A 60948-nucleotide genomic window follows, 5' to 3' on the forward strand; every position below is an offset into this window, starting at 1 on the left:
CCGCGCTCCGGCGCTGCGGAGTTGGAGCCCGGCGGGTCTCACTCCACACTCACACCCCGCGCCTGCCGAGCTGGCGCTGCGGAGCGGGCGGGAGGCGGAATCGCGGGTCACGTGCAACCGCGAGCCGGTGGGCCGGGGCAGGGAAGCGTCCCGCCCCCTCCCTGGGCGGAGCCAGGCTCAGCCCGCCCCGCACCCCTAAATCCCGCCCTCCCCGGTGGGTGTGACCTCTGACCTAGGCTCCCTCATTTAGGGCTCTGGCAACTGTATGGAATTAACCCTGCCTTCCGAGCTGCAGCGGTGGAGCAAGCCAATTTGGCGGTGCCACCAGGCAGTCTGGAAGCCACCCAGAACGTTTGCCCTGTTTGGAGGGTAGGGAGAGAGCACCTAAACCAGCCTGACTGTCCTTCCAGCAGCCTGGAGATAGGGCTGGAAAAAATATCCTAGAATACGACCTAGCAAGTACCCTTCCTTTTATAGTATTGTGACATTACCCAGCGTGGTCTACTTCCCTGGCATTAAATGTGTTTGTTCTGGAGCAATTCAGGACTGCATTCTCCCATTTCTATAGCTAGTTTCCACTCTCATCGCCAGTCCCTCCTCAATGTATGCTTATTTTAAAGGAATGGTACATTTGATTCTTTGAGGACGGAGATAAAATATCTCCTGGGGTGAATCCCAAACCTCCTTCCATGGATCCCTGACCTGTAAAAGAAAATTCACAATATGCATTCCACTCATGTAACGTGTAATTCCCAGTAACAGAAAGAAAACCCAAGACCCTGATTTGTGATTCGGCAGGCAGTCTCCACCTCCCTGCCCCAACATGATAACCAAAAGGTGGGATATCTTCTCTCCTGAGAATCCCCACTGTTGCCCTCCATGAGGCATTGTTTTAACAGCTTCATTTACTTGAAACAAAGCAAAGATGACATGATTTGCAACTTATTTTTTTAACTGTTGAGTGAATGAACAGTTGTTGGTTCATTTGGGGTTTTTCCCCCCTTTAATTTAAATGTTTTAAAATTACTTTATACAGTTCCGCATCAGGGGCTAAAGATTTTTATTTTGTTTTGTTTTGTTTTGTTTTGTTTTGTTTTGTTTTTGAGACAGAGTCTTGCTCTGTCTCCCAGGCTGGAGTGCAGTGGCGCTATCTCGGCTCACTGCAGCCTCTGCCTCCCAGGTTCAAGCGATTCTCCTGCCTCAGCCTCCCTACTAGCTGGGACTGCTAAAGATGTTTTGTCCCTCTGATTTGCTTTCATTCTTCAGGCTGAGGGCAAAAAGTCAAGCATCATAGGATTCTATTCCTACAATTCCACTGCTCTTTTATTTTCCTTATTTGAGCAAAAGCTTTCTTAGCCTGGGGCCTATTTTTCATGCAGCTGAAACTGTTTTCCTTTTAGACAAACGGATTTTGTGATTCCTGTCTCAATAAAAACTTATATTAGAATTTGTCAAAACCTCTTTCATTTTGATTATCAGTCACGATTATCTCTACAATATAGCACTTTCCTTGCCAGCAACAAGGAAAATAAACTAATGAACCCAGAGGGCTTAACTATTTAAATTTTATCGTCTGGCTTTAAAGCAAGGCTCTACCGTCATTCCCAGGGATCAGTTAAACAGAGAGAGTCTTTAAATCGGCAACAATGAACTCTTTAATATTCAGACCTCGGACAGTATTGCAGGTGAGAGCGCGCCTTTTCCGTGGCATACCACGGTACAGTAAAACTGCGCCCCCTGGTGGTGAACCAATTCCCATGGCTTCTGAAGAGAAGGGCTCCGCAGATGAGAAACATCTGGTACTTTGACAGTTCCCTCTTGCTGAGATAAAATAAACTACTTTTTGTTTCAGTTGGTGTAGTGAACATCTTGGTTCCTGAGCATCCCTTGCTTGAAATTCAGCTTTGGGGTCAAAGAACAAGAAACTACTTAAAAAGTTCTGTTCCGTATTAGGACAGTTAGATATCTGCGGTCAGGTTACATTTGAAAAGAAATGTGGCGTGAAAAAAAAGGCATTGGAGGCCGGGCGCGGTGGCTCACGCCTGTAATCCCAGCACTTTGGGAGGCCGAGGCGGGTGGATCACGAGGTCAGGAGTTCAAGACCAGCCTGGCCAACGTGGTGAAACCCCGACTCTACTAAAAATACAAAAATTAGCCAAGCATGGTGGCAGGCCCCTGTAATCCCAGCTACTCGGGAGGCTGAGGCAGAGTATTGGCTGAACCAGGGAGGCAGAGGTTGCAGTGAGCCGAGATCGTGCCACTACACTCCAGCTTTGAGGACATTTGCTTTACAACCTCCAGGAACATGTTCCAAAGCAGTCTAACAATAAAGAAAGGCCAAAAGTCCCTTCTCAATCATCTTTCCCACCATAATAGACCCCTTTCGCCAGAGATAACCACCTCTACCACTTTGAAATGTATCTTTCCAGAACTTTCTCTATGCATTTATATGCATGTGTATGTACATAGTAAAATACATATACAGGTACTGTTGTTTTATTTGTTTGTTTTTGAATTGTTTTGGTTGCAAGAGATAGAAAATCGAGATCAAACTAGTTTAAGCCAAAATAATGGGAAACAGGGAGTATTTATTGGCTATTGTGAGAATCTGAAAAGTCTCTAATAAGTTGGCGTCAAATGTAGGTGGATAAAGGACTAAAAACGCTAGGATGTCACATAGAGGTCCATTTCTCCACTCTGCTTCTTACTCCTTAGGCTCCATTCTTAAATTTTATGTGGTGCTCAAAGGGCTACAGCAAACTCCAAGCCTTATACCTGAGATAGTTTGGATATTTGTCCCCACCAAAATCGCATGTTGAGATGTAATCCCCCGTGTTGAAGGTGAAGCCTGACCAGATGTGTTTACATCCTGGGGGTGAATCCCAAATGAATGGCTTGGGTCATCTCCTTGATGATAAATGAACTCCTGAGTTCACAGATCTGGTCCTTTGCTTTCACCGTGTGATGTGCCTGCTCCCCCTTTGCTTTCCACCACGATTGTAAGCTTCCTGAGACTTTTCCAGAAGCAGATGCCAGTGCTGTGCTTTCTGTACAGCCCGCAGAACCGTGAGCCAATTAAACCTCTTTTCTTATAAAATATCCAGTCTCAGATATTTCTTTATAGCAACAAATAGCCTAATATACAAAAATTTTCTCCCATTCTGTAGGTTGCCTGTTCACTCTGATGGTAGTTTCTTTTGCTGTGCAGAAGCTCTTTAGTTTAATTAGATCCCATTTGTCAATTTTGGCTTTTGTTGCTGTTGCTTTTGGTGTTTGACAGACTGGATTAAGAAAATGTGGCACATATACACCATGGAATACTATGCAGCCATAAAAAAAGGATGAGTTTGTGTCCTTTGTAAGGACATGGATGCAGCTGGAAATCATCATTCTCAGCAAACTATCGCAAGAACAGAAAACCAAACACTGCATGTTCTCACTCATAGGTGGGAACTGAACAATGAGATCACTTGGACTCGGGAAGGGGAACATCGCACACCGGGGCCTATCATGGGGAAGGTGGGGGGGAGGGATTGCATTGGGAGTTATACCTGATGTAAATGACGAGTTGATGGGTGCTGACGAGTTGATGGGTGCAGCACACCAACATGGTACAAGTATACATTTGTAACAAACCTGCATGTTATGCACATGTATCCTAGAACTTAAAGTATAATAATAAAAATAAAAATAAAATAAAATAAAAAAATAATAGCCTAATATAATACCCTTTTCCACTTATGTCTGAAAGGACAGAGAAAGAGCCTCTTTTTCCAAAGCCCTAGCGAACTTCATATTGTATCTAATTGGATTTGCCAGTCGTGGTCCCATTCCTGATCCAGTTACTGCAGACTGGGAGATTACAGTTTGATGATCAGGCTAGGGCCAATCAACACCCACATCATGAGCTGTGAGTGAAGGTGAATTACATGGGCTGAGACTATAGGAGGTTTTCCCATCAGAAATCTGATGTACTATTTTGCCAGAAGTCAGGTGAATACATGCTGGCAGTAAAACCAACATATTTGAGTTGCCATAAGTAATTAGTAAGTTAACATGGCATAAAATACAAGTAAACCATTTCAAGAAGGAAGAACTGGCTAAGATAATTATATTATATAGAGATCAAAGAGAATGAAAACTCATGGAAAATCTTTGATTTTTATAATAGAAAGTCAATGAAAGACTCACACTTGTATTACCAGCACTTTGGGAGGCCGAGGTGTGTAGATCATCTGAGGTGAGGAGTTCAAGACCAGCCTGGTTGACATTGTGCAACCCCGTCTCTACTAAAAATATAAAAATTAGCTGGGCGTGTTGGCACACCCCTGTAATCCCAGCTACTCGGGAGACTGACATAGGAGAATCGTTTGAACCCAGGAGGCAGAGGTTGCAGTAAGCCAAGATTGCATCACTGCACTACAGCCTGGGCAACAGAGAGACCCTCTCTCAAAAAAAAAAAAGAGAGAGAGAGAGAGAGAGAGAGAGAGAGAGAGAAAGTCAATGAATGGTGACTGCTAAGAATCAGAATGTTATTTTGATGGCATTTTCTTCACGAAACCTAGTAATGCCAGAATCCCATCCTTTTGAATATTCCGTCTCTCTGTATGTATAATAAGCAATAGCAGCATCAGAATAAAGATATTATAATATTAATAAGTACAAAGGTAAAGTATGGGTCCTATGGCTTAGTTATGAGGTATAAGAAATACTTGGGTGTTTAGTACTTCCTGCAAGAAGCTTTCTTTGACTTGCTCTAAGGAGGAGGAGGAAAAAGATGAAAGGAAGGAGATAAGAATGGAGGGAAATAAGAAAAGATGGTCAGCATACCCCAATGGCCAGTGCCCTGTCTGGATCTGCCACTACAGAGAGACAAGGAGCAGGAAGCGCAATAAAGCATGAGGGATGGATGACCTTTTAACATACACTGACTCTGCCCACTAGTAACTGTGACCCAATCAGCAATAGAGCCTGTGACACATCATTATATCATCTCTTCCTCCTTTGGGTAGGGAGAGTTGCAATGTCTCTTTCCCCTCAGAGACTTTTAAGAGAGCAATTTTAATTAAGATAAAATTAGGAGAAATATCAAACATAGGCTGCATTTTCTATAAGTCTCTTGCTAAATGTAATAAAAGAAAGAGTAGCTTCAAGAGTTATCAGGATCAAGGGAAAGGATGTGAGCAGGGATTAGGTATGATATGAATTTATTTAGACGCTGAGGTAAAAAGAAATAGTCAATTCAAGAGCTGGAATGATTGATAGGACAAAGTCCCAAAGAAGGCGGAAAGGATATGAGCAAGAACATACAGGGTGAGGAAAGGCTAGCCTAGTCATAGGGAGGAAGAGAGACACTTCTTCCTCCGAGAAAAAGAGGCAGGGATACAAAAAAGAATGTCATCATAAGAAAGATCATATTAATAACAAGAATAGGGAAAGAGTTCTGTTAAACTGATAATCGTGTGTATTTGGAGGTGAGGGGTGGAGTGAGCCTAGATGTAGTCACAAAGACTCCACTTCAGGTCTTCACTACGCTATTTCCTTGACTGTGTAACCTAGGGCAGCTTATTCTTTATAAGCTTCAGTTTTCTCTTCTGTAACTGGGAATAATAATACTGTATTCGTAATTGGATGATTTCAGTTCTAACAGATAATCCATATTCAAACTGTCCTGAACGCTACAGAAATATAAGGCATGAATCTGAACGGCCAGTGTTGGGCAACATCAGGAATGGCATGATCCGCTTTTTCCAAAAATGTTATGAAGGAGCAGGTTCTATCACTTTCTCTACTCTCCTATTCTTAGCATATTGGGTTTGCCCTCCACTGGCTTCCCCCAAAGTGACAAGAAGGCTTCAACATTTTCAGGTGTCATAAGTTTCCAATGTATACACATAAGGATAGTACCTAGTTCCTATCCTCAAATGTAATATATTTCAGCTAGTAAAATATCCACATGACCAAATATAAAAGTAACTAATAATACATAGCACAATGTACTAAATAATTGCTACAGGGGAAAAAAACCAGAGTAATTGAATTTTGGTTGTGGAATGTCAAAGTATTCTTTATTGACCCAGATGAATAGCTACAAATGATCAAAGTTAAAAACAAACAAACAAACAAAAAACCCAAACAATTTGGCTTGTGAATTCAAGGAATGCCCTCATTAAGCAGGATCCAGCGGTTTCAAATGAGAACAATGGGAAGTATTTGTTTCAAAGTAGACTCACTAATGAAACTAACAATTCACTTTCTTTCACTGAGAGTGATTAATTTGGTTTGAGATTGGTTCTTCAGGCAGTTCCAATATTTGAGCTAGTTAGTGGAAAATAATTTTATTTTTATTTATTTATTTATTACATTTTGAGACAGGGTCTTGCTTTGTAGTCCAGGCTTGAGTGCAGTGGTGCCATCACGGCTTACTGCACCCTCGACCTCCCAGGCTCAAGCGATCCTTCCACCTCAACCTGCCTCCTGCTTCAGCATCCCAAAGTGCTCGGATTACAGGCTTGAGCCACCAGGCCCAAGTAGAAAATACCTTTTAAATTGAACTTGTAACATGATGAGCTTCTTGCTGTTTTAAACAATTTTATATATTTTGTTTTGCATTTTGAATCCAATTTGGAAACTCAATTTTAACACTCACTCTGTCGGAAATTGTAAGTACAGTAAGCATGGTACCACTGTGACCCTACTTAGCCAAATTGAACGAATTTATCAAGTTAAAACTAAGCAAAGTATGCAGCTGAAACAATCAACATATATTTTATAATTGGCTAATGAGGGGAGTTATATAAATTAATAAATTCCTGTTTCCTTACACCCTCAACTCAAAAAAACCAAAAACTTTAAATTTGATAATACAAATTGTGTAACTCATTGTCCATATAATGTTGCATGGTATGAACAAACACTGTTTGGAAAGATACTTTTGTCTTCGCAGCCAGTAGTACTTACACATGCAAAATAAAATGATCATTTAAATTAACTTGTGCAAAAAACATTTCAGCAAGAGTGGCCAACCTCAATATATCCAAAAGCATGCTATTGTAATTTCCCTCCAGATTCTCTCTCACAATTTTTAAAATGTTGATGTGGGTTGGCTCTGTGTTCCCACCCAAATCTCATCTCATAATGTAATCCCCACATGTTGAGGGGGGATTACACCTGTAATCCCCACGTGTCAAAGGAGGGAGGTGATTGGATCATAGGGGCAGTTTCCCCCTTGCTGATCTCATGAAAGTGAGTTCTCATGAGATCCTATGGCTTTATAAGTGCTTAGAAATTCCTCCTTCATGCTTCTCTTTCCTGCTTCCCTTTCTGCCGCGACAGTAAATTTCCTGAGGCCTCCCCAGCCATGCAGAATGGTCAGTCAATTAAACCTCCTTTGTTTATAAATTATACAGCCTCCGGTAGTATCTTTATAGCAATGTGAAAACGGACCCATACAAATGTATACCATGGAAAATTTTTATACCTAGATTACACTGAACCACCTTTGGGTAATGCTGAAGTTGATTTTCATGCTAAGAGTCAGTAAATGTGAGACAGAGATCCTTTATGGTGGAAGTAAGAGCATTCACTACTTTCTTCCTGTGATTTTCTTAAACTGGGAATCCTTTTAGAAAACTGATCTTCGTAGGTGCAATTAGAGAGGTTTGATCTACAACTTGGCCTGCAATTAAAGAAGAGTGAGTGTCCTTAGTACATAAGAGCAAGGCCTGTGTTTGCTTTGTTTAACACTAAAGCCTTTGAGACCAGCTAGTACAGTACTGCCGCATGTAGGGGCTCAAATGTTTACTCCAAGAACATAGGAACGAATTAATGAATGGTGTCAGTTTGTATGGACTCTGATTGACATGGGTATGTAAGTCGTGACTTTCCACATTTAAGGATAATATAATGACAACTTGAGGTAACACGAAGTGCCTGTAGAGCATGACATCTAAACTCCAACTCTAGTCCAACCAGTGGTCAGATTTTAACTGAGCAACCAATCAGACATAGAATGTTTTTTTCTTAAGAAACACATTGCATAAATTATAGATTTTAATAGAAATATACTATGTTTTGAGCATTTGCTTTATGAAAAGCAGTTTGTTTTGCACAGTCCTTAATTGTTCTCATTCTCAAGCAGGAAAATACACATGCCCATATGTAAAAATAGATGATCATACAAATTATTGTATGCCAAAGAATTGATAAAGACAAATTTCTAGTCAAGTTCACGGGAGACAAGAAATGGATGGGCTGAAATTTAAAAACTATTTAAATACAATGATTTTTTTTCTCCATTTCAAGACAATAATATGAAAAACAAAACTGTAACAAAAATAGTTATTCCTAATTGGTACCAAAATTATTTATGAAATGTTAGCCGATCAAATTAAAGAGTTAATAATTTACTTTGCTTCAGTTTTAAAATCTACTTATTTTCTACCTTTATCGGGCCTATTAGTGATCACTGTCTGTTTTGTCATCAACTTGGGGAATCTAGATTACAAGTAGCAATGCACAACTTCTGTGTGTATTGGCTCTGTATTAATGAACATCTTACTTAGCTACTAACCAGACGTGATCACTCTGCCTATCACTCTGTGGTTTTGCACATTCTTCTAAAGAAAAATTTTCAAAGAATAGAAATATTACACAAATCCATAAATCTCAAAACATAGACTAAGAATCAATACTTTGAAAATCTTCGAAAAAAATCTTGAAAATTTTGAAGATGAAAGCTAAATCTATATACTTATCAATCAATGATCTCTCATCTCGGAAAATTACTCTGAGCTCTGTAGAGAACTAGAAAGAGATGAACCATTTTAGTAGCTCTCCCTAGTACTAAAAAGAAAAATAAAGCTTCCTAGTGGGAAAAAAAGCATTCCTCAGAATGCGATACAAAAAAGAAATGTGTTTCTGAGCTGAAGAGCTAAGATAATTTCATTATTTTCTTTGAGTTATTTATTTGTTATAAGAGATGTTTGGATGAGTATAGAAAAATTTAGTAAATATGTTATTGCCACTGGCTAATGATGACAGATATTCATCAGGGAGTCATTTGGTAAGAGAATAAGAATGTAATAGTGCACTGACAAGAAAAGCGAAGTCAATTTCTTCTGTATGATCTTTGTTTTGTAAAATTGCCATGAAATTTCCATGCAGGAACCCCACAGTAATCACAGCTATTTCTCACAGACCTACAGGCTAAGTGTAGACTGAGCTTTCAATTGTCATCCTGATGGATGAGAGACTCACAGTGTGAAAGATGGGGGGAAAGCAGTCAACTAATAAACATCCATAATTTTAAAGCATTTGCTGATATGAAAACATAAAGCTTTAGGTTTCTGTTATAGTTTAGGTGTATAGCAAAATTGCTTTGTATCTTTATTTTTAAAACTATGTTTTCAGCTTGGATAAAATTTATGCATATATTTTATCTCTCAAAAGATAGTAGACTTTTATTATACTTTTTGATCACTTCCTACATTTGGACCCTTTTTCTCTGTTTAGGATAGTGCCTGAATTATGAACATTGCCTTGCCAAAATAGGAAGCCAGAAGCTCACTTTCCCAGCATTCTCCAGAGTTAGGGGCAGGCAGGCGACCCAAGCTCGGCCAAGCAACAAATCTGCACAAGATTACCAGAGCCATTTCTTAATGATAAAGGGGGTCACTCCAACAAGAGGACATAAATCTAGAAGTTAAACATCTAAAAACAGAGCTTCAGCCTGGGCCACATGGAAGACCTCATCTCTACAAAAATTACAAAAAAATTAGCTAAATGTGGTGGGATGCACTTGAAGTCCCAGATACTTGAGAGGCTGAGGTGTGAGGATCACTTGAGCCTGGGGAGGTCAAGGCTGCAGTGAGCCATGATTGTGCCACTGCACTCTAACCTGGGCGACAGAGTGAGATCCTGACTCAAAAATAATAAAGTAAAATAAAATAAATATAAATAAACAGAGCTTCCAAATGCATGATAGTGATGAAATAAAAATAGAAAAAAATCACACTTGAGTCAGAGATTTTAATACTTTGTCAATAATTGATAGAACTAGTACACAAAAAATAGTATGTAATAAGGATATAAAATATTTGAATAACACTATCAACCAACTTAACCTAATTGACACTCCATCCAACAACAGCAGATAACACATTTCTTTCAAGTATACACAGAACCCAAGTTAGAGCATATCTTGGATTTTACAACTAATCTTAACAAATTTAAGATTTAAGACATTCAAAGTATATTCTCTGACTATAGTAGAATTCAGTTCAAACCAATAACTCCCAAATATTTAGAAACTGAATAGCACACTTCTGCATTAACCATGGGCTAAGGAAGGAGCTAAAAGAGTGATTAGAAAGTATTTTTCAACTGAATGAAAAGGAAAACATAATAGATCAACATTTGTACGATACTACTAAAGCAGAGCTAAGGGGAAGCTACAAACTAAATGCCTGTAACAGAAGCAAGAAAGCACCTCAAATCAGTGATCTCAACTTCAATCTTAAAAAACAAAAAAAGGAAGAGAAAATAAAATGTTAAGAAGAGAAGTCAAAGAGGGATCACTGAAATGGAAGACAGAGACAATAGTTTTAGTTTCAATCAATGAAACTAAAAGCTGGTTGTTGAAAAAGATGAGTAAAATTGATAATCCTCTCACAAGACTGATCAGGAAAAAATGATAGAGGCTACAAAATATCAGTATCAGGAATGAGAGATGTTACATCATTGTAGATTCCACAAGTATTAAAAGGATCATAAGGTAATATAAATATTTCATACTGGAAAAATGTATGAAATAGACATACTCCTTGAAATAGACAAATTACCAAAGCTCACTCAAAAAGAAATAGATTATTCGAATAGCTTTATATCTATTAAGAAACTATTTGTAGTTTAAAACTTTCCCATGAGGCAAATTCCAAGCCCAGTCAACTTCACTGGCAAAGTCTACCAAACATTTAAGGAAAAAATAATGTAATTCTATACCAATTCTTTCAGAAAATTGAAGAGTATGGAATACTTCCCAACACATTCTGAGATCAGCATTACCCTGATTCCAAAACCAGACAATTACAAGAGAGATACAAAACATTTTCTTTATGTACATAGATACAAAGATTCTAAACAAAAATTTAGCAAATCAAATCCAACAATATATTCAATATATTAAAAGAAGGATAATACACCATTTGCTGTTCCTTTTCTTCTTTCCTAAGGTTGAAGGTGAAGTCATTCAACACAGCAAAAGACAATTAAGTGGGAAAAGGACAATCTTTTCAATAAGTGATGCTGGAACATTTGGATATCCACAGGCAGAAAAATAAACTTCAATCCATAGCTTAAGTCATGTATAAAAATTAACTCAAAATGGATAATAGAATGGAAGGTGAGAACCTAAAGCTGAAAATCTTCTGGAAGAAAACCTAGGAGAAAATCTTTGCTGCCTTGCATTAGGCAACGACTTCTTAAATATAGTATTAAATGAACAGGTGTGGTGGCTCACGCCTGTAATCCTATCACTTTGGGAGGCCGAGGCAGGTGGATCCCTTGAGGCAGGGAGTTCGAGACCAGCTTGGCCAATAGGGCAAAACTCAGTCTCTACTTAAAAAAAAAACAAATTAGAGAGGCAGAGTAACGCACATCTGTAATCCCAGCTATTAGGGAAGCTGAAGCATGAGAATTGCTTGAACCTGGGAGGCGGAGTTTGCAGTGAGTCCTGTTGCACCACTGCTCTCCAGCCTGAGTGACAGAGTAAGACTCTGTCTCAAAATTACTTCATTAAATTAAATACCAAAAACACAATCCCTAAAAGAAAAACACTGATCATTTAGATTTCACCAAAATTGGAAATCTCTCTACTTCAAAAGATGCTTTATGTTTTAACTGTACTTGTTCACATGCAATTGTCAGAAATAACACAGAACAATCCCATGTATCCTTTACCCAGTATCCCCCAATGGCAACAGCTTGCAAAACTACAGCACAATATACAATATCATAACCAAGATATTCACACTGATACAGAACATTTCCATAACCACAAGGATCTCTTGTGCTGTCCTTTTATATCTACCCTGACTTTCCTCCTGCCCTCACCTTCTCCTTAACCTCGGATATAAATAATCTGTTCTCCATTTCTATAATTTTGTCACTTCAAGAATGTTATTTAAATGGAATCATACAGTATATATACAAACTCTTGGAAGCGACTTTTTTCACTCATCATAATTCTTTGGAGATTAATCTAGGTTGTTGCATGTATCAGTATTTCATTATATGTGTATATATATAGACTTAGGTCAATATTCTTTTTTTTTTTTTTTTGCCTATGTATCTCCATTGGCTTCAGCACCAGCTTTGTGGGAAAGGCTATGTTCTCTTCTATTGGACTACTTTTGCATTTTTGTCAAAAATTAGCGAGGCCCGTTTTGGGTATTTCATTTTATATATATATTTCATTATGTATATATTTCATTATATCTATATCATATGTAATATATATTTCATTATATATATTTCATTATCTATATATACATATATATATAGACAGAGAGCTGTGTAGTGTTTCATGGTATGGGTATACCACAGTTGGTTTAACCATTCACCCATTTGAAGACTTGGGTTATTTCTAGCATTTGGCTATTATTTATAAAACAGCTATAAATATTTGTGTACAGGTTTTTGTGTGAATATAAGTTTTTCATTTATTTGACATAAATACCCAAGGATGTAATTGCTGGATTATTTGTTTGGTAAGTGGCTTGTTTACTTTTTTCAAAAAGTACCAAAATGCCTTCCAGAGTGGTTGTACCATTTTACATTCCTTCATTCTCTGGATCCAGATCCTCCAGATCCTCATCAATGTTTGGTGTTGTCTCTTTGTTTCTTTTAGCCATTTATATAGGTGGGCAGTGTTATCTCACTATGGTATCAATGCATTTTTTAAAGGCTAATCATGGTCACCCTGTTTCCATGTCCCTATTTGCCATCTGTGTATCCTCTTCAGTGAAATATCTCTTCATGCCCTTTGCCCATTTTCTTATTGGATTGTTTATTTTTTCACTCTTGATATTCAAGAATTCTTTATGTATTTTAGATACTAATCTTTAGTTGGATATGTGGTGAGCAAATATTTTCTCCCAATCTATAGCTTTCTTTTCATCTCTTAACAGAGAGTTAATAGCTCTTAATTTTGACAAAGTCTAATACATCATTTTGTTTCTTGTATGATTATGTATTTGGTTTCAAGTCTAAGAACTCTGCCTAACTCTAGGTTCCAGAGATTTTCTCCTATGTTTTTTTCTAAAAGTGCTATAGTTTTATGTATTACATTTAATCTCTTGACCCATTGTGAATTAATTTTTGTATAAGGCATGTGACTTAGGTCAATATTCTTTTTTTTTTTTCTTCTTTTTTTTTTTTGCCTATGTATCTCCACTGGCTTCAGCACCAGCTTTGTGGAAAAGGCTATGTTCTCTTCTATTGGACTGCTTTTACGTTTTTGTCAAAAATTAGCTAGGCCTGTTTATGGGTTTATTTTGGAGTTCTCTATTTTGCTCCATTGATTTATATGTCTAATCTTCTCCCAATACCACACAGTCTTCATTACCGCAAGTACCTAGTAAGTCTTGAAACTGAGTAAACTGATTCTTCCCCCATTCATTCTTCTGTTTTGAAATTGTTTCAGATATTCTAGTTCCTTTGCATTTCCATATACATTTTAGAACAATCTTATATATATATATGCAAAAATTCTTACTGAGATTAATGATAGAAATGTGTTAAACCTGTATGTCAATTTGGGGAGAATTGATACCTTTACTATATTGAGTATGTTGAGTCTTCAAATCCTTGAACACGGTTTGTCTTTCCATTTATTTAGATATTCTTTGATTTCTTTCATCAGTATTTTGGAGTTTGGGGTATACAAGTCCAATACGTGTTATATTAGATTAACATCTAAGTAGTTCATTTTTTTTAGTGATCATAAGTGGCATGTATTTTTAATTTTGGCATCCACATTTTCATGGAAACTATAGGGAAAAATAATGAATCTTTGCATCTTAATCTTGTGTAATGAGACCTTATTAGTTCTAGATGTTCTTTTGTCAAAAGGCACTTCTTTTTTTTTTTTTTGAGACGGAGTCTCGGGCCTGTCGCCCAGGCTGGAGTGAGCAGTGGCCGGATCTCAGCTCACTGCAAGCCCACTCCCGGTTTAATATGCCATTCTCCTGCCTCAGCCTCCCAGAAGGCTGGGACTAATGGCTCAGCCCATCTCACCGGCTAGTTTTTTGTATTTTTTAGTGGAGACGGGGTTTCACCATGTTAGCCCATGTTGGGATGGTCTCGATCTCCTGACCTCGTGATCCGCCCGTCTCGGCCTCCCAAAGTGCTGGGATTACAGGCTTGAGCCACTGCGCCCGGCCAAAAGGCACGTCTTAAAGAATGAAAAGACAAGTCACAGATGGGTGAAATATTTGCAAATCATGTATGGGATAGAGGACTCATATCCAAAATATATAAAAAGCTCTTGACACTCGATAATAGCAAGAAACTCAATTAAAAGATGGAAAATATATTTGAAAAAATACCTTGCCAAAGACAATTTAAGGATAGCAAATACATACATTAAATGATGCCTGAAATCTACTAGTTATTAAGAAAATGTAAATTAAAACTATAATGAGGTATTACTATACACCTAATTAAATGCCTAAAAGTCAAACTTATTGACCATATCAAGTGTTTTGAGGATGTGGTGGGACTGGAACATTCATTTGCTAGTGGGATTGTAAAATGTCATGACTATTAAAAAAATACTTTGGCATTTTCTTTAAAAAGTTAAAAATATACACATTATATGATCCAATCATTTAACCTTAAGTATTTGCTAGAGAGATGAAAGCATAAGTCCATTCAAAGTCTTGTTAATGTTCACAGAAGTTTACTTGTCATAGACAAAAATCAAAACCAACCAGAATGTGCATCAACAGATAAAAAGACAAATAAGCAGTTATAGTGTGTATCTACACACAAAAAACTAATCAGCAGTACAAAGTAATGACCTATTGATACGTGTTACCACATAGATGAATCTCAAAATAATTATGCTGAACTAAATAAACCAGACAAACCAGTACATATTGTTATTCCATTTATTTAATTATTTTGAGGCAAGTTCTCACTCTGTCACCCAGGCTAGAGTGCAGCAGTGCAATCATGGCTCACTGAAACCTCGACCTCCTTGGTTCCAGCAATCCTTCCACACCAGCCTCCCAAGTATCTGAGATTATAGGCATACATCACCACTCCCAGCTATTTAATTAATTATAATACAGATGAGGTCCCCCTATGTTGCCCAGGCTGCTCTCGAACTCCTGGACTCAAGTGATCCTCCCACCTGAGCCTCACAAAGTACTGGGATTACAGGCATGAGCCACTGTGCTGGGTCTGTTATTCCATTCACATAAAGTTATATTAAATGTGAATCTATAGTTAAAGAAAGCAGATATTGGTTGTCAGGGAATGGTATTGGTGGGAGTGAGGGAGAACAATAGGAAGAGATTTCAAAGAAGTTTTGAGGAAATATTTGACCTAGATAGTTAATTTCATTATCTTGATTGTAATGATGGTTTCACAGGTATGTACATATGTCAAAAGTGACCAAACTGTACACTTTAAAATTTCTTGTATGTCAATTATACTATAATAAAGCTGTTTTTTTTTGTTGTTGTTGTTGCTGTTGTTTATTTTGTTTTTGTTTTCGAGACGGAGTCTCTCTCTGTTGCCCAGGCTGGAGTACAGTGGCACGATCTCGACTCACTGCAAACTCTGCCTCCTGGGTTCAAGCGATTCTCCTGCCTCAGCCTCCTGAGTTGCTGGGATTACAGGCAGCCACCACCACACCTGGCTATTTTTTTGTATTTTTAGTAGAGACGGGCTTTTGCCATGTTGGCTAGGCTGGTCTTCAACTCCTGATCTCACATGATCTGCCTCGGCCTTCCAAAGTGCTGAAATTACAGGCATGAGCCACCATACCCGACCCAATAAAGCTGTTTTTAAAAGCTTAAATGCTTACATAAGTATTTTTTTAAAAAGGACTTTTTTTCCTATTTTATATGCTGACTTTCATTTTGTTTTGTTTGTTTGTTGTTAAGCATGCAATATCTTTTGTCCATGAGAATGGGAAGGCTGGGTGAAAAATATAAAGATTTGTGTATCTGATAACATAATGAAGCTGCCATGTCAGCAGTTTTCTGCCCAGTTCTATATTCCTCATACATAGGAAAATTAAAAGCACTTATTTTTTTTAAACAATTGATCGTTGGACTTTTTGTTACATGCAGTGTAACTCAAATTCTGACTGATTCAGAAGTTGTAACTGAATTCTCGAACTAAGCCATCGAAATATTTAAAATTGAATTATCATCATAGTATCAATAAGAGTTGTGTGTCCTAGGAAATAGGAAGTATATGTTTTAAATATAAGACTCCTTCCAGATCAAAGGTAGCCAGAAAATGCTGTATACATCTTAAGTGCTTACAAAGGACAAAACCAACCATGCAATATAAGCAGCTAGGCTAGGAGTGTGAGATATCTATGGAGTTGGTGGAAGAATCAGATACTTGTAAGCTGAACCCAATGATGTGATTTATGTAGGCTATAAGTCACATTGATATGTGATAGAAAACAAGTAATGCTAAACCTGTTCCATGAGGCCCTAATAAGAATCCAAAAGAGCCAAAAGCTCTAGTTGTGAAAGCTCAAGTGTTGGGAAAACGATGCTGAAATTGTCTTAAGATGACATAATTATTTCCTTACTAAGTAAGCATCCTCTATTAGAATATTTAGAATTAAGTACACAACTGTTAACGAAAATCAGAATTATCATATTAATATTTCTATGTTATGGAATCTGAGCATATTTGGAATGTCCTTGAAATAAAAAAGAAAATTGGCTTTTTAGAGAAACATATGAAACATTTAATTCTAATTTAAAATGATTTATTTTGTTATTGATTTAGACTTCATTAAGGGTAACTATTAAAATATTTAAGAGAACTTAAGAGTCAAATTATTTAAAAGCTTATCATCTCTTAAGAACTAATTTTATATTTGAGAGGATTTTAAGATATACAACTGAAATATTTAAGAAGGAAACTGAATATTTTGTAAGTATAGTTTAAAAATGTTTTAACATATTGAATGGAACCTATCAAACATTATTCAGAGACTGCTAAAATTTGGCTCTGCACAGTGGCTCATGCCTATAATCCCAGCACTTTGAGAAGCCCAGACAGGAGGATCACTAGAGGCCTGGAGTTTGAGATCATCCTGGTCAACATAGTGAGACCCCATTTCTACACAAAAATAAAATAAATTAGCTGGGTGTCATGGCACATGCCTCTGGTTCCAGCTACTCCGGAGACTGAGGCAGGAGGATCCCTTGAGCCCATGAGGTCAAGGCTGCAGTGAGCCATAATTGCATCACTGCACTCCAGTCTGGGAAACAGAGCAAGATCCTGTCTCAAAAATTAAAATTGGCCAGGCACAGTGGCTCAAGCCTGTAATACTAGCACTTTGGGAGGCTGAGGTGGGCAAATTGCCTGAGCTCAGGAGTTCGAGACCAGCCTGGGCAACATGGTAAAAACCCATCTCTACTAAAATAAAAAATAAAAATAAATAAAAAAATTTAGCCGGGCATGGCGGGGTGTGCCTGTAGTCCCAGCTATTCAGGAGGCCGAGGCAGGAGAATTGCTTGAACCCGGGAGGCGGAGGTTGCAGTGAGCCGAGATCATGCCACTGCGCTCCAGCCTGGCAACAGAGCTAGACTCTGTCTCAAAAAAAAAATTAAAATTAAGATTAAATAAACTGCCAAAATGCAAAGTAGAATGTATTTGTCTGTTGAACATAAAATTTAATAAACTGAATTTCGAATTTTAATATCATAGGAAATGATCCTTTTGTCATGAAAAACTGTTCCTAAAGATATAAATATCTCACATTTAATAAGAACTTCCTGTTTTCATTATGAACTTTACGCCACATTTCTATTGTCTCTTAAATTAGTTTGTTTTTAGCCTACAAATTATCTTGTCACTGAGTTTTCAAGAACATAATTCTCAAGGTTGAAGAAAACTGTATATGTATATGTGTGTTTCTTTCATTAGACTCTGAGTTTCATGTGAGCAGACACATTACATTATATTCTTCATTATCTTCTATGGACTTGGTTTAGTGCTTGGAATAAAGTATGTTCTCCATAGCTACTCACTAGGAAGTAGCAGTTGAACAAATTTGCTTGCTTTTCTTAAATAGAAATGTTCTCCAGTCCTTGTACACAATTAATCCCAGCATGAGAACCGTTGGTTCTTGTACACAATTCTCAGAGACTTTTGGCTATTTAGCCTCTGGGTCCACTACTGACTGTTGTCCTTGATTCCTGGCAGATGTACCAGGAACTTTTGGTAATAGTGGTTCCAGAATTTCACAAAGAGACTGGGGAAACATACTGTGTTTGCAAAGGCAGCCTTAGAAGAAACGTTTGTCTACTTACTCCATTATAGTTTATATCATATAATTTTCATGGTTTTGCTTATTAATAATTTGCTTATTAATCTATTAAGTCATTCATTTAACCTTTCTTTTTTATGTATTTATTTAAATAGAGATATGGTCTTGTTCTGTTGCCCAGTCTAGTGTGCAGTGGCACAGTCGTAGCTCACTGCATCCTGTAACTCCTTGGCTCAAGTAACCCTCCTGCCTCAATATCCCAAGTAGTTGCGACTGCAGGCACATGCCACCACATCCAGCTAATTTTTTTAAATTTTTTAATTTTATGAGACAAAGGTCTTGCTATGGTGACCAGGGTAGTCTCAAACTCCTAGCCTCAAGCCATCCTCCTGTCTGGGTCTCCCAAAGTGCTAGGATTACATGTGTGAACCACCATGCCCAACTTAACCATGCTTTATTTTGTACCTACTACATGCCAAGGATGATAGTAGGTCTTGGGATAACAGCAGTGAATAGGAGAGACACAGTACCTTCCCTCGCAGAGCTTTTTTTTTTTGGTTTGGAATTAATTTCTAGTCTTAAGAAATAAAATAGGCTGGGTGCGGTGGCTCAAGCCTATAATACCAGCACTTTGGGAGGCCCAGATGGGAGGATCACTTGAGTACAGGAATTTGAGACCAGCCTGGGGAACATAGCGAGACCCTGTATCAACAACAACAACAAAAATGTGAAAATTAGCTGTGACCAGAACACGAGGCATCTTGCTAGGGGTAGGAAGGTGATGAGGAGTGAGATGCTTTTGGAGAAATAGTAGGGGTGAGATCTCTAGAGTCTTATGAACTTTTAATAAATTTTTTTGTTGAACCTCTTTGATGTTTTCCTCTCTTCTCTTAATCTTTCGAACTCTAGAATATGATACTAAATCATTAATTTAGTCTTCAATATTTTGCATGGTATTCTGCTCCTGTTAGCACTTTTAATTGCTACAGTATAATAATAATAATTCATTTTTTAATTTCAAAAACAACTCATGTAATTTCTATTTTTACTGTTAATTCTACTATCACCAGCTTCTCTGGGGGCTTTTAAGGCCTGCTTCTAAAATAATTTATCTAATGAACATTCTACCATAGGTAATTTCACCTACGTATTCTTACATTTGTTCCTTTGTTCCGCAAGCTCCCTAAGGCAAGTTTTTTACTCATTCCTACAAATAGACCATTGTTTTCACCGCTTACCTCTCATGCCAACTGTAGGCCACCATACCTTTATAGTTATGTGTTTTTCAAGAGTACTTTATAATTTTTAAAAATTCAACTCTATATTTCTGCTTCTGAATTTCCTCATGTAGTCTTTTCCTGTTACTCAAAGAAACATACCTTTGAGGGGACTTTGGAGATTCTTTGACTTTCCACCTTCATTTTACCAACAAGCTCTTTTAATTTATGATCCCTTATGCAATGTTTAACAGTCTAATATGTAATGCTTCCATTTCTTAGTATCTTTTCATTTAAAGTGGCCTAACTTTTCACAATACCTTGTAGTGGTCAGTTTGATGTTATACATATTCATGCAGTCTTTCTTAGCCAAAGTTGAAAATAAATTATTCATTTTTTTAAAATCCTACAAACCAAGGGTTAATTATCGATAAACTCCCAGGTAAATACTTTTGTTATTTGCAAGTCTTTTATACCAAATGTATATTCAAGTTCATAAGGTAATAAAAATGTTGCTAATAATATTGACTGTTCAGCTGGAAGTAAGCAAAGTGGTGAATAAAGCAAAAGATGAGTACTCACATAGATTGATTAGTTTAGATCCTCTTTTTATATTCTGCCATCCCTCACAAAGCTTCCTAGGAGATAAGCAAAAGGAAAGCAGTGAGACTTCCCCAGTTATCAACTGGGAGTCCCTGGCAAATCTGCTTTCACCCAAGGCTCGGAGGAAATCTATATGTCTTCCTCTCTTCTTTCCCTTCATTTGCCAAGGCTGTTCTCTCTTGGTTAAGTCCTTGAATGACTCAACATTGTTTTCTAGTTTAAACATGTTTAAACATTTATTTTGCTGCTAGTCATCTAATCTGTTGCTAACAGGAGAAAAGTCTAAGCAGAATTTCAGAGAAATGACGTTTTTCAGGTATTGGAAAGGAAAGTGCTGATCTATGAATGTTGCCATGGAGTTAGTGTCTGCTTACAATTGCATTCCTTCAATGGCAGGTAAAGAGCAGTCCAATTACCAGAAAAAAGCAACAACTCAGTTTGGCAAGATAATTTATTAGATATTTTGAAATTTTATTAGATATTTTGAAATTTATTATTTTTAAACTTATTAGATATTTTGAAATATCTCCATAAATCATTTTCTTACTCTCCAACAGACTTTTAAATACATCTGCCCCAAACAATATTACTAGCTATTTACAAAAGCAAAATCTTGGTGTTAAAATACTACAGGGATTCTATAATAAAAATATTGAACGTCTTTTTTTAAGCATCTTGGGAAAGAAGAAATTCCATTTAAGACAAAACTCTTTATAAAAAGAAAATACTCCTATATCTTTAAGAGTCCTATGAATAACGCTATATATTTGATAAGAAAAGGTCATTGCTGATCCTTTCCGTGGTTGCTCATCCTAAGGACTAGAATATAAGGCCAGACGTTTTTATTTCCTGTTATCTTACTCACTGCTGCTTTCCCATGTGGGATTTCTATTAACTTGAAAGGTAGCACCAAAGCCAGAATAGATGTGTGTATAAGAACATAAGGAATGTCACAACACCTGTGGAAAAATTGATAAAACATATATATACATACATTACAGTCCTATCTTTTGCCTTCAACCTATGGCTTTTGTATGCATGAAAGAGAAAAGAGCATGTTGACTAATGAATTGTAAATTAATTGTCACTGTTAAAAATACATATATATTTAAGATAATAGGGTAAAATTAAACAAGTAAAATCACAGCAGTGTCTATAAAATGAAAAGAACACACCTGCCTCCTTCTGCACCCCACCCCAACTCTACCAAGATCATCCCCTGAAGCAACCAATGTCAATGATTTCTGTCTTTAGTTACGTTGGTGGTTGCCAAAGAAGATAGATTTACCCTACAGCTAAGGATACTTTAGCTTCCTGGCCCTCCAAATGCATAGGTCCCTTCCAAAACTGGGAGAAGCTCAGCAGTGGATCCAAATTTTGTGGGTACCCAATTTATTCATCTGGGAGCACACCCCTTTAAGAAAAATAACACAGAATTACAACTACACATTGTTAGGGCTCCTCCCAATGCTTTGCAAAGGGCCCCTGCAAGTCAGGATTCCTGAAACACATTTCATTAGTTTCACAGTCAGTGACTGCCATTTCTAGATTTATCAACAGCATTCAACAACATCTGTTGATTGTCTACTCAGAAGCCAAGAGACATTTAGCATGCCCATCCTACCTCTCAATTCTCCTTTCCCATCTGCCTTCTAGTTTTTCTTAGGTGTATTGAGTTATTATATTTATAGTTAAGGCTTACAGTCACTAAAATTATATTTGTATACATTGTAGATTCATTCTAAAAACTTTGAAAGGAAAATAATCTCCGTACCCCTAAATCACTAGGCCAAAGGAAAAAGTCAAGCTGGGAACCACATCGGGCAAACCTGCCTCCCATTTTTTTTCTAAAGAAGATAGCTACAAAGGTAAAAAAGCTACATATCTCCCTTATAATGTTCCAAAAAGGAAATTCCTTGTGGGCCTCAAGATTTTTACCCTAAAACAGTTCTGTTGAATTTCACCCTGGCAATGTAAATTGATAGCTTATCTTCACAGGTGCGAGACAAAGGACAGAACTCAAACTCTGCTCAACTGAGACAAATGCGTATCATTCTTCCTTGGCCCTATTGTTTACATAAAATTACAGATTCACAGAACCAGACTAAGGCATAAGTGACTATTCTCCTACCCCCACTCTCACATGTAAATTTGGTATTCAGTGAAAAGCTTATCGAAGACCCAAAAGAATGCAACCTTTTGTCTCTTATCTACCTATGACATGGAAGCCCACCCCCGCTTTGAGTTTTCTGGTCTTTCTGGACTGAACCAATGTACATCTTACACATGTTGATTTATGTCTCGTGTCTCCATAAAATGTGTAAAACCAAGTTGTACCCTGACTATTTTGGGCACATGTCATCAGGACCTCCTGGGGCTGGGTCATGGGCGTATCCTTAACCTTGGCAAAATGAACTTTCTAAATTGATTGAAACTTGTCTCAGATACCTTTGGGTTCACAAAGCCAAGTATGTTTACACATATACAATAGTGTTTTGTATATGTGTTTGACATGTATACTATTGTATATGTGTAAACATACATACTTTGAATATACATACTATATATAAATATTTTCCATGAATCAAGTAATGTAGTTGGATGAGTAAAAATGTAAATGCAACCTTGTATCTTTGAATTTTGCTACTCTAAGGAGAATTGTCCGAGCATCTTGGATTTATGATACTCTTAATTTTGTTTTAGACTTTCTTCCCCACTTCTTTTGGATCAGACATAGCAGGCCTTGTTTCTTGTATCCTCTGTTTTTCTTTTTTAATTTCTTTATACATTTCCTGAATTAATTTTTCAAACAATTTTTATTTAGTTTTGTAAGAGGTTAAGTTCATGAATGTCCTTCAAAATGGAATGACTTCATAGACAATTGCTACTTTCAGAAAATGTTCTTTATACAAAACATTCAAAGGTATGTTTAATTTAGTTATCCCTATGTATTTTACCATAATAACACGTCTTTAGGAAAAGTTTCAGGTAAAATTATGAGAATTAAAGAAAGCATGGTAGGCATTGTGAGGTGATGTTTAATTTATCCCAAGGTAAATGAGGCCATTCTGAGATGGAGTCAGCCCTTGTATTTGTTAGAAGCCATGCATTAATGTGGATAAAAGCAAAAAGGAAATGGTAGACATTACATAATTTAACCAGTAGAGTTACTATTTTCTAAAAATCTAAGCATTTTTTTTCAAAGGGCTACCCTTTCTTTCTGTTTTCTCAGTATTCAAGTTGAAAAAAACCATGCCTTATAAATCACAAATTCTCTTAATTCATGTTTCAGAATGACTTCAGCAGTACAGGCTCTCCTTCAACAATTTAATATACTATAAATAATCACCCTTTTGCATTGAATGTTTTGTGGAATGAATTGTTTATGCTCTGCAAGATGAGGAAAATATGCCACCCAACTAAAATGTTTAAAACTCTTAAAAAATATTATATTCATGGCATCTAATAAGAGATTATTATTTTCTTTATGCCGAGTTTCTTAATATTTTTTATAACCATTAGTGGCAGAGAAAGAAGAGAATACTATTCTATGTAACTTTTTTATATTTGCACAAAGAAAATGTGATCATGATGTATTATGTTTACATAAACTGACGTGACCAACATGAATGGTTTTTATGTACTTATAGTCTGAACAGCTGTCCCGTGAGAAGCAATGTCTTCGCAACAGTATGAGTAGATTGAAGCAGGGAATATGGAGAAGGCTTTGGATTTCTGCTTTGGTTCTCCCTGATCGTTATGTTCATCTCCTTTCCCCTCCTTACCCATATTATCCCCCTTGCCATCTTTTCTATCTTAATATGTTTTGAAAGTCTGTCCATCAATTTAACACTTAGCCCTGTGCTAGGTCATGTCAGGCAACCCCAAAGAATAATAATAGAAATGCCCAAGCAGTTTCTACTCAAGCTCAGATGGCAACATTCCTGGGTAGAATTAGAGAACATTGATGCTGGATTGTACCGTGTGGGTTGTCAATATAATAGAGATTTGGAGAAAGAAGTGACCTTGGTGGGTTGTAATTATGTATTGTTTGAGATTCTTTAATTGCTAGCAACAGAAACTGATGGTCTAATGTATGGAGGAAAAAAAGAGAAGTTTATTGGAAGGAGATCATGGCTGCCTGAATTGCTTGATTGTGTTATAAGAATGCTGGCACTGGAATAATTATGCTCTACCTGTTTTTCCATCCTTGTATCACTTTACTCACATATCAAAATCCCAGGAGAGCATGTTATTGTTCTGATTTAACTCAAATAACAATTCTTTGGCCATAGTAGATGAAGGTACCTTGATTTACAACCTACAAAAATTAGATATGTGTTTTATTTCTGCCTATGATAGAACAGGCAATGATGGAATAGTATATAAGCCGGCAATTTGAAAGCACCTGCCTGTGAATTTCTTGTCTATTCTTAATTACACCTTTGTTCTTAGTTTGGAATCACAACATGACAATCCAAAGAATCCAAACCTAGAGAGACTTCCTACAAATATTTATAATTATAAATCGAACAATACCTTTTTACTATTCCAGATGATGGTTCTGAAGGCAACAGGTCTGAGTTGAAATTCTGGCTTAGGTGTTTAGTAACTATTTAACCTTGGGTAAACTACTTCCCACACCTCCACAGTTATTTACCTCATAAGATTATTTTAGGGATTAAGGCCAATTCATATAAGAGGCTATCACAGATATGCACAAATAAATGGAGGCATTACTGAGTAAACAAATGCACCTGGATTAAATATAACTGCTGAAGTAGATAAGAGCCCAATCTTCTGTTGAAAAAGCTTTGTCCTGTTCACATTTGCTAACAAATTATTAGTTTAACACATTTCCTTCAAATCCTTATTGAGTGAGAAAAAAGTATAAATTATTTTAAATAGAAAAAAAACTAACACAGGTATTAGAGTTTTTGAAAATGATTTATGAGAAGAAGATCTCATCTAACACTTGTATTTTGAGACCTTTACCCACCTGGTTTTTTGTTTTGTTTTGTATGTAATTAAAGGTGATTGATAGTTTGAGGTCAAGTTTACAAAAGTATAGTGCCACCTGCTGCTGCTAATAACACCATGTATGACCTGTTCTTTTACCACATTCTAATTGTTCTATTTACCATGTTCAATACTACATTCCGAGTATTATTTTTTTTATTTTATTTTTTGAGACAGTCTCCCTCTGTCGCCCAGGCTGGAGTGCAGTGGCGCCATCTCGGCTCGCTGCAAGCTTCGCCTCCCAGGTTCACGTCATTCTCCTGCCTCAGCTTCCCGAGTAGCTGGGACTACAGGCGCCCGCCACCACGCCTGGCTAATTTTTTGTATTTTTAGTAGAGACGGGGTTTCACCGTGTTAGCCGGGACGGTCTCGATCTCCTGACCTAGTGATCCGCCCACCTCAGCCTCCCAAAGTGCTGGGATTACAGATGTGAGCCACCGTGACTGGCCTACATTCTGAGTATCTTATTGGTTATCTGTATATTGTCACATTTGAACACTTACAATCCTGAAATCAAACAGCAGGCAAAGAATAGTTGTACTGGTAGTGATAATTATTCTCGGTTTTTATCTTTAGGACCTAGGGTTATTGGTACAAAATAATGACAGGGAGGTGCATATCTAGGACCTACGGGATGTCTAGGAGCTGTTCACTGGGAGTCTCTTGGTGTCACAGGCCCAGTGATAATCGTGAATGGAAAATTGTAGCAACCACAGTTTGCCAAAAACAAAGAAATCAGGGGTATAAACCCCTTATGGAAGAAAGTCTAGGTCATTCCAGAAAGCAAACAACATAGACCAACCAAGGAGTAGGCCCAGGGTCAGAGAATTCTGAAATTGTTAGTGCAGGAAGGAGATGAATTATGTCAATTATGGCCTTGGAATCTGGTGTTGCACTGGGGACTGCGGCTCGTTTCACTAACTTTCCTGCATTCAGTCTTTATAGAGATTCCAGCTGGCCACCATATTGTAGGGGATTCTGTAACTGACTGGATTTAATGCAAAGCAAAAAGAGATATGAGTGGTAGGCACAAAAAATGGATTGCATTGCAACAATTCCTATGTGCCACTTCTAATCCTCTTATTCTGGCCTTAGTTTTGAAGACTAGTTCCCACGAAGGATTCAACCAAATTCACTGAGGTGCAACCTGGCAACACATTGCCTTAGGCAGACATTGGGTCCTCTTACTTCCTGCTAGAAGTATGCCTAGTCATTAGATATTCACAGGAACTCTTAGCATTCGTGCTTGTGTAGAGGTGGTAATGCCCTGTGACCTAGCTCTTGACTAATGGGGAAGGGACTTGATTGACAAATGCTTTCCCTTTTCTTTCCCCAGTGGATGATTCTGAGGAGCATTTCACTAGGCTTTCAGATGTTCTTTCGAGATTGATCGCCCTGTCATACAAAAGTGGTAGCCAAATCAATATGCATTCCTCTGTTACTTTTCTCTTCTTCCCATTCTCCTTCTGATTCCTAGAACCACAGTCCCAAATAAATCACTCTCAAATAAAATTTTCCCTCAGTTGGTGTTTTTGTAAAATGAGAATATTATTTGTATTCATTTAAACCCTGTTAGAGGCCTGGTGCAGTGGCTCACCCATGTAATCCCAGCACTTGGGAGGCTGAGGGACACTGGTCACTTGAGGTGAGGAGTTCAATACCAGACTGGCCAACATGGTGAAACCCTGTCTCTATTAAAAGTACAAAAATTACCTGGGAGTGGTGTCAGGTGCCTGTAATCCCAGCTGCTAGGGAGACTGAGGCAAGAGAATCACTTGAATCCGGGAGGTGGAGGTTGCAGTTAGCTGAGATCGTGCCACTGCACTCTAGCCTGGGTGGCGGAGTGAGACTCCATCTCAAAAAATAATAATAATAAAAAACAAATAAAAATAGACCCTATTGGAAACATACTGTGATTCAAGATTTGCTATATTTATTTATCTTTTACTTACTTTTAAACTACGCAAATAAATGTATCTGAAATATTTGAAGGCAAATATCTGACATTGGCATTTTATCAATAAATATATCAATACATATCTTTAATATATAAGCACTTTAAAAATACAACTACAATTCCATTATCATGTCCTCAAAATTAACAATATTTTCTTCTTATCTAGTGCCTAGTATGTGTTTAGTTTTCCCTGATTGTCTTTTTATAGCTAGTTTGTTGGGATCAGGATTGTAACAAGGTTGTACATTGTATTTGGTACATTTGTCTGTTATAATTCTCCCAATCCATAGCAGTTCTTTCTCTTTCTCTCTCTGCTATTTATTTTTCATACCTTACTGTTCTTTTCACCTTTACTTTTTAAATATCCTATTTTAAAATTCATGGTTTCTATGCACATTTCTATATCTCGACTCATTACAGAATGAGCTATGATGTTAACAAAATTGTCTTTCTTTCTTTTGCCATTTACTTATTGATGAAATTGGATTATTTGTCCTGTTGAATTTTCCACATTCTGAGTTTGGCTGATTGTTTCCTCAAGGTTCACTTTAATTATTAACCTTTTTAAAAAAATATGTAAGCACCATTCTCTCAAAAGTTTGCCCCGCAAAATGTGTGTTGCTAATTACTCAGAATGGTTTCTGTCTTTGCATCCTTAGTATTGACTTTCTGATTTCCAGCAGGAGGGCTTTGCATTCTTGAATGTGCTGAGACAAAGGAAAGCCTATTTCCTATTCACTTTTTGGAGAAAAGAGTGACATTTATTGGATGTATGCTAAAAAAGGGACTTCAATAATAATTTGAGGTGTTATAAAAATGTGCATACAAATAAAAAAATTTTAAATAATACATTAAGGTACTGGGCAAAAAGAACATTAAGGTAGGAAAAATAAATATAAAACTTCAGCTGTCACTCCAAGCAGAATAATAGACACGAAGAGGCTTCATATAAAACACTATTGATCATTCTGGTTGATTGTAACATTTCTATGGAAGCAGGGTCAGTTCATTACTGTATCCTGCGGCTTACAACAGTGCCTGGCCCATAGGAGGAGTCAATCATTAGTTGTTAACTACTATTTAACTATTTATGTCCAATTACACCTCTCCATCTGTTACCGGATTGATTCCTAGTAATTATGACTGAAGCTACATGAACTATATAGACAATTTAAAACATAAATTCTATTATGTATTCAGTCTTGGTGTAAGTCCTTCTGGGAATTAAATATTAAGACATTGATTGTAGCTAGCATATAAGAATAAGTTCAGCAGGTTTCAAAGGTTTAGGTTGAAGAGGAAGACAGGAGAAAAAGTGAAACACAATCTTTTCATCTAGAAATAACAATTATTACTTTCCATCAGCAAAATAAAAGATAATATTTATAAGAGCACTGCAATGGCACGAGAATGAGGAGGAGCAACTTCAAAATGAAGTGGTGACTTGATATTTCACCTTAGTAACTGGGAAAAACGTGATAAACAAAGAACACTGAAATCTTCAGATTATATTCATGGAAGTAATTTGGAGCAGAACATTAATCCACAGAAGTGATTAGAATACTTTGGATTAGAACTATATATTTTCTAGGCCAGGCGCGCTGGCTCATGCCTGTAATATCAGCACTTTGGGAGGCCGAGGCAGGTGGATCCCTTGAGTTCAGGAGTTCGAGACCAGCCTGGGCAACATGGTGAAGCCCCATCTCTACAAAAGAATACAAAAAATTAGCCAGGCCTAGTGGTGTGCACCTGTAGTCCCAGCTACTTGGTAGGCTGAGGTGGGAGGATCACTTGAGCCTGGGAGATGGAGATTGCAGTGAGCTGAGATGGTGCCACTGCACTCCAGCCTGGGTGACAGAGTGATATCCTGTCTCAAACAAACAAACAAATGAACAAACACCTATCCCCCACCACCCCATAAAACTAGTTTTTTTATTGAGTGATTCCTGTCTACTTTATACAAAACAAAACAAATGACTGAGGCCAGCCTGGGCAACATAAGACGACTCTGTCTCTGGAAAAAAAAAAAAAAGAAAGGAATAATGAGAAAAAAGAAAAAAGATGAAGAAAACAAATAACTTAAAGTTCACTTAAAAGTATTATAAAGCACATGACAGACCTTTTTCATTATCTTTAATTTTCGTGGGTACAGAGAAGGTATACGTATTTATGGGATACATGTGAGGATTTGATACAGGCATGCAATGTGAAATAAGCACATCGTGGAGAATGGGGGATCCATCCCCTCAAGCATTTATCCTGTTAGTTACAAACAATCCAATTACACTCTTTAAGTTTTTTAAACGTGTAAAACGAAGTTACTATTGACTATAGTCACCTTATTGTGCTATCAAATAGTAGGTCTTATCCATTCTTCGTTTTTTTTTTTTTGTACTCATTAACCCTCCCTACCTTCCCCGCCACCCCACCCCCACTACCCTTCCCATATTCTGGTAACCACCCTTATGCCCATAAGTTCATTTGTTTTGATTTTTAGATCCCACAAATAAGTGAGAACATGCAGGGTTTGTCTTTTTGTGCCTGGCTTATTTTGCTTCACATAATGATCTCCAGTTCCATTCACGTTGCAGATGACTGGACCTCATTCTTTTTTATGGCTGAGTAGTGTTCCATTGTGTATATGTTCCATATTTTTTTTTTACCCATTGATCTGTTGATGGACACTTAGCTATTGTAAACAGTGCTGCAGGAAACATAGATGTGCAGATATCTCTTCAGTATACTGATTTTCTTTCTTTTGGGTGTATACCCAGCAGTGGGATTACTGGAATGACAGACCATTTTAAAAATTCAAAACAAAGTTGAAACATAATGGAGATATTTTTACAAAATTCAGCCAAAATAGAATTTTAATTTTTAGATATAGTAAAATGAATCTATAACTTGGTTTCTTTTAAAAATCATCAAATATTCAGGAATATTAACTAAAATTGACATATCAACAAATGTTTCAAAGGAGAGAATTAACTTGAAAGTGCTTTTAAATGTAAATTGCTATATAAATAGAAAATATAAAAGATAATTTTACTCAGTTCTTTGTGCTAAGCATCATCAAGCACTGGGGACAAGTCACAAATAAGCAAATAAATAAATGAACCACAGCCTATGGTTTCTTTTTAAAGGATGCTGACAGTTGCTTCCTGTCTGAGAGTGTCTCGCCTTTTGCTTCCCTATTTGAATCAGGATATTCTGGTGACTAGACATGTTTACATTCATGCCCACACGAATGTCTACCAACTGAATGTGTAAGTCAAGATCAAAAAAATTTTCACTAGAGTATACATATATGTGTAATACATTGCATAAATGAGGAAAAATAAAACTATATGAAAATCTAATGTGATGGCTTTTGTAGTGCACTAAGCCCTCTTGTCTAAGAATTAACCAAAATGAAACATAAACATTTAGTAGATTGGATTTATACAAGAGTATTTTGAATAGCGGGACAATAATTCTGGATTCTCATGTTGTAGTATGGTTGGCTATATATTTAAATCTAAACATTTTAGTTGATTAAACTCATCCAACTATTCATCCATTCAACAAACTTTTATTGCTTGCTACCTCAGCCAATACTGTGCTTAGTTCTAGGACACTTTATGGGGGAAGTGATGTTTCAGCTTACTTTTAATGGAAGAAGAAACAATGTTATAAGAAAAAGAAAAGTGCTTTATCCACAGGAGAATTCAGTCAATTCCATTTGACTGGAGAGAAGGATATTATTGGGAACAATGGGAATGGAGGGCGTAGTGGAAAGTGTGAAGCAAGTAGTATGAGGGTATTTAGGAATGTTTAAAGTTTCTGCTCCTTGTTTTCTTACTGATGGATTTTTAAGTAAAGGAGAAACATAATTAGATTCAAATACTAGAAAGATAACTTTAGTAGTGTAGAGAATAGAATTGAGTGACAGGACAACTCATTAGAGTCTGTTGCAGTAAACTAGTTCTGGAGCTGAGGCACCGCATGGGGAGAGAGACTGGTCAGGGGTGGTGACCTTCAGTGAGATCAAAAACACCCACCCATTGTGAGGAAGGTTGGGGAGGAAATAATGAGTTGGGTTTTGTAACTGTGTTTGAGATGTGTTGTCCAATTATATGTGTTTAGTAGGAAGTTGGATACATGGGAAACAGCAATGCTTAAGAGGGCATAAAGAAGGAAGGATGTGGAAAGGGGAAAACCTGGGGATATTTAGGCTTAGATGGTTAATTCTCTTAGTCAAGTCGGTGGCTATGTTTTGACCTGTCCGGTATTGTCAGGTACACACAACCTTGGAATTTGAAGTCTTGTGAAGAGAAAAGGAACAGTAGCAGCTGGTACCCCAATAAGAAACACTGTGAATGGATTATTGGTTATTAAGCTTTTTCTTAAAATATCTTGTAACAAGTTCTGATACTTGCAAAGAGCTGTTAATAATCTTACCTATTAAAGACATACATTGTCATTTTTCCTTAATAAAAATGCATTCTGTGCCACAGCTACTATTACCTTATCAACATCTGCCCATGACTGATAGGAAAGTTTGTTTTTAAAATGAAACTAGGATAAAAAGTCTGACATTTAATATACTTATATACAATCCGTATCATGATGGATCAATGATTTTATTTTTAATATGAAATCTGGATGAAAATCTTTGGATTATAAAAAAATTCAAATGTAAATATACTTTAAAAGACAGTCCTATAAATAACAATGTCAGGAATTTATCAATAGGATTATTAGTTTATATGGAGTCTTGTGATAATGTTCTTTATTAAAACTATGGTTTTACTTTAATAATTGAAGATACTTTGTAGATCTGATATACTTGAGTTTTCCATTGAATTACTTTTATATAAAAGTCATTTGCTATGATAGTTACACAATGATATAAATGTACTTAATGCCATTACACTCTATTCTAAAGATTTTCAAATCTTTTAAATTGTAAATTTATATTATTTATATTTTACCACACAAAAAAGTCATTTGTGACACGATTTAACATGCTTAGTCTGGACAATTTCTCTATTGTGAAAGTAAAATATAAATAGTGAATTACATACTTTGGTGTTGCAATAAGAGGGCAGTTGTGCATTAAATAGCCTTTGGGTGCATCAGAGAAAGATCAGAGAAGAATAAATGTCCCAGCCCACCTCTATTACCCTCTGTTGGCATACCTTAAGAAAATAATTCCTTTAAATTATGCCAAAGAACCTGTAATTAATGAGTTCACACTTTAAAAGAATGTAATTATTTTGTAAGTCAATCAAGGGGAATATGAAAGGAAGGACAGGAATTAACCCAGAGACTCATTTGATACCTGTCCTTGGAAGCAGTCTCTCCTTGTTATCTTGGAGGGTAGCACAGTTGGCAAGAATATACATTTGACACACTTGAGATTTAAAAACTATAAACTTGTTCTATGGGATTATAGTAGAATTCTAATTAGTAATGTTAGCCAGTCATTTTTTAGCCTTTGATAAAATTTGAGAGAATTTTCATCATCGCCCAAAGAAACTTGGTAACTACAGTCCCATTAGCAGGCAGTCCCCAAAACTGACAGTTCTTCAAAATTATCTGGAGAGTACTTTAATATACATTGTATCTCTTTTCACCCTAGATGGACCAAATCTGATTATTTGGGAATGGGGCCTCAGTTCACTTCAAGAAAGTATTCTGAGTTCAATTAATGGGATCTATCTGTGAACTTTCATTCATGAAACACTGTGTTAGTTCTGTTTCCATGAGTCAAATATATACCTTCAAATTCACCTTAGTGGGCCTAATACAAGGCAGCTTATTCATTTATTCAAAAACATTTTATTGCATGCCTGTTTCACTTAAGTATATCATTGATTAAGTAGTTATAATTATTTATGTTGTTAAATCTCAATCCTTGAGAAAATGTCCTGCTAATATTCTGCATGATGAAATGGAACGTATGCATTAGGCGCTTCTGCTGCTTACTCAAGTATGATGGGTGTCCGGAAGAAAAGCATTTGTGCCAGTGAGTTGCAAATGAACGACACTTTTCTTCAGAAAGAACGAACATTGACAAAGAAACCGTGTCTATTCAGACTTGGATAATTGGCAAATATTTTCTCAAAAATGAGCAAAGTGAGTTTGTTAATTCAAGGAAAACAACGGACTGCATTTGTTGCCAAAGATAAAATTTGAGTTTTCAAGGGAGAGTTACATGTTGAAAAATGTGTGTCTACCAGAATGAACTTGATACATCCCAATAGTTCAAATATTTTGATGAGATTGGTGACATTAATAAATGTTCATTTTTGAAATTGTAAAATGAAATGTGTCAGCATTTAGAAAATCTGCATAATCCAGTGGAATTAGTTTTCTTTTTTTTTTTTTTTTTTTTTGAGACGGAGTCTCGCTCTGTCGCCCAGGCTGGAGTGCAGTGGCCGGATCTCAGCTCACTGAAAGCTCCGCCTCCCGGGTTTACGCCATTCTCCGGCCTCAGCCTCCCAAGTAGCTGGGACTACAGGCGCCCGCCACCTCGCCCGGCTAGTTTTTTGTATTTCTTAATAGAGACGGGGTTTCACCGTGTTAGCCAGGATGGTCTCAATCTCCTGACCTCGTGATCCGCCCGTCTCGGCCTCCCAAAGTGCTGGGATTACAGGCTTGAGCCACCGCGCCCGGCCGGAATAATGTTTTCTAAATGACCAACACATGATGTTACAAAATCATCCGCACCTTGTGTAAGATAAAACCAATGAATTTTAGTGTAATAGATAATGAAAAGTTTATTGATGTTATTTTGGATTTCATGCTGCAACTACCCTTTAAGAAACAGTCACTTGTCAAATTTTGGTGTAGTATCAAAGAAAAATATATATGTTTATCTGAAACGGATATAAAAATGTCCTCTTTTTCAACCTAATATCTGCAAGATGTTGAGTTTTTTTCTGTATCCATCAACCAAAACGACATATTGCACTTGATTGAATGCCGAAGTAAAAATATAATTCGTGTTCACTTATATATTTATATTACCATGTAATAATCTATTATTGTTATATGTCAAACAGTTAATAATTTAAAACATGGACTTTTATATTGGAAAGACCAGGATCAAAATTGCTTGACACAACACTTGGCAATTTATTTAATCTCTCTGAGACTCAGTGTTTTCATTTGCACATGAGGAAAATATGAACAAATCTTTTAGGCTTTTTGTGCATTACTAGATAACATATGTAATACGCATAACACCATTACAATGTGGCACATTACACTGGTGACAGTATTTAAGTATTTCTTCTTTCCAAGATCCTTTAAGTTTTACTCCAGCACAATGTCGAACACTGGAAACAGTGTCTGCACTATGTTGTTTCAGATGTACCTTTATTGTATTATAATATATTACAATATATTTATTTAACCTTTATAAAGATTATATATCCCATATATGCTAAGAAGAAGTGAAAAGGACAAAGTAATGTCTAATGTGTGCAACTGATTTAACACAAGACTAAATCTCAAGATATGGGAGAATAAAATTTAAAAACTTCACTGATTAAATAGTAAATCAATGATGGAGATACAGGAGTTCATTTATTCATTCATTCACTTTTCCAGATGAATTTATTGAGTACATACTCTGAATCAGAACACTACTAGTAATCCAAAGGTGAGCAATACAATTTTTGTCTATACATAATTTATCATTGCTCAGTGGAAAACACAAATGCAAACAAACAAATACAGTGTTACAGGTAGCATGCTACATAGGTCTAGAGTGAAGAGAGAGAGTACCAAAGATAAGGTAGTTATTTTGTCTGTTGGTAATGAAGGGCAGTCTGACAAGATTCCTTAGGTAGGAAAGGTGATATTGGGCTGATTCTGAAAACAGGATGTACTTGCCTAGTGGGTAAAGGCAGTGGAGTTTGTCGGGGAGCTTTCCAGGGAGAGAGAACAATATGAGCAAAGTCACAAAAGTGTAAAATAACATGGCATGTGTAAGGAGATGCTGGAAGTTCCACATGATTGGAAGAGGATTGAAAATAGGATGTGGCAAGAAATAAGCTGTGGCCAGATCATAGAGAGCCATTCACAACTGAGTGAGTCACTGAGGGATAAAATAAAGGTTCACATCTACTTGCTGACAGCCATCCAAATTCACCTAGGATATATTTCCATGAATTTTAACCAAGATTTCAAAAGTGTCTTTTAGATAAAATCTAGGAAATTCTTTAAAAATGCTTCAAAATAATTGAATATCTGCTTCAAAAGATGCTCGGGTATGGTGGGGGAAATTTCCAAAGACTGGATTTGATGTTTATCTTTGTGACTTTGGGTGCTTTTTCTCACAGTTTCATGATAGACATCTGCTTGAATCATCTTTGTTCTTATGAAATTTTGCTTATCTACCGGAGAAACACATACTGTTGGCCCAATTCCAAAACGCAATTTCTTCCTAAGGTTTTGAAAAAAGAACATAAGTTATTATGTTACTAGAAGCACTTTAAAAATATCAGTGAAGGGAATGTCTAGGGTTGAGCATTTAGAAATACTTAGAAATTTCATACACAGTAGGACTACTGATTGCTGTAATGATGGGGCCTTAAATAATTTTTGAAAATTATTTTTGATCATATTTTCCATTGAACAAGAGGCTTAACTTTATAGCAAACAAAATAAAACAACAATAACAGCAGCAGTAAAACAAACTATAGAAAAATAGATAATTCTGTATTATCCTTATACGCGAAAAGGTTTGCCAAAGCCTTAATGAAGTATATTTAAGTTGAGCTAAATATGCTTGGAAGGAAATCTCAATTATAGATGCCAAAAGTTAGAAAGAAGAAAAAGGAGTCATGAAAAAGGAAAAGACAAGTTGACAAGATGTCATTTTACATCTCTTTGAAACTATTCCTTTAGATCTGTTTTATTTTATCAGTGGCATACTGAGGTAAGAACTGGAAACATCAAGGTTTCTTATTGTGGAGAGAAAATCCCTCGAGAATACTGAATACCTAAGCAGAATGGTATCTGAAATAATCGGTTATAGATATGCATACTGGGTCTCATATTCATCCATTCATCCATTTATTTATTCATTCATATATCTGCTTTAGGATATTTATCATGTATTTACTATGTGCCAGTTTCTGACTTGAGCAATTTGATATATCTTATGCTATTTTAAATTTTATTTTCTTTAAAGATCTATTAATATTTCATTCTTGTATATAAAAATGAAATACCTAGTAATAGAACTAACAAAAGATGTATGTGACCTTTACAAAGAAAACTGTAAAACATTTTGAAAGACAACTCCAAATAAAAACAGTGACACAGCATGGATTACAAATGGATTAAAAGATTCGACATACTGAAGATGTCAATTTTCCCCCAACTGGTACTTATACTCAATGTAATTCCACTCAAAACCCAACGGAATTTCTTGTAAAGAATGTCAAGGTGATTCTAAAGACATAAAAGACAAAAGGGTTAAAAATAGGTAAGACTATAGCAAACCGTATGCCTTATCAAACATATATATATAATAATTAAATAATGAGGTATTCACTCAAGGATAAGCAAAGTGACCTGTGAAACAGAATAATGAGTCCAGAATCAAATCTACATATAACTGGAAACTTAATTTATGACACAGCTGATCTTGCTGATAACAGAAGATAGAAAGAAATTCTTAAATAGTGCTGAAATAACTGATCATGCTTGTGAAAAGATCAAACTGAAATGTTACCTTACATATAGAATATATTATCTAACATATTTGGAGCAACAAGTCACTCCGAAAACTTAGGGCTCAAAACAATAATAAATATCTATTAGACACAGTTTCTGTGGGTCAGAAATTCAGGAACAGCTTCTCTGGCTGTTCTGTCTTGAGTTTCTAATGAGGTTGCAGTTGAGATGTCAGGTGCCACAGTCTTCTGAAGGCTTGACTGAGACTAGAGCACGCACTTCTCAGATGGCTTATCCACATGGCTGTTACCAGCGAGTTCCTCACTGCTTCTTGGCTCAGTTTCAGCTCCTAGCCACATGGACGGCTCCATAGCGCTGCCTGAATGTCCTCATGACACAGAAGTTGGTTTCCCTCATAGCTAGAAATAGAGAGGACAGGTGGAAATTGCAATGCCTTTTATTATCTAGGCTCAGAGATCTAACACCTTCATCTTTGCATATCCTGTTTATTATACAGGTCAGCCTTCTTCAGTGAGTGGGAATACCACAGACAAGGGTATGAATATCAGGGGCAGGGATTATTGGTGCCATTTTGTAAGCTGGTTATCACATAATTAATTATAGGTAGATTAGAGAATTCTATAACACTTTATAAGACAATCTATGAGAAAATCTTTATGATTTCAGAGCAAAGATTTCCCAAAGAAGCAAAATACTCAAATTACAAAGAAAAAGACTATTTAATTCAACCATATTAAGTCCATCTGCTTAACAAGAAAAGAGCATAAAGAAAGAACCAAATCACAAATATCATATTTGTAGCAAATATGATTTAAAATTATTAATATCAAGACTATAGAAAGAAATGCAGACCAACACTAAAGAGATAAATGATACAAGAGAAAAATGAGCCAAAACTTTAAGTTCCTGACAGAAGAAAGAGGAATGGTCTATAATTAAAAGATGAACAATTTCATTAGTAACCAGGGAAATTCAAAGTAAAGCCAAACTGTGATACCGTTACACACCCATTAGATGTGCAAAACCTAAAAAATGTGAAACAAAACAAAACAAAAAGAAAAAGAGAAAAAAATTTAAAAAGTAATTAATTAAAAAAAGAATTCTGAGACTATCAAAGTATGATGACATGGAAAAATGGAAAACCTTCCACATGGCCAGCATGAGTGTAAACGATCCAACCGTTTTGAATCGCAATTTGGCATTATGTACCAGAGTTGAGTTTGTGCACATCTAATTATCAAGCAATTTCTCTTCTGGAGAAAATACTACATATGTCTGTAGAAACACTGTATTAACAAAAACCAGAAAATAACTCAAACAACCAACAAAAGAATGGACAAATTGTAGGATACAATGGAATATCATACAGCTATGGAAGGGTGGGAGTAAGTCTGCAGGAATTTTTTTTTTTCAACTTAGAGACATTATAACATACTTAAATGCCCATGAGAAGTAACCCGTAAAGAGGGGGAGGATAAAGACTCTAGGAGAGAATAAAAAAATGAGTAGTGTGAGATTCATGAAAGGCAAATGAAAAAGAATATGGAGACAAAGGAAAGGATTTCTTCATTACACGTGATGGAGGAGGTAAGGATGGATATGCATTTATTCAGTAAATATTTACTATATATCCCCTCCATGCCAGGCCCTGTCGTTGCTACTAAGGATGCAAGTAGATTTGAAAATAGGGGGACGGGTGCGATGGCTCACGCCTGTAATCCCAGCACTTTGGGAGGCCGAGGCGGGCGGATCCACGAGGTCAGCAGATCGAGACCATCCTGGCTAACACAGTGAAATCCCGTCTCTACTAAAAATGCAAACAATTAGCCGGGCGAGGTGGCGGGCGCCTGTAGTCCCAGCTACTCGGGAGACCGAGGCAGGAGAATGGCGTGAACCCGGGAGGTGGAGCTTGCAGTGAGCCGAGGTCGCGCCACTGCACTCCAGCCTGGGCGACAGAGCGAGACTCCGTCTCAAAAAAAAAAGAAGAAGAAGAAGGAAAAAAAGAAAATTGGGCGATAGGAATATGATGGAATGTCTTATTTAATGGCTCTCATGTTCCTTGTGAAGTAGGTGGTAAAGTCATCTCCTGGGAGTGAGGGGAAAGCTTGGGGCTTTAGGTTTAAGGAGAGCGAAGATTAAAAATTGTGTATGGAGCAGGAGAGCAAGCTGGGGAAGGAAAAGCAGCACGGTTGGGCAGTGTTCAAAGCCTATCTAAGGTTGGTGAATTTATGGACAGAATTCCCAGTGTTGTGTGTGTGTGTGTGTGTGTGTGTGTGTGTATAGTTTTTTTTTTTTTTCCCTCCAGCAGGACACTAGCAAGAGGTTTTTTTGAAATGGCAGATGATAGCCGCCAGTGAGTTTGCTGATTAAAATCCTGGAGAGACATGTGTGGTGGCGCACGCCTGTAGTTCCAGCTATTCTGGAGGCTCCCTTAAGGTTGCAGTGAGCCATAACTGCACTCCAGCCTGGGTGACAGAGTGAGATTCCGTCTCTAAAAAGACAAAAAATTCAGCAGGAGAATGTATCATTTGAGTATATCCAGGAATCAAATAGTGTTATTACATATTTATTTGATGAGAAATACAAGTGTTTAAAACCACAAGTACAGAGGAGTTAATGTCCTATTGGAAGGAAACTGACTGATGAGAGACCAGAGATGGAAAGGGTCCTGCAGATGTATTTCCTGCCTTTCTCCCCCAGCTGCTTGGAGATGCAAAAACTTCCCCCTGTCCTGTGATACGGAGGTATCTTTTCTTGTGAAACTATGACCAGGTCAGTAATGCACCATCTCCTATTTTCTTTTCTTCCTTCCCTGCTTCACTTTGCTCTTTACCTTATTCTTGCTTCCCGGGGATTTCACTTCCTGATAAAACAGCACTGCAGAAGTTTTGGTTAGGCTCTGTCTTTTAGGGTACTTAGAGGAAGACAAAGTGAATTTCTCTGCTGAATTTGGAGTTCTTAGAAGGCAACTCATGGAGGGGAGGACAAGGAAGTTGCGAAATAGAAGTGGGAAGATAAATAAAGAACCAAAGAGACAGTGCTAGGCTGGGGTCAATCTGCAGTGAGGCAGCAGTGAGAAATACCTGGCAGTGTGTGGGATGACTGAAGGGTTCTTAGTAACTAGGATGTCTATTACTCAATTTAAAATAATCATGCTGCTTCAAGGTAAAGTCCCTCCTATCCCTTTCCTCCCCCTAAATTTGGTGAATTATATTACATATATATAGGCTTTATTCAATTTTCTGTTTTGAGGGAGAACAATAAATGATTGAACTTCACATTTGGGTTAACACGGCATGAAATAGAAAGGATATTTCCAGGTGGAAAGATTATCCATTAGCTAAGCTAGTTCAAAGGGCAAACAAACAAGCCAGAAGAACCAAGACAATATAAGACCTAGAAAACTTGAGAAGAATGTTTTACTGACATAGGCATGGAGGGAGAAAATTTAATCAAGTATTAATGGATCTGGAGATCCCATATGACATATGGGCAGCTTTCCTTACCAGAGGGTACTTCTGTAATTACATTGATTTTTAGCTGTGTCTGTTTATGAATATATATTCATTTATGTGCTGAAGACTTTTTAAAGTATATTTATTTTCTTTAATCAACAAGGATTTATGCAATAATATGTTGATATTATAATAGAATTATTATGGATGTTACTTCCAGATATGAGATTTTGCTGCTAAGACTGTACTGGGACATTGCTATTTGAGACAATTTATTCAGTCCTGTGCACAGTTGTATAAGGTATGCCAAAAACTCTTCATGCAAATTTTTACGTTCACAAGGCAATAGATAGGGGAGTCCCTGCAAATGTGTCAGCTCCTATAGGTACTGTAGCATTTTATATACAGTTAAAAAAAAAAAAAAAAAGAACCTTTGTCTACCAAAAATAGTACACCATAAATGTTGGAAAAATTATTGTTTGGTAGAAATTTCTACGTTTCAATTTATTAAGTAACCAATAATTTTCAAGAATAAAACCATATACATTGAATAGAAGGAGAAAAAATGACAAAATCATTCTAAAGCCTTTCATAATTCATAATTTATGCATATCAATTGAGCTCACAGGTATCTGGCATTTCCTAAATCAAAATGAGAGTGAAGGCTCCCCACCCTTTGTGGCATGGTATCAAAATACCTCATACAAAAATAAATTATGAGCAATGTAGCAGAACTATACATACTCCTTTTGCAAATAGTTTATGTGAAACAAATATATTTCATTTTTTATGGTTTGATTGAGAAAGCGTGCCTTAGTGATATTGAATGGCCTGAGGTCATGGACTCAAGCAAATTAAATGTCAGTCTAAACTGTTACATGTATTTACAAAATTATGTCACTTAGCAATGTGATTTACTCCTATTGGTGGGTAGGAATATACCTTTTCATTTTTCGTTAGGAATACGACAGTATTACTCAAGTTTTTAAAAATCCCTTTTGTAAAGTGACTTTTGATAAAATGCAAGTGCTACACCTTCCTTTAGTTATTTAGCAAAAAACACTTCAGTGAAATGGGTAGGAACCTAGATCCTGGAATAAGACATACTTGGGTTTGAATTATGAGCACTTACTAGATATGTGATCTTACACTTCTGCATTTGAGTTTAAATGCAGATACTAAGAATAGCTACTGCAAAGTATTATTGTGACAAGTTAATGTTATAATTATTTTATGTGCCTATTATATTGCCCAGAATATCATATATGTCTATTACTATTATCATTATTCACTGTCAAAGAAAATTAAGTACATTGATCAAAAATCATTATAATTTTAATTTTTTCAAACCGTGTATTCTCCCATGAACTCTGACATGAACTCCCCTACTCTCCCTTTCTACCCCATATCCCCTCTTGGCCCCCCAAGAATTATTAGACTGTATATGTAAGATACTGAATCACGTTCTGAAAATCAATCTCTTATGATACTAATCGATGACCTTAGGACCCATACACAATTTCCTTGTTTTTCCAAAGTTTGTTTCTTTAAATACTATATATGGATGAGCTTTTGGCTAATCCTGAAACATGCTGGTTTAGAATGAATAGTCCAAATGCCATTAATCTCTTTGCATACTAACTCTTGAAACTGAAATACGCTCTTCAACACCTAAACATAATATAATGAACAAGCACTGGCTGGTATTTTATGCCACATGTAATTACAATAATAGACCATCCAATTTAGAAAGAAAAAAATATGTCCTTCTATTTCTCCAAAGGGGTTAGATTACTGTGTTGAATGTTGCATAACAGACAGAAGTAGCTTAGCCAAATATGAGCTCATTTTCCCCATGTACAAGAAGTCTGGGGGTACGCAGACTAAAGATGGTGAATTAGAGATGGTGCATAGATGGTGCTAAGAGAATTCATCAGACCAGGCTCCCTCTACCTTCCTTCTCTGCCATTCTTAGTGTCTTTTATCCTCTTGGTTATAGGATGACTGCCCCACCTCCAGATATCGTTTGTATGTCTCATATGGGAGGAAGAGAGCAGGATGAGGGGCAAAGGTGAATTTTATTGCGAAAACAATAACATTCCCACAAGCTTCCTACAGGAAGTTTCCTCCTGCATCTTGTAAGTCTAGATTACAAGGGGAAATTCTACCTTAAAGAGAGTTTATGGAGGAGAATTTTTAACTGGACACATTGCTGTCCTTAAAATTTGTGGAATGAAGAAAAGATGAAATATTAGGCAGATAATCAGCAGTGTCTGCCACATGGGTCAAGACATTTCTGCTTGATTTATAGAGAATGATACTGCAACACCATTATGCTACCAAAGTACACCAGCATCAGCTTAATAGGGAAACATCCTTTACTAATATAAAACGTAATACCAAAAAGATTCAGTTAATAAAAGGAAGTAAAGTTCAAGATTTTTAGTAAGTCTCAACAGAAGACTCAAATAAACTCTGTAGTACTAGATTAGTGTCAGAAACTTCAGTATGAATCCCTATTATCTATTAAGATCTACTAATCATCTATCAAACCACTTAATCATCTATATATAAATTGAGAGACAGAGAAATAATTATAGATGTGCTTATATACATATATATGTATTATTAGCATACATACATGTGTTTCCTACTTCAGTTTGCTAGGAGAGCCTAGAAGTAATGACATCCTATAGCAATGAACACACTAAGTGCCCAGATCTTGCTTTCAAATACCAGTCACCAATAGAAACAATCAATTAGAGCTCCTTGAAGGAATTACTGATTCTAGGGCTGGGGTTGGGTAAATACTAGATGAACCTGGATCATCTTTTAGTGCCAGAAGTGCTCAAAAGCAAGCAAGCAAGCAAACAAACAAACAAACAACGAACAACCCCTACTCCCCAAAGAATGAAGGCATATCAAAAGGTCACAGTAACAAACCTGAAAGAAACCACAACGGCCAAAGCTGGAATAATTTGGGCAGTAAAATAAATAATGTGGTATTGAATTATAACCCAAAGTTTAAAATAGCATATGAGTCTGTACTGGTACAAAGAAATCACTGAACAAATAAATAAAGGGGAGACAAGAGACAAATTTTCCTTCCAGAAAATTTCAAATAACATATGCAGATATTCTCTCCTCTCCCTTCCATCTTGAGGAGTGTGGCCTGAACTTAGTGATGCTCTCCCAAAGAACAGTGAAAGGAAAAATAGCAACTTTCTGGTGGAAAAGCACGACTTTAACCAAGTGGTCAAGGTTCTCATCACCAGTGATAAGTTATGTTGATACCATATACGCCTGCCTGATATGAAAACCCGTAACTCCAGTCTAATCATGAGAAAAAATTCTTAGTGTATAACTTTTATCTTCTTGGTTTAAATTGAATTTGGGAACATTCTACAAAATAGATATTCCTTAAAACTGTGAAGGTCATGAGAAATAGAAAAATATTGAGAAACTTTCACAGAGGAGAGAAGACTAGGGAGACATGATGGCTAAATGCAATATGATATTCTGCATGGGAATCTGGGATGGAAGAAGAACATCAGTGGAGAAACTAGTGAAATCTACATAAAATTTGGAGTTTAGTTAATAGGGATGTACCAGTATAAGTTTGTTAGTTTTGCCAAAGGTAGCAGAATAATGTAAGATGTTAACATGAGGAGACACTGATTAAAAGTATATAAAAATTATACTATATTTGCAACTTTTCTCTAAGTCTCAAATTGTTCCAAAATTAAAAGTGTTGTTTTTTTTTTTTTTTAAACTTCCACATAGTCTGTTCATATCCTTTGCCCACTTTTTGATGGGGTTGTTTGTTTTTTTCTTGTAAATTTGTTGGAGTTCTTTGTAGGTTCTGGATATTAGCCCTTTGTCAGATGAGTAGATTGCAAAAATTTTCTCCTATTCTGTAGGTTGCCTGTTCACTCTGATGGTAGTTTCTTTGGCTGTGCAGAAGCTCTTTAGTTTAATGAGATCCCATTTGTCAATTTTGGCTTTTGCTGCCATTGCTTTTGGTGTTTTAGACATGAAGTCCTTGCCCATGCCTATGTCCTGAATGGTACTACCTAGGTTTTCCTCTAGGGTTTTTATGGTATTAGGTCTAACATTTAAGTCTCTAATCCATCTTGAATTAATTTTCGTATAAGGAGTAAGGAAAGGATCCAGTTTCAGCTTTCTACCTATGGCTAGCCAATTTTCCCAGCATCATTTATTAAATAGGGAATCCTTTCCCCATTTCTTGTTTCTCTCAGGTTTGTCAAAGATCAGATGGCTGTAGATGTGTGGTATTATTTCTGAGGACTCTGTTCTGTTCCATTGGTCTATATCTCTGTTTTGATACCAGTACCATGAGTTGATGGGTGCTGACGAGTTGATGGGTGCAGCACAGCAACATGGCACAAGTATACATATGTAACAAACCTGCACGTTATGCACATGTACCCTAGAACTTAAAGTATAATAATAATAAAAAATAAAAAATAAAAAATAAAACCTTCCACATAGTTAAAACTGGAAGGGATAATAGCCCGTTCATAAAGTTTTACAATAACAGTGTGAACTTGTGTCTAATGGTCTCCAAAGCATCTCAGAGTGGATCAATACAAACTGCTTAAGCTAGGTACGGTTATATCAATACTAGTCTGGTTCAAACTCCAGATCCTAAGGAAACAGAAGCCCATGTGTAAAGCGATATTTAATTTGAACTTTTCACTAAATGGTGCTTTGTATGAGATTTCTGGATAATTGTAACCTTTGCAAGGTCAAGTGAAAGCTGCCAGCAGTTGCAGTTAATCTATTGCTTTCTTCAAAATCAGGATATTCACAGTTAGGAACCTATCTATGCCTGCAAAAGAAATTTTGGTCAATACTATGTCATTTTTCCTCACAAAATCATAGAATTACCTTGAGAAATTCCAACTAAAAAAGTGTTTCTACTTAAGAACTACATTTTTAGAGCAACAGTGTTGGCAACCAGCTAACATCACTGTGAGAAATCAAAATTTTAATATTGCTTTCCCACTCATTCTTTCAATGACCTTGAAAAACTTATTTAATATGTTCCTTGGCTACTATATGAGGTTGAAGAAATTCTCTAGATTAAAAAAAAAAAGGAACAATTATATGATCATCAAAAAGCTACTTGAAATGAAAAAGTGTTAACATACATATTGTGGAAGGACATTATACCACTTTGTGGAAGTCATACAGATATTTATTTTCTCTAGTTTTCTATTTATTAAGAACAAAGTTGAATAGAAGTAACAAAAAAGTCATTCTTGCTGAGAAACAGAACAAATTGAAGTGATGAATGAAGGTTAATCTTCAAAGACATCCCCTACAGAAAATACTCTAAATATTTTTTCTTGTAGAGAGACTTCCTCCAGAAATCCAACAGGAACATAAACATCCTAAGTTGCAATTCCATAGCAACCGTTCAACTTCAACTTTTAAAAACCTTCAAGAAATGAATCGTCTTTTGACTCTGCCAACTTAGAAATTAAGAGAAAGCTCTTCAAAATATGTCAGCATCCTTCTCTTCAGTCTCTGATCTTGAGTTAACTTTTGGGAGGTTTTTGATGCCCCTGTCATCAAGGAATGCAAGCATGTATAATTCAAAAGAGCCTTGTAATTGTACAGGGACATTCAGGATTAATTGTGCATGTTGCCACCTCGCAGAGGTCCACAAGGGGGCACTCTTTTGCTGAACTTTTCTATACATTTTAAGGTTAAAAACAGACTATGATAAAAGGAATTTGGTCTATATATATTTGTCTCTCATGGTTCTTTCAATTGTATCATCCTAGTCAGTTTCTTCCTTTGCTATCTTTCTTCAGGTGATTCTTTTTTATTGCGGTAAAATATACATAATGTAAAATTTACTGTTTTGAAGTGTACAGTTCAGTGGCGTTAAGTACAATGACATTCTTTTGTAACCGTCATCACCATCCAGCTCCAGAACTTTTTCATTTTCCCAAACTGAAACTCTACACCCATTAAAAAATAACTCCCGATTTTCCCCTCCCGCAACCCCCAGCAACAACCATTCTACTTTCTGTGTCTATGAATTTGACTCTAGGTACTTCATATAAGTGGAATTGTAAAGTTTCAATTAACATAATTTTTCAAAGTTCATCCCTGTTGTTCCAGATGGTTCTCAAATGAACTTTTCTACAATTTTACTAAGTACCCAAAGTTTTAGGAAAAACTAGGCTAAATGAGGCTGATATTATTGGCACTTCCATATTTGTACCTGCTCTTTATGGTCTTTTCTTCCTCATTTGTCCACATTGCTCAACTTCCTAACTGACTCACCATTGTTTTGTGAGTCAAATTCCACCAACCACCTTTTTTACTAAATTCATCACAAAAATTCATGTCTTTCTTACCATAGGCTTCAAGTTCATCTAACATTTGCAGTTGAACATAGTAGCATCTCTATTTATTTATTTATTTATTTATTTATTTAACACAAGGTCTCCCTCTGTTGCTCAGGCTGGAGTGCAGTGGCACCATCTCAGCTCACTGCAGCCTCCACCTCACAGGCTCAAGCGATGATCCTTTCATCTCAGCCTCCTGAGTAGTTGAGACTGCAGACATGAGCCACCATGCCCAGCCTGGCAGCAACTTTTATACAAGATCACAGCACCGAAAAGCAAAAATAATTGAGTATAAAGTGCTTCCTGATCCAGTACTAATGAAGGTGGGTGTGGGCAGAGGGTGGTGGCACTGCCTGGATTAAGTTTGCTTTAAAGTTCTCTCACCTGATACTATATCCTCTTAGCCAAAAATTGTAAATTTCCTTTTAATTTTTATTTTTGTAGAGATGGGGTCTCTCTATTTTGCCCAGGCTAGTTTCGAACTCCTGGGCTCAAGGTATCCTCCTGCCTTGGCCTCCCGAAATGCTGGGATTACAGATGTGAGCCACCATGACTGGCCTGTAAATTTCTTCATATGGCCAGGGAAAAAAGTATCAACTGGGAATATTTTAACCAGCTTCACATACTTTAAGCACTACATGGTCTTTGTTAATATCATCTTCCTCTTCTACATTGATGATGTTTGAAAACAAAGTGAACAAGAAATTAATCAAACAAAAAGACCTACAGTGTCTTTCAGGGTCTACTGCGCTATCAAGAAAATAAAAGAAATATTTTTGGAATAGCAGATTATTACACTGTAATGAGTTTGGCCTGAGAATACCATAGCCATTTAGAGTAGTTGGGGCTACAGGTATGAGCCGCCATGTCCATTCTAGTAGCAACTTTTATAGAAGGTCACAAATAATACCAAAACACTAGCATCTGCTAATGTGCGCTGTATGCATGAGAGTCAGAGAAATTATTCCAGAAGAAAGATGAAAGGTCTGAAAGCTCTATTTAAGTGCTCCCATTGCTTGATCCAGACACTTCTGATAGTCTGTTTTTACAGACATGGCAAAACAACACTTGGAAGTCATCTGAGAAAATATTCCTGGTATCACAGAGGTAGGCAAAAGGACAACTTGAGATCTCTTGAATATTTATGTTCATATTGATTGATTCTTTGAGGTTGGAGAAAGAATGAGTCCTCCTCCTCACTAGACAAAGAGAAGACTATTATAGAAGAGAGCATCATACTATTATAGAAGATAAGCGTGGCCAGGCCCAAGAGTCAGAATCAAACTGATTCTTTTTCTTAAAGGATCTAACCGCAGCCATGTTTTTCATTGTTATTTTAAGTGTGGGAGGGAATCCCTGCCTTGTTGGTTTTGAAAATCCTGATGCTTTGATAAAATAGTTTCTAAAATATTTCCTATCTACCTGCCCTGCTCTGTTCTGGCTATAATTACTAGACTAGCCAAAAATAAACTCTCCTATGTGTTACATCTAGTTGATTGTTGATTTCCTAGGGGGGGGAAAAAAACTGTGGTAATTAATCATTGAAGCTTCTCTTTAAAAGAATGTTTACGTCATGGCTCAAGGCTCAAATTAGGCCAGGTTTCTTATACTGCATATATTTTTGTTTTGTTCATTTTCTTCCTCTTTCCTCCCACCAAAAGAAACAAACAAACAAACAAACAAAACTAGAATCTGGTTTAAAGGGTCAAATGAGAGTTTCTGGTAGAAATACAAACTCTTATTTCTTAATTCCACATTAAATGTGGTTACTGTTTTGAGCTGGTCAAATTCATTGATCACTTAGAATAGTCATGCAAGAACCGGGGGGAGAGAATTTTAAAGAAACCAAATAGTCAGTGATTTAGATATAGTTTTAAATTTTTAAAGCTTATTTGACTTTACAGTTCCATTGAATGTAGGACGCTCCATTCTTTTGAAGACATAGGACAACTATTTTTGTTTCTGGACAAGACAAATTTGGATTTCCTAGACCACCAAATAATAATAATAATAATAATAATTGCTAACATAACTTGCACAAGGTGCAGTAACATGAATATCATGTGGATTGTCTTATGTAGCTTTCCAAATGATCCTGTAAGGTAGCATTGTGGAAACTGAAACCCCTATAAGTTAACCTGGTGGTAGCTTGTAATTGAGAACTAGAATGTAAACCAAGGTGGTTATGCTTAATGCCCTGTGCTCTTAAAACAGTATCATGCTGCCTCCTTGGAGGAATCTTTAATTTAAGCAGGAAGATTTTTCCTTATTCCATCTTTGCAACTAGGTTACTGTTTTTATGACTTTAGGCAAATCAATGGAACTAAACAAGAAAGGCAAGGAAAGTCTTGATTCAATGATTTCTCAAGTCCTTTTTCCTTTTTTTTTTTTTTTCTTTTTTTTGTCAAGGGAGTGTCCTCTAGCTGAGTGAAGTCATTTTTCCTTGAATGACTGACAGAATGGCTTTGGCTCACCTGTAATTCACAGTTTAGCTGATCCAGTGTACTGTAAAGTCTGTTTCACTCCACCAGCCAAAAAGGAGCAGTCGGCCGTGGCTTGCTTATGTTCTGGGGGAAGCTATTTTTCAGTGATAATCTGGCTAACTTTGGATAGCTGCAACAACAACATCTATCCCTTGGCGTATGGCGTGTTTAGATGCTAATCACTGCCTCATCTGTGAGCACTTCAGTTTTTGTTTTTCACACAAGCCGGGTGAATATAAAAATAGAGGTAAATAAAAAGAAATAACTGAATCAGCAACCTGGAATTTTCTCTCCTCTGGTTAAAGACTGTTGTTAACTGAAAATGCTCCACTAGTTGTTTGGGGGTTTAAGACAGAAGTGGGATGGAGATGTTTGATAATTTGGTTGCTATGCAACCACTTTACAATTATGTAAGCTCCTACCATACGAGGTGATACAGAAAGGGTGGTAGAGTATGCTGACGCACTGAGCACGCAGAAGACTTTTTCCATGTGACAGAGCCAGAGTCTGAGATCTGGAGTTGCAGAATATTTAGGTAAGAAGTAAATGTCACAAATTACAAAGGCCTTTATTTATAGCAAGAGTATGGAGTTTCTATTAGAGTTGGATGAGCAAAAGCTCACCAGAAACAGCCTTAGTTTCAAGGAAGGAAGACACACACATCTGTCCTTTGAATCAGGACTTACTCTAACCAAAATTCAGGAAAGATTTTTTAAAAAAGGAAACTAAGAGTATGGTATACTTTATTATTATTTAATTAGCCTGGCCCAGTTGAATCTTTTTCAGTAAAGTTGTAAGGTAGGTGGTACTATTCTCTTTAGATAAATGCAAAAATGTAGGCTTAAGTGACACTCAGTAATTTGCTCAACATCATATTATAGTTGGGAGTAAATCTGGGCTATGAACACAAAACTTTTAGTTCAAGTCCAGTATTGTTCTCATTGCATTATGCTTCACAGATGATCATGTACCCTTAGTGTTTCTTTCCTATTATAAGTTCTATCTTTTATAAAATCCACTGATTCTGTTGAAAATCTTATTTTTATTCATTTTTGCCAGATATCAAGGATTTATCTCTGACCCTTCCTGGTGGGTTTACTGAATTTCAGAAAAGGCTACCTAACTGATTTTATTGCATATGTTGTAATTTATTGCATATGTCATTTACTCAAATATGCAATTTATTACATATATCATTTTAACATTAACTTAAAGAGAGAAAATGTGCATAGTCTAAGAAACAAGACAATTGCAAGTTATTTAAAGTTGTCTTTACAATTTAGCCAGTCCAAATCTCCGAATCATGGATCGAATGCCAAGACGACAGCCTCACTGAGGAAGTTTCTTGGTGCGTCTGTTTATAGCTCGGCCAAACAGCAAGTGGACATTTCTTTTAGAAGGGGTGGTATTATGCACTCAGGATTTAGAAAAGTTTAGTTAACATCATAAGCTAGAGTTAGATCAGCATGATGCTATGTAGAACATTGTGTTCCCTAATCTTGAGTCTCAATAAAGATTAGGTTTATGTGTTAGGATGATGGTTTATCACATTGTGTAATGTCTGTATGGTTTTCACATATCCCATATCCGCTCATTCTCATGATGATCAATGAAGTAAATAGGGCATATATATTCACTTCATTTTACAGAAAATTGAAGTAATTAAAGGAAAGGAACCTTAGAGACATTAAGTGACTTACCTGAGGTCCTATCTGAGCAAGAGGGCAAGCCAGGCATCAGCTTTATGCTCTAAATAAAGTTCCAGTCTTTTTTCTTGTCCCTTTGCTGTTACAATCACTGGTGGCCTTCCCACTAACCTTCCTTCTCCTCACTCCTTATCTTCAACTTACTTCTTGCAGGTACTCTTTTTTTTCTTTTGTCATGGGGAACCAGGGCCACTGAAACTAAATTTGTAATTACGTGAAATTAGATTAGGTTGGTAAGATTTTAAAATTGAACTATATGCAAATAAACACGGGCTTCTGTGTCAATTTTGAACACTTGAATGTGGCTTTCAGAAAAATCTTGGATGAGAATTCTAATGTAGAACTCAAGGGAATTACAATGTAATTATTTCATAATAGTCCAATTGAATTCAACAAACCACATACTGAGTGCTAATTTATGCATAAATCACAGTATTAGATACTGTGGGAGATAAAATAAATAAATAATATATTGTCTCTGCTCCTTGGTGGCTTATTAATTATGGGAAAAAGAAGCACATTCTTTACTTTCTATTCTTTGTTCCTTGTTTCATTAAGGATTCAAGAAACTCACCATGATAAACTTTAGTAAAACAAGGTCCCAGGTGCTCTGGCCTTCTCAGGTTTTACCTCCCCCTCTTCTTTTAAGTAACCAAATACAATATTTTGTGTCACCAAGCTACATTTGGCTATAGGAAATTTAGCTCTCTCCTCACCCCTAATATTTCTGAGAATTCTCAGGAAATATTTAAATGTCATGATGAGCACCTCTCAGTTCCACTTCTTACTCAAGAAGTTCCTCTTCTTGCTCAATATTCTTTTCATAATCACTTCTGACACTCTCTCTTCATTGCTTTCTCCATAGGATGTTCCAAAGCTGTTCAATTCACTTTATTATAAAACAGTGCCAACACAATGCTGATGTATCAGCTGAATCAGCTCTATATTGCCACAATAATGACGTGTAGCCAGCAACCACAAAACCTTATTAGCACACAACAATATATGCTTTTTCCTTGTGTGTTTTGGGTGGTCAGTTTTGTGGCTTTGCTGATCTCTTTTGGCCTTGCTGTCACATCTAGAAGTGAGCTGACTATCATCTGATTTAGTAACACCATTGTGGCAACTAGGGAGGCTCAGCTGTGCTTTCCATGTCTCTTGTCTTCTAGCAGGCTAGCTGGTGCATGTTCTCACGGCAGAGAAAGAGGGCAAGCACAGGCATGCACACTCACATGGGTGCTTTTCAAGATCTGCCATATCCCATCACCTAATCTCCCATTGCCAGAATGCTGGCAGACCCCAGCATCAGAATAAAAGGGCACTTCAAATTCATATGGAAAAGGCTATGGAGTGAAGGATAAATTTAGGAAGATAACAAGTATCTAAAGATATTGAGGGGACCGTGTTCCTGCCATTTTGAAAAATCTACCACATACTGAGAAACAGTGAGAAATATTTTAGGAAGGCAGCTATCAGCTAAATAACTTGAGTTTATAGTTTCCAAAAAGTAATTGTTCACAGGTGATCTGAAATGTAATACAGATGAGATAAACTGTTTTGTTTCCATTTTGGAAAATACCTAAAGAACTTTTCTGGACTTAAAAAGTAACTCAAATGCAATATGTTTGTTTCTAATATCTAAAATACCAGAAGAGATGAGTGGAGTTTTTTTGTCTTCTTTTACTTTCTTTTCCTTTGTTTTTGTTATTGTTGTTTTCTAAAATGTCAGTTGAGAATTTGATGTGAGAATGAATATAAATTATGTTCCATTAAGTTTACTAAACTTTTTGACAGAATGTTGAAATTGCAGATTGGATATCTGTGGGAAAATACATATAATTTGTGGTTCCAAATATCCAGTTAGATTTACAAAATGTCCACATAAAGCAAAATTAAAGTACATTTAGGAAAAAATATTTTTAAAACTTCTAAAACACGATTTTCCTCTTCAGAAAAAAAGATATGTGTCCCTTTTCTTGTCACTAGAAAAAAAGGTTCCTATCATTACTTGTACATAAAAAATTACATCAGTTCCAGCATCGATTTTTCTTCATTTTTTGTGCTTTAAAAATCTGTTGCTAAGTAAAATAGCTATACTAGTCATGGCATTTATATAAATAATAGAATTCAGAATATTTTCTATCCTTAATTTTATTGAAGTGAATTTTGATTTGAAAAAAAATTTAAAGATCAGAGAATAAAACCAAATCCAATATAATTTATTTATTCTTTTTAAAAGGTTTTGGAAGTTTTGTAATGCTAGAAAAATCAGAAATAGGACAACAAAATAATTTACTCTAACAGGAGAGATCAAGTTATAGCAATGGTGTCCCTGGTTGCCCTGTAGTTATTAAGGTATCCTGAGCATCATTAGAGTCTATTTAATTTTGAAAACTCTTTAGATTTTTGTTGTAAAATATGAAATAAGACAGTGGACATCTTTATATGCCAAGTGATAGGCACTACTAGTGACTTCTATTTTTTAGACTTTTAAAAATAGATCCATTTTACCTTTACTGTAGAAAATTTAGGGAAAAAAAAACAGGAAGAAAAGAAAATGAACAATCTCCTGGACTGGTTGCAGTAGCCCATGCATGTAATCCCAGCATTTTGGGTGGCCAAGGCAGGAGGATATCTGGAGGCCAGGAGTACAAGACCAGACTGGGAGACATAGTATGACCCCAGTGTCTTCTAAATAAATAAATAAATAAATAAATAAATAATCTCGCAGAATTCCACATCAGGGAGCAGGAACATATCCTTCCAATTTTGTTCTATGTGTTGTGAATCCCAAACATTTGAGACAGGTCTCAGTCAATTTAGAAAGTTTATTTTGCCAAGGTTGAGGACACACCCGTGACAGAGCCCCAGGAGGTCCAGACAACATGTGCCCAAGGTGGTCAGAATGCACAGCTAGCTTTTATAAACTTTAGAAAGACATGAGACATAGGTCAAAAAAAACCGGTGCATTCTTTTTTTTTTTTTTTTTTTTTTTTTGAGACAGAGTCTCACATTGTCGCCCAGGCCGGAGTGCAGTGGCGGGATCTCTGCTCACTGCAAGCCCCGTCTCCCGGGTTCACGCCATTCTCCTGCCTCAGCCTCCCAAGTAGCTGGGACTACAGGCGCCTGCCATCACACCCAGCTAATTTTTTGTATTTTTAGTAGAGATGGGGTTTCACCGTGTTAGCCAGGATGGTCTCGATCTCCTGACCTCGTGATCTGCCCGCCTGGGCCTCCCAAAGTGCTGGGATTACAGGCGTGAGCCATTGTGCCCGGCCAGTTGCATTCTTTTGAGTTTCTGATTAGCCCTTCCAAAGGTGGCAATCAGATATGCATTTATCTCAGTAAGCAGAAGAATGACTTTGAATAGAAGGGGAAGCAGGTTTGCCCTAAGCAGTTCCCAGATTGAATTTTCCCTTTAGTTTAGTGGTTTTGGAGACCCAAGATATTTTCCTCTCACATTTCTACCCTTTTCTCTATTTAAATCCTTTGGAGAAAGTATTTTAGAAGAAAATGAGTCTCTGGACCCAGGTTTCGTCTGATCTCTCATGGCTGTAATGGTTTACTCCTAGACAGGTACATCCCAAGTTATTAGGAAAGCTCATTTCTGTAAGGTTGGGAAGTCTCATGTCCTATGAAGAGAAAATAGGCAGAGGAAGGGAGAAAAACAGCAGCAAACAAAAGAATAATCCTAGAAAATTGATATAGGGCATTACTCTGAAGCCATCAGTAGGCAGGTATGAAAGTGGCTTACGTATGTAAATAGGTTACTGTTATTTTCTTGTGAAGTTTAACTTGTCTAGCTTCAGTTCAAAGGGCTTTACAAAAGCAGTTTAGTTCTCAGTGACTCCAAATTAGGAAAAATGGAGGAAAAGAGCAGAAAATTGAAAACCTTATTTTGAGGACTTGTAGCTAAGAAAAATTAGAATTTGGTTCAAACTAGAAAATAATAAAAATTGAAAAACATTGGGTGAGACTAGAATCTAACGACATGTATACTATAGTTTTTGAAACGTAGTTTTTCTCTCTCCAGTTTCTCATTTTTACTAAAGACAAATCCTGGTAGAACTGGTTTGTTTTATTATATTTGGCCTGATTATTTGTATACAGTGCAGCAAGAATAATTTTTTTTTTTGCATAAGCTTTTACATTGGTTTTGATGGAACTGTATTCCATAGAAGGAATCTCAAATAATACTTTTTTTTAAAGTCAAGCCCAGCCATGAATTTGTGTCATTAAATACCTATAAGTTGGGTGATCTTCTCCTCTTGAGTTTCCAAGATAAACCTGGGGCTCCTGAGCCTGTCAGAAAGTGACATTCCTACCACAGATCAGAGCCTATGTAGACAAAGGTATGAGGCCAATTTTTCCAAGGGGCTTTTATTGTTTCTATAAATCAAGCTTGATTCCTTAAAGAAAAGCACATCATTCCAATCAAAGCCTTGGTAAAATAACCAGTTTCTCTAATTGTGTCCTGTTACAAATAAAAACAGATTTTTTTTTTAAGAGATGAGATCTCATTATGTTGCCCAGACTGTTCTCAAACTCCTGAGCTCAAATGACCCTCCCACCTCAGCCTTCCAAAGGACCAGGATTACTAGTGTAAGCCTCCACACCCAACCAACGGATTTTTATCGCACTTATGCAGATAACTGTATTGTCGTAAGTTAAGAATACTCAAAAATAGTTTCCAAATTCTGGAGAAATCAGTAGAGAGAAGCAAACATGCCCCAAATTTTGTTTGTAGGAACATACTCAATTGTTAAAAGCTGTAAATAGCTTAAAAATTTTCTTGACTCTGAGAAACAAAACAAAGAATCAGCAACGTTTCAGCCAAAAAGTTAAAAACATTGCTTTGTTTTCTATTAATTCGGTTCACACATTTTACTCCTTTTCTGCTTGATATTCATGAACATTTCAGCTCTCCATGAGAGTCTTGAGAGTTTCTTCCTCTATTATAATGTCACAATCTCCAGAGTTATCAGAAACCTACTTTTAAGGACACTTGTTAGAGTTCTATAGATGATTACAAAACCACCTTCTAAGGAGGACCAAAGCAAGACAATTGTCTGTGGATGACAAAATGTTTCAGAGCAGCCACAGTCAAAGACACAATTGACAAGGAAATTTGTTACTTCTGTGGCACACAACAATTTAACATAACAATTATAGTTATTACTGATAATGTACACTAAGTCATATTAGAATTATAGAAATTTCCCATGATTTTGGAAGACATAGCAATGATATATTCATACAAATCCAGCCTAAAGAAAAATAAACACCATTTCATATTTGACAATATTTCCTGTATAATTTTTATACCAAGTAAGCCAAATTATGTTATTTTTGGATGTTAAGGAACCCAATATTTTAAAGCATTAGTTAGATCAGAAAAAGCCATAATTTGTCATTTGATTTTGGAAAGCTGTCAAATATCAAAGCTGTAAAACACTTGATATCACAGGTCATTGTAAAATAAGTCACTCATTTGACAAAAGTGATACCTCAAGGATTTAAAAAAAAAAAAAAAACAGCAAAAATCTTCATTCTTTGAGAGAGGAGACTTAATTTTCTAACAATAAGCCCTAATGAAAACAGTATCAAGCTGATTAAATTTGTTTTTCAAAATTTTATAAACAATCATCTATAAAATTTTAATCTTGACCATGAGATATAACTTCCATAAGCCTTTCCTAACCTTTATAACCTTTATGTATGAGTTGACTAAATGCTTCAAGAAAACCTTGTTAATCTGAAACAGGTCCATATGCTGGCCTTGCATCAGTGTGCCTTAGATATTAATGATTAATTTATAGAGAAAGTGAACTTATGTTATGTCTCAAAATTGACCCTTACAATCTCACATGCCCACCTCTTCCTCAATAGTCCCTGGGCCTTAAGGACTTGAATAGCTTTAATTTCTGGCCCTGTGTTTCAGGAATGCAGTTTATTTTGACTGGCATCTTCTAGTGGGCCTGATGATGGGGTTTCAATTGCTGTTAGTGTTTAAAATTTAGCAGGACTTGGTGTCCTTTTTAGACTCAGGAGTCAAAGCCCTGTAATTCAATGTCACAAGTACTTTAAAAGTGCATACAGAGAGATACTTGAATGTAATAATCTTAATTTTAAAAAGTATTTAAATCTCAGGGTTTTTTCTAAGCAACCCAAAACTTAATAATAATGTGACTATTTGACCATATAAAAGTATATTTTTAAAAAAATCCTCTTTTTTTAACTTACACAGATCATTCATGACATTCTTGGACTTTCTGGTTTGTCCTGAACATCCCTCCTTCTTAAACAACCAGTCATGTTACTCTAGGACTAAATGTACCATAAGAGATTCTTTCTCATGTGAAACTGTTTCTCTTTAAGCTTTCTTTCCCCCAAAAAAACCTGAAAAACCCTTTTTATTTTTATAACTTTCTTTACATCTCTTCTGTTTCCTGGTTCCTTTTACCTTGTCCTATACGTGACCTTTAAATGAGCTTTGAATTAGACAAAAATTGTTCACCTTTTTAGAAAGGACACACTTTTTTTTTTAGAAAGAATGTTTTCCTACAAATATATTTTATTGGAAAATACCCAAATAATGAAATATCTATTATTTAATTTAATATAATTTTAGATTCTAACTTATGATGAATTTGTCTACAAGAATTTATCCTATTACATTTACCTAATTATTTTATTTTATTTGCTTACCTAGGTTATTTATGAAAACTGTGAAAATCATCATTTAAGTTATGGAACTGATATTGCAAAATTATAACTGAAAGAGTAAAAAAGATTTGACCTAACTAACTTCATCTTGCTTTTAACCTCCGAACTGTCCTTGTTCATTCCTGGGTGTGGGCCAAACTAACTTTGGGAGGAACTTAGTTTATAGTTTAGCTTTGAAACAAAGGCAATAACAAACCTTACTGCCAGTGGAGTAGACTGCCTAAAGCCACAACATTAGAAGTTATGGTCCTCTTACTAAATTTGAGACATAGCTATTTTTATTAAACCAATATCAATGTCTTATTTATTAAAGATTGCACAAACAAAGATCATTCTGTCTTGTTCTGGGTTTATAGATTTGTAATCCCTTCACTGAATTTGGCACAGAAAATGGTGATACCTTTTTTCTGCATTCTCAGTTCTCTGTCAATCTCAGGAAATTTTTCTTTAACTGTACATTTAATTACTGCTACTGTTCCATTTTTCTGATCTCTTCTTCGGAAACACAAACATCCACATGCTCATTGCCATTCATTGCTATCATCTTCTCTTTAATTATTTTATGTCTGTTACTCTGCAAGTTTATTCTTTACAGCTTTGTTACACAATACATAGCACTTAGACCAGTAGTTGTGAGAGCTTGTTAGAAATGCACAATCTTGGGCCCAGACAGACCTAATGCATTGGAATCTGTATTTTAATAAGAACCTTGGGTGATTTCCATGCACACTAACCTGTGGGGGAAACACTGTTCTACAAGACTGATCACATTTTCTACAATATAAATTTTGCTGTTTCTGGATGTTAGTGCAGAATTTAAGTTAATCATTATATTTTGAGTTTCCTTGCAGAAACTTTCTAATCTTAGCATTTTCCTTTCCATTATGTTGTGTTTACTCTCCTCTTTTCTTCTATTTTATTACTCTTTCATTGCATAGCATCACCTTTTGGTTTCTCTATTATTTTTCTGTGACTTTCTCTTCATAGAAGTCATGACTCTTTTGATGATAATACTAACTTATTAAAACTTTCCTCCTGATCTTGTATTATTAGAAATATATTCCTTCTAATCATTTCATTACTTTTAGTGGCAAAAACCACAATTACTTTTGCACCAACCTAATAGTTACTACTCTCTTATTAGCAAAATGTTCCTCCTAGAGGTCCACATTTTCTGCATGTGTTACACATTCCCATACAAAAGATTCAGTCCTAAGTCTCAGTGTCTGTTAACAGACTAGAGAATCAATGGCTGAGTTCCTACTCCTGGTAAACTTTTGAAATTTCTAACAGAAATGCAGACTGTTATGCTCAAATCAACCTCATTTCTAGGGTTTTGTTGATGTTCACCCAATGTTTCTGTTGTTTTGTGAGATAGTTTTCTTCCCTAAACCCACTGGTTCTCTGCTATTTTAAACTAGTGGGACCCAGGAAGAAGTTTTATCTCCAGGCTTTTTCCCCCATCTGTAACCATAATTTTTTACTTTTGTTAACACTACTTTATTTTATTTTATTTCATTGTATTTTATTTTTATAGAGAAGGGGTCTTGCCATGTTGCCCATACTCATCTCAAACTACTAGACTCAGACAATCCTCACACTTTGGCCTCCCAAAATGCTGAGATTACAGATGTGAGCCCCTGTACCCAGTCCTAACAGTACATTATTTAAGTCAAAGTGCTACCACCAGTTGCCCCTACATATTGGGAGTCTTTGTGAACATGTTGGAAACAAATATGGAAAGGTTTGGGTGGCTGTTCTCTGCCATGTCATAGAGTAGGACTGTGAAGTTGGTTTGGCTGCTGATTTTATGCACAGAGGGGCAGTTATAAAAGCTCCTTTTAGCCTTTTTTTTTGTTTAAGTTCTCCATCTCTTTTAACAAAATGAAACTTATATGTGTGGCAAACCTTGAATTATTTTCTCCTAATCATTTGCTACCATCCTTATGACTGGCAGAATTTACTTCAAGATTAGGGCACAAAGTAGTCCAAGAGTCTTAGCTTTCACTGTTGTGAGTTTTCCTCTGCTTTTCTGTGTTTCATTGGCAGTTTAAAGGGAAATAAGAATGAAGCTTCCTTGGAGTAATTAATTAATTCTTCTTAATTCCAATCCCTTTTACTTTATTTCTTAAATTTCACCCAAGGGTGTTCGCAGCCGCCGCCGCGCCGCCATCGCTTTCTAACGCCAGCGCCGCCTCTCGCTCGCCGAGCTACAGCCGAAGGAGAAGGGGGGTAAGTAAGGAGGTCTCTGTACCATGGCTCGTACAAAGCAGACTGCCCGCAAATCCACCGGTGGTAAAGCACCCAGGAAGCAACTGGCTACAAAAGCCGCTCGCAAGAGTGCGCCCTCTACTGGAGGGGTGAAGAAACCTCATCGTTACAGGCCTGGTACTGTGGCACTCCGTGAAATTAGACGTTATCAGAAGTCCACTGAACTTCTGATTCGCAAACTTCCCTTCCAGCGTCTGGTGCGAGAAATTGCTCAGGACTTTAAAACAGATCTGCGCTTCCAGAGCGCAGCTATTGGTGCTTTGCAGGAGGCAAGTGAGGCCTATCTGGTTGGCCTTTTTGAAGACACCAACCTGTGTGCTATCCATGCCAAACGTGTAACAATTATGCCAAAAGACATCCAGCTAGCACGCCGCATACGTGGAGAACGTGCTTAAGAATCCACTATGATGGGAAACATTTCATTCTCAAAAAAAAAAAAAAAAAAAAAAAAAAAATTCTCTTCTTCCTGTTATTGGTAGTTCTGAACGTTAGATATTTTTTTTCCATGGGGTCAAAAGGTACCTAAGTATATGATTGCGAGTGGAAAAATAGGGGACAGAAATCAGGTATTGGCAGTTTTTCCATTTTCATTTGTGTGTGAATTTTTAATATAAATGCAGAGGCGTAAAGCATTAATGCAAGTTAAAATGTTTCAGTGAACAAGTTTCAGCGGTTCAACTTTATAATAATTATAAATAAACCTGTTAAATTTTTCTGGACAATGCCAGCATTTGGATTTTTTTAAAACAAGTAAATTTCTTATTGACGGCAACTAAATGGTGTTTGTAGCATTTTTATCATACAGTAGATTCCATCCATTCACTATACTTTTCTAACTGAGTTGTCCTACATGCAAGTACATGTTTTTAATGTTGTCTGTCTTCTGTGCTGTTCCTGTAA

The 60948-nt window shown here is 36.4% G+C and overlaps 2 protein-coding genes and 1 long non-coding RNA gene across 4 annotated transcripts in view; 1 reads left to right on the plus strand and 2 right to left on the minus strand.

Moving 5' to 3' along the window:
- The window catches only part of SLC2A13 (solute carrier family 2 member 13), a 351023-nt gene extending 350931 nt beyond the window's left edge, over positions 1–92 (minus strand). Inside the window, exon 1 of the mRNA XM_017945781.3 lies at positions 1–92. This exon is cut by the window's left edge and continues 737 nt beyond it. The gene's annotated coding sequence lies outside the window, so the exon portion shown is untranslated.
- A 33887-nt stretch (positions 93–33979) lies between these two features.
- LOC110740661 lies at positions 33980–51614 on the minus strand. Of its 2 annotated transcripts, XR_004176042.1 has the most exons (3): positions 51046–51614; positions 36682–37419; positions 33980–35762 (listed from the first exon to the last, which is right to left on the minus strand). It is a non-coding gene; the product is annotated as an uncharacterized LOC110740661 (long non-coding RNA). The 2 variants fall into 2 exon arrangements; XR_002515610.2 differs by having other exon boundaries at positions 34064–37419.
- An 8418-nt stretch (positions 51615–60032) lies between these two features.
- Positions 60033–60443, plus strand: HIST1H3A (histone cluster 1, H3a). The gene has a single exon (NM_001168918.1). It carries the CDS (start codon positions 60033–60035, stop codon positions 60441–60443), a length of 411 nt encoding a protein of 136 aa, NP_001162389.1.
- The last annotated feature ends 505 nt before the right edge of the window (positions 60444–60948 follow it).

This window comes from Papio anubis, chromosome 9 (assembly GCF_008728515.1).
Source record: "Papio anubis isolate 15944 chromosome 9, Panubis1.0, whole genome shotgun sequence".
Taxonomy (NCBI): domain Eukaryota; kingdom Metazoa; phylum Chordata; class Mammalia; order Primates; family Cercopithecidae; genus Papio; species Papio anubis.

Bases quoted from the DNA above. Each gene is read 5' to 3' on its own strand.
- HIST1H3A (NM_001168918.1), top strand. From the start codon at position 60,033: ATGGCTCGTACAAAGCAGACTGCCCGCAAATCCACCGGTGGTAAAGCA.